At 47.5% G+C, this 72,089-nt stretch overlaps 1 protein-coding gene across 1 annotated transcript; it reads right to left on the reverse strand.

The window, feature by feature from the left end:
- Positions 1-11,570: 11,570 nt before the first annotated feature.
- On the reverse strand, positions 11,571-45,658 carry LOC141047054 (uncharacterized). The gene is made up of 7 exons (XM_073541983.1): positions 45,528-45,658; positions 43,697-43,846; positions 43,388-43,567; positions 43,181-43,304; positions 43,000-43,097; positions 42,714-42,801; positions 11,571-13,174 (listed from the first exon to the last, which is right to left on the reverse strand). Exons 2-7 carry the CDS (start codon positions 43,772-43,774, stop codon positions 11,736-11,738), a joined length of 2,007 nt encoding a protein of 668 aa, XP_073398084.1. The 5' UTR covers positions 43,775-43,846; positions 45,528-45,658; the 3' UTR covers positions 11,571-11,735.
- Between the last annotated feature and the right edge of the window lie 26,431 nt (positions 45,659-72,089).

Raw genomic sequence — 72,089 nt, forward strand, 5'->3', positions numbered from 1 at the left:
GATGTTTTTTGCTGTTAATGTGAATATAGTTAAAGATTAAACAATGTCTAAAAGGCCTAAAATAAAAAGGACACGTTTCCTTTGTATTTTAGGCATATATATATATATATATATATATATATATATATAGTGGCATGGCTAAGGGATGTATAATCGATGGGAGGTATGTGTCTCATAGATGGCTTGTCTCTGTAATGTAAGCCCTAATGGATATCACTATACTTCTAATGTATTGCAAGGACCTGTGGTGCAGAGGTCACAATCACATGACTAGTCAGCTGCTGGGTTTGTGGGTGTGTCTATACCTTTATAATGTAGACTGCTCCTGAAACACAGAGCTGTATGTGGGGAGGGATAAGCCTCCTGTGTGTGCTGAGGCTCCAGGAATGAGCCTGAAGTAATTGACACTTGTGCTTTCTTTCGCCTGAGCTAAAGGCTATTTCTTTTGTTATGTGCTACTTTAAGGGTTATGAAGCAATAAACCCTATGAACTTTAAGAGGAATGTGCCTCCTGATTGACTCCCGTTGAACCTGAGCGAGTACAATCCCTACAATATATATAGCCATTTTTTACATTTTAAAAAGTACAAAAAGGAAAAAGGCGTGATGAAAAAGTTTGGGCACGCTTGGAGATTTGTGTGCTCAGATAACTTAGACCCAGGTTTCACACCTTAACTAGCCTGTTAGGGTTACGACTTGCTCACTATCATTGTTATCCTTGTGATGCAAATTTCCCGGCTTTGTGCAAAACCAGCCTCCTCTAACCTTGTGCCAAAAAATAGCAGCCATGGGTTCTAAGCAGCTGCCTAGGACTCTGAAAATGAAAATGGTGGAGACCCACAAAGCAGGAGAAGGATATAAGAAGATAGCAAAGAGTTTTCTTCAAGTTGCCCTTTCCTCAGTTCAAAATGTAATTAAGAAATGGCAGTTATCAGGAACAGTAGAGGTCAAGATAAGGTCTGGAAGATCAAGCAATGTATTTCTAATATTAATGCACCAGTAATGGAGAATTGTTATGAGCTCATTTTCTGCTCCCCCAGCTGGGAGTTCTCCTTCCGTTCTCCCTCTGGTAGTGACAGGAGGTAGTGAGGTTTAATTGGTAATGGTCTGCCACCTGACGAGGAGGATAGTGATTGGATCTCTGGAGTATCAGACTGGATATAAGACAGCCAACGCCCTATCCTGTTGCTGGTGATTCAGTCTGTTTCTCAGGTCTTGGACTTCAGCTCTGCTCCAGTCATCTCAAGTTAAGTTTGTTTTTTGCTAATGTTCACACTTGCTCTTGTTGGTGAACTCAGTTTTTGTGTGGTCAGCCAGCCCGGCTGGGCTGTGCTGAATTTCCACTCTTATTTATCTGTATTTGCCAATTTGCCTTTTTGTCCTTTATTAGATTGGCCTCTTTTTTGCTCTGTCTCAGAATATTCCAGAATGCTGATATAGTGGGAGAAGTCTAGTGACCTCAGGATTAATTTTGTTATCAGAAGCGTTGGACATTATTTTTGGTAGGGTTTTTTGGCAGATTGCAGACAGTATCTTTCCTTTCCTGTCCTTTCAAGTTAGTTTGGCCCCATCGTTTGCTCAGCCTATTTTTCTGCCTTTGTTTGTGTTTTCATCTTGCTTCACCGTCAATACATGTGGGGGGGCTGTCTTTCCTTTGGGGTCTGCTCTGGGGAGTTAGTTTTCCTCTTTTCTTACTTTAGGCTTATTTAGCTCTCCGGTTGTGACGAGGCATCCAGGACCACCGTAGGCACGCTCCACAACTGCTTCTAGTTGTGTGTTATGATCAGGGCTCTGCAGTCTGCATAGTTACCAACCTCTCTGGTTTTCTGAGACTTAGCGTTGTGTTGCTTTTTTCCTCCTCGGTGACCCATTCATAACAGAATCACCAGCCATACCGCAGATTCTAGGGTACTCAAAAGCAGGAAGGAATTGTTTAAGAGAATAAAAAGGGAAAGAAAAAAGTGTCAATTTTTTTTTTATATATTTTTTCCTCTTTTTCTCTGGGGTCGTAGGAGGATTTTTTTTCTCTCCTAATGGAGATTAAGCAACTGTCTGATCGTGTGGAGCAACTTGCTGCTGAAGTGCAGGGAATTTCTACCTACCTCATTCAGTCACATGTTGCTGAACCCAAGATCCCTACTCCTGATGTGTTTTCTGGGGATCGGTCTAAATTTCTGAATTTTAAGAATAATTGTAAATTATTTCTTGCCTTGAAGCCTAAATCATCGGGGAGCTCTGTGCAGCAGGTTAAAATTGTCATCTTCTTGCTGCACGGCGATGCCCAGGATTGGGCGATTTCTCTGACACCTGAAAATCCTATTCTGACTAATGTGGATGCATTTTTTCAGGCTTTGGGGTTGTTGTATGATGAACCTAATGCCGTTGATCAAGCTGAGAGAACCCTGTTGGCATTAAGCCAGGGTCAGGATCCTGCAGTGTTATACTGTCAAAAATTCCGAAAGTGGGCGGTCCTTACTACATGGAATGATAGTGCACTGGCAGCTCTCTTTCGGAAAGGTTTATCAGAGACCGTAAAGGATGTTATGGTGGGATTTCCTGTTACCTCTGGTCAGGATGGCTCTATGTCATTAGCCATTCAAGTTGATCGGCGTTTACGTGAACGTAAGACTACACGGGAGGTGCTGCCACTTTCTGAACAAATGTCTGAACCTATGCAATGTGATGGGGTGTTGTCTAGGGCACAACGTCAGGAGTTTAGAAGGCGTAATAAGCTGTGTTTTTTCTGTGGAGACGCCTCTCATACTATTTCTGTCTGCCCTAAACGAGAGAAACATTTTGTACACACATTTGCTGTGGGCAGTGTACAACCTAAGTTCCTTTTGGCAATTACTTTGATCTGCTCCTTGTCCACATTTTCCACAAATGCTTTTGTGGATTCAGGAGCAGCTCTGAATCTGATGGATTTGGACTTTGTTAAACGTTGTGGTTTGTCCATGACGCCTCTGCAGACGCTTATTCCTTTGAGGGGTATTGATGCCACTCCTTTGGCAGAGAATAAACCTCAGTTTTGGACCCAGGTGATAATGCGAGTTGCCCCAGACCACCAAGAAAATTGTAAATTTTTGGTTCTGCATAATTTACATGATACCATTGTTCTGGGTTTCCCCTGGTTGCAAACTCATAACCCAGTTTTGGATTGGAAATCTGTGTCTGTGGTGAGTTAGGGTTGTCAGTGTGTTCTTAGGGACGCTCCTGCTTTCTCCACCTCTCCTCAGTCTCATGATATTCCTGATTATCTGGCTGATTTCTCTGATGTATTTAGTGAGAGTAAGTCTGCGTCTTTGCCTCCTCATAGAAGTTATGACTGTGCAATTGAGTTGATGCCTGGGTGTAAATTTCCCAAGGGTCGGCTTTTCAACTTATCTGTACCCGAACATGAAGCTATGCGATCCTATATTAAGGAGTCGTTGGAGAAGGGTCATATTATACCATCCTCGTTGCCATTGGGCGCTGGTTTTTTTTTTGTGGCCAAGAAAGATGTTTCATTAAGACCGTGTATTGATTATCGTTCCCTTAACAAGATGACGGTTAACTATCAGTACCCGTTACCTCTGATGTCTGATTTATTCTCCAGAGTTAAGAGTGCCTGCTGGTTTACTAAGCTTGACCTCAGGGGGGGCGTATAATCTTATTCGCATCAAGCACGGGGATGAATGGAAGACGGCGTTTAATACTCCGGAGGGACATTTTGAGTACCTGGTGATGCCTTTTGGGCTCTCCAATGCCCCTTCTGTCTTCCAGTCCTTTATGAATGATATTTTTCGAGACTTTGTGGATAAGTTTTTGATCATCTATCTGGATGATATTTTGATCTTTTCTAGTGATTGGGATTCCCATGTGGAACATGTCCGGACAGTGTTCTGGATTTTGAGGGAGAATTCCCTGTTTGTTAAGGGATCGAAATGCCTGTTTGGTGTACAGAGAATTTCATTTTTGGGATTTATCTTGTCTCCATCGACTACTGAAATGGACCTGGCCAAGGTACAGGCCATTTATGATTGGGTTCAGCCTACTTCTTTGAAGGCTCTCCAGAAGTTTTTGGGTTTTGCTAATTTCTATCGTAAATTTATAGGTAATTTTTCTAGTATTGTCAAACCACTGACTGATCTGACCAAGAAGGGAGCTGATGTGCTGAATTGGTCTCCTGAGGCTGTCTCAGCATTTCAGGAGCTTAAGCAGAGATTTACTTCAGCTCCAGTTCTACGGCAACCTGATGTCTCATTTCCATTTCAAGTGGAGGTAGACGCTTCTGAGATTGGTGCAGGAGCTGTTTTGTCCCAAAAAGATCCTGTGACTTCTAAGATGAATCCCTGTGCCTTCTTTTCTCGAAAGTTCTCCCCATCTGAACGCAACTATGACGTGGGGAATCGGGAATTGTTGGCCATGAAATGGGCATTTGAGGAGTGAAGACATTGCTTGGAGGGAGCTAGACATCAATTTGTGGTCCTCACCGATCACAAGAATCTGATGTATCTGGAGTCGGCTAAACGCTTGACTCCTAGACAGGCTAGATGGGCCTTGTTTTTCACGCGTTTTAATTTTGTGGTCTCTTTTCTTCCGGGCACTAAGAATGTTAAGGCAGACGCCCTTTCTAGGAGTTTCTTTGCTGATTCTTGTAATGTGACTGAGCCTACTACTATCCTAGGTGAGGGGGTAGTTCTTTCTGCCATTTCGCCCGATTTGAGACGCGCCCTGGAGGAATTTCAGGAGGATAAACCTGAGCGTTGCCCTATGGGAAGATTGTATGTTCCTGACCAGTGGAGAAAGAGAGTGATATTTGAATTCCATTGCTCCACATTGGCTGGTCATCCAGGTATTTTTGGTACCAGAGATTTGGTGAGTCAGTTGTTTTGGTGGCCTGCCTTGTCTCGTGATGTCAGGAATTTTGTACAGTCCTGAGGGACTTGCTCTCGGTCTAAACCCTGTTCTCATTCTAGTGGGTTGCTGATGCCCCTCCCGATGCCCAGGAGGCCATGGACCCATATCTCAATGGATTTTATTTCTGATCTTCCTGTCTCTCAGAGAATGACTTATCTGGGTGATTTGTGATAGATTTTTGAAGATGGTCCATGTTGTACCACTCCCAAAGTTGCCATCTTCCGCTGATTTGGTACCCTTGTTTTTGCAACAGGTGGTTCGGTTACACGGGATTCCTGAGAACATTGTGTCCAATAGAGGGGTCCAGTTTGTTTCCAGATTTTGGAAAGCCTTTTGTTCCAATCTGGGAATTCAGTTATCCTTTTCCTCCGCGTTTCATCCCCAGACCAATGGGCAGACTGAGAGAACAAACCAGACCCTGGAGTCTTATTTAAGATGTTTTATATCTGCTGATCAAGATGATTGGGTCTCATTTTTGCCCTTGGCCGAATTTGCGCTGAACAATAGAGCTAATTCTGCCACTTTGATGTCACCCTTTTTATGTAATTTTGGGTTTCATCCTCGATTCTCTTCAGGACAAGTGGAATCTTCGTCCTGCCCAGGTGTGGACACTGTGGTTGTGAGAATGCAGCAGATATGGGACCAAGTGGTGGATAAGTTGTCACTCTCTCAGGAAAAGGCCCAGCATTTTTCCAACCGGCGTAGGACCATTGGTCCCCGGTTTAAAGTGGGTGATATGGTTTGGTTGTCGTCTAAGAATATTCCTATGAAAGTTGCATCTCCAAAATTTAAGCCAAGATTTATTGGACCTTATAAGATTTTGGAGATTCTTAATCCTGTTTCTTTTCGGTTGGCTCTTCCAGTTACATTCAAAATTCATAACGTATTTCACAAATCACGGTTGAAGAGGTTTGTTGAGCCAGTAGTTCCTGTGGCGGCTCCTCCTGACCCTGTTTTGGTTAAAGGCAATGTGGAATATGAGGTAGAGAAAATATTGGATTCTCGCTTGGTCAGACGGGGACTCCAGTATTTGGTCAAATGGAAGGGTTATGGCCAGGAGGATAATTCTTGGGTCTCTGCCTCGGATATTCATGCCGATAGATTGGTTTGTGCTTTTCACCGGGCCCATCCTGATCGGCCTGCTGGCGTGGATGAGGGTTCGGTGACCCCTCCTCAAGGGGGGGTACTGTTGTGAGCTCATTTTCTGCTCCCCCAGCTGGGAGTTCTCCTTCCGTTCTCCCTCTGGTAGTGACAGGAGGTAGTGAGGTTAGTTTAATTGGTAATGGTCTGCCACCTGACGAGGAGGATAGTGATTGGATCTCTGAAGTATCAGACTGGATATAAGACAGCCAACGCCCTATCCTGTTGCTGGTGATTCAGTCTGTTTCTCAGGTCTTGGACTTCAGCTCTGCTCCAGTCATCTCAAGTTAAGCTGGTTTTTGCTAATGTTCACACTTGCTCTTGTTGGTGAACTCAGTTTTTGTGTGGTCAGCCAGCCCGGCTGGGCTGTGCTGAATTTCCACTCTTATTTATCTGTATTTGCCAATTTGCCTTTTTGTCCTTTATTAGATTGGCCTCTTTTTTGCTCTGTCTCAGAATATTCCAGAGTGCTGATATAGTGGGAGAAGTCTAGTGACTTCAGGGTTAATTTTGTTATCAGAAGCATTGGACATTATTTTTGGTAGGGTTTTTTGGCAGATTGCTGACAGTATCTTTCCTTTCCTGTCCTTTCAAGTTAGTTTGGCCCCATCGTTTGCTCATCCTATTTTTCTGCCTTTGTTTGTGTTTTCATCTTGCTTCACCGTCAATACATGTGGGGGGCTGTCTTTCCTTTGGGGTCTGCTCTGGGGAGTTAGTTTTCCTCTTTTCTTACTTTAGGCTTATTTAGCTCTTCGGTTGTGACGAGGCGTACAGGACCACCGTAGGCACGCTCCACAACTGCTTCTAGTGTGTTAAGATCAGGGCTCTGCAGTCTGCATAGTTACCAACTTTTCTGGTTTTCTGAGACTTAGCGTTGTGTTGCTTTTTTCCTCCTCGGTGACCCATTCATAACAGAGAATCTCCACATACCTTCACCTGCAGAGCCACACACATGTATGGCTGTTCTGTGCGCACAGGACCTGTGATGAGGTCACAGGAGGAGAGGAGTCAGGGATCACATGATCAGGGGCCTCAGGACTTTGCTTGCTGGTTGTCATGGTGCTGGATAAGTGGGAGTTTATGTGGGGGGGTCAAGAGGGATTTACAGTGTGGATGTAGCAGAGCCATGTGTGTATGAGATGTACGGAGCGGAGCTGTGTGTGTACGAGGTGTAGAGGTGAACGGAGGGAAGCCATGTGTGTACGAGGTTTTTGGAGCGAAGCCGTGTGTGTATGGGGTATACGGAGCAGAGCCACGTGTGTACGAGGTGTACGGAGCGGAGTTGTGTGTGTGTGTACGAGGTGTACGGAGCGGAGCCATGTGTGTACGAGGTGTACAGAGAGGAGCCATGTGTGTACAGAGTGGAGCTTTGTTCCATAATGTTTTGGTTCATTTAATCAGACAATAGGATCATGAGCAGTGAGTGATGAAAACTTTCTTTGTATATAGTTTAGCACCTATTCAGGTGCTCCTTCTTGGTTTTACACATGCCTTTTAAAATACAGAGACTTCATCATTGCACTACAGACCTGAAGAAAAACCTGTTAGGTGTGGCCAAAGATGAGGTCTAAGGGGGAGAGACCAATTTTCTCTTGCAGCCCACCCAAGACCAACATTGAAGGTTTTGAGCGGCTCCTCCATACAGCACAAGGACACTAGAAGATACCCCGGCTGGGATAATATCTGCCACTTACCTCAAATAATGACAGCTTTTTGATTGTAATAAAAATGTTAATATTATTGTAAATATTATGCTATGTATAGGAAACTGTATATTGATAGTGTATAGGATTATTGTGAAAATCTAGTATAGTATTGGTAGAGTATCAGAACTAATAGGTATCCGTAGATTATTAAGTAGGGAACTGGCTTTTTGTAAAATATGGTGAATGTCTAATAGTAAATGAGAGAAGTATTGTTTCTGGGACAAGGTGTCCAGAGCAGGTGGCGAACCACTTAACAACGGTTGTCACCCAAACAGTTTAGGGACAAATGTTAGTATTGTATAGATAGATGCAAGACATAAGGAATAATGAAAGTGTTTCAGCAGGGATAGTGTGCCCTGACTTGGTCGCGGACTCCACAGTTGGTAATGGTTGCTGCCAGTAGCACTTTAGAATATAGAAGATAGGAATGGATAACTATATAAGATGTAAGATTGTAGTAAGATATAGATAATGTAAGGTAATGTTATCATGTAACGTTGAAGTGAGAGAGTGTCTCTCATAAAGGGAAGTGGAGTTTGAATATGTTTTACCTGATAACACATGTGTTTAAAAATTGTTTGTATGTTCCCCTGTAACATCATGTACTCTGTTTCAGCCCATGGACATGCTGCGTTTAATGGGGGGGTATGTGGCACCATTGAGGGTCCAGTCGCCACAGAGGTACTGCACCTCAACCAGAGGTGTAGTATTCCACCTTTCAGGTAAGATGGAGACACCGGACCTGGCTCTTACACAACACTGCATCCACCACAGCAGCAGGTGATGTGCTTCACCATCCCTGCTGGCTAGGAAAGGGTGTTAGAAGGTGGGTGGAGCTGGAAGGCTGGAGAATAGAAGGGAAGTTAGGATCAGTCTTCCCTTAGGGGAAGAAGGGGAAAGACGTGCATAGGCAACCTTCCCGTAGGGGAAGGTGGGAAGAGATAGAATTGTACAGCAGACCCCTGCTCTGAGGGCCTGCTGGTATGGACTTAAGACCTGAAAGAAGCTCCCTGAAGGGGAAAGGGTTTTCCCAGAGGCACAGGTGGAGAGTGCTCATTCAGAAAGGATCTGTGAGCAATTGCATGCATTTTACATTGAAATCAATAAGACCCAACTCTCTTGTTTTCCTCATAATGGGCTCATTTACATTGAAAAAATGTGCGACAAATAATGTCTATTGGACTCTCAGAATCTGAGCCATGATTGTCTAGTGTATGGTACATCCTATCAATCTCCAGCAGTCCTTATCAATAGGATCACGATGGATATTATTGAATAAAGTGAGCAGTGTCTGCATAATCACTTGTGTATTGATGCTTTCAGGTATACCTCTTATCCAGATATTATTGTGATTTTCTTGGTCATCAACCATATTATACAGACTGTTTATTTGCTGGCTGTGAAGATCCAGTGTTAGTTTATGAGCATTTTGATGGTCGAAAACTTGTACAACATCATCCTGTAATCTCTGTACCTTGACAGTAAGCTGTGACAGGCTATAAGTGAGGGAACATATTTCAGTTTTAGAATCATAGAATCATAGAATCGTAGAGTTGGAAGGGACCTCCTGGGCCATCTGGTCCAACCCCCTGCTCAAAGCAGGATTCGCTAAATCATCCCAGTCAGATGTCTGTCCAGCCTCTGTTTGAAGACTTCCATTGAAGGAGAACTCACCACTTCTCGTGGCAGCCTGTTCCACTCATTGATCACTCTAACTGTCAAAAAGTTTTTTCTAATATCTAATCTGTGTCTCCTCCCATTCAGTTTCATCCCATTGCTTCTAGTCTTTCCTTGTGCAAATGAGAATAAAGTTGATCCTTCTACAATGTGACAGCCCTTTAGATATTTGTAGACAGCTATTAAGTCTCCTCTCAGTCTTCTCTTTTGCAAACTAAACATTCCCAAATCCTGCAACCTTTCCTCATAAGACAGGGTTTGCAGACCGGTCACCATTCTGGTCGCTCTTTTCTGAACTTGCTCCAGTTTGTTGATGTCTTTTTTAAAATGTGGTGCCCAAAACTGGACACAATATTCCAGATGAGGTCTGACCAAAGAAGAGTAGAGGGAAATAATGACTTCACGTGATCTAGACTGTATGCTTCTGTTAATACATCCTAGAATTGCATTTGCCTTTTTTGCTGCTGCATCACACTGTTGACTCATATTCAGTCTGTGATCTATTAGTATACCCAAGTCTTTTTCACATGTGCTGTCACTTAGCCCTATTCCTCCCATTCTATATATGCTTTTTTCATTTTTATTGCCCAGATGTAGTACTTTGCATTTCTCCCTGTTAAAAACCATTCTGTTAGTTGCTGCCCACTTCTCCAGTTTATTTAAATCTTTTTGAATCCTCTCTCTCTCTGCTCTAGTATTAGCTATCCCTCCTAGCTTTGTGTCATCAGCAAATTTAATCAGTTTACCCTCAATTCCTTCATCTAAATCGTTGATAAAGATGTTGAACAATACAGGGCCCAGGACAGAGCCCTGTGGTACCCCACTTGAGACATTCTTCCAACTGGATGTGCAGCCATTTACGACCACTCTTTGGGTCCGATCACTAAGCCAGTTATGAATCCACCTAACAGTTGCCTTGTCCATTCCATACTTAGTCATTTTTTCAATAAGGATTGTATGAGAGACTTTGTCAAATGCTTTGCTGAAGTCAAGATATACTATATCTACAGCATTTCCTTGATCCACCCAATCAGTGATACCGTCATAGAAGGAAATTAAGTTAGTCTGACATGACTTATTAGTTACAAACCCATGCTGACTCTGTTTAATCACTTCATTCTTATCCAGGTATTGACATACATGTTGTTTAATAATTTGTTCAAAGATCTTTCCTGGTATAGAAGTCAGACTCACCGGCCTATAGTTGCCTGGGTCCACCTTCTTCCCCTTTTTGAAGATAGGAACAACATTTGCTCTTCTCCAGTCTTCTGGCACTTCTCCTGTTCTCCAAGAATTTTCAAAGATTATGGAGAGGGGTTCAAAAATTTCTTCTGCTATCTCCTTCAGTACTCTGGGGTGTAATTCATCTGGACCTGGAGACTTGAATTCATTTAGGTTAGCTAAGTGTTTCCTCACTATCTTTCTGTTTATAGATATCCTGGATTCTTCTATTCCCTTAATAGAACAGTGAATAACAGTTGATGTTACATTTCCTTTCTGAGAGAAAACAGATGCAAAATAGGAATTTAAAAGTTCAGCCTTCTCAACATCCTGTCTTACCATTTCATCATTTTCATCCTGTAAGAATCCTATAGCATCTTTGACTTTTCTTTTACTTTTGACATATCCCCAAAATCCTTTATTATTGCTTTTGACATCTCTTGCAAGCCTCAATTCATTTTCAGCTTTAGCTAATCTGATTTGTGCCCTGCAGGTTCTGCAGACAGCATTATATTCTTCTTTAGATATGCCTCCCTCCCCACCTGTGTGTGGTCTCCAGCCTCTGTATATATAGCTCCATGTCTTGTTTAGTAGGCATAGACGCAATATGATGTACAAATCAATTATGGTATTCCACATATCAGAATCCCATGTGGCTTGGGAGGGGGGTAAATTCCCCTGTGAAGCAAACATTGCTCAGTATGTGGGCTTCGGTGAGAACACAAGAAGATTTGTGGAGCTGTTTTCTTGTGAGACTGACACTAAGAAAGGAGAAATTGCAAGACTTTCATAATGTAAGACAGCTCAAGCCTGTGAGTTTAGTGCTTTTTCCAAGCTGAGGCTGTAATGGCACCGGAGTGGGAAGATGTGCCCTTTGATAAGAAATGCGGGAATGTGAATTGCGACACCAATTAATCAGCACAGGCATGGAAGGAGAGTATGAGTGTTTATATTTTAAAGAGACCAAACATGAGAAATGATAAGATACACTTTTCGGTTAAAACAACATTCTGAAGATGAAAAAGGCTTCTCCCCGTGTGACTACTCTGAAGTTTATTAAAAGTTAAATTTCCAAATAAAACTTTTCCCGCATTAGGAACATGAAAAAAGCTTCTCCCCCGTGTGACTGCTCTGATGGCTAAAAAAAGATGATTTCCTCGCAAAACATTTTTCACATTCCGAACATGAAAAAGGTTTCTTCCATGTGTGAGTTCTCTGATGTGTGATAAGAGTTGATTTACAGTTAAAACATTTCCCACATTCTGAACATGAAAAAGGCTTCTCCCTTGTGTGAGCTCTCTGATGTTTGATAAGATTTGATTTATATGTAAAATATTTTCCACATTCTGAACATGAAAAAGGCTTCTCCCCTGTGTGAGCTCTCTGATGTTTGATAAGACTTGATTTATCTGTAAAACATTTCCCACATTCTGAACAGGAAAAAGGCATCTCCCCTGAGTGAGTTCTCTGATGTGTAATAAGACTTGATTTATCTGTAAAACATTTCCCACATTCTGAACAGGAAAAAGGCTTCTCCCCTGTGTGAGTTCTCTGATGTGTGATAAGATTTGATTTACAGCTAAAACATTTCCCACATTCTGAACATGAAAAAGGCTTCTCCCCTGTGTGAGCTCTCTGATGTTTGATAAGACTTGATTTATATGTAAAATATTTTCCACATTCTGAACATGAAAAAGGCTTCTCCCCTGTGTGAGCTCTCTGATGTTTGATAAGACTTGATTTATCTGTAAAACATTTCCCACATTGTGAACAGGAAAAAGGCATCTCCCCTGTGTGAGTTCTCTGATGTGTGATAAGACTTGATTTACGGTTAAAACATTTTCCACATTCTGAACATGAAAAAGGCTTCTCCCCTGTGTGAGTTCTCTGATGTATGATAAGACTTGATTTATCTGTAAAATATTTCCCACATTCTGAACATGAAAAAGGCTTCTCCCCTGTGTGAGCTCTCTGATGCTTGATAAGACTTGATTTATCTGTAAAACATTTCCCACATTCTGAACAGGAAAAAGGCTTCTCCCCTGTGTGAGTTCTCTGATGTGTAATAAGATTTGATTTATGGTTAAAACATTTCCCACATTCTGAACATGAAAAAGGCTTCTCCCCTGTGTGAGTTCTCTGATGTGTGACAAGATGTGATTTCTTGTTAAAACATTTCCCACACTTGGAACAAGAAAATCTATTCTCCTCTGTGTGAATTTTTTGATATTTAAGAAAAGACTTCTTGAGGGGAAAACTATTTACATATTCAGAATGTGAAAATGGTTTCTTTGCTTTGTCAGTTTGTTTTTTAACGCTTATTTTGTGACTTTGATTTTCCTTAGTAGTTGGTAATGAATCAGAAGACAGGACCTGTTTCAAAGGATCAGATGACAGATATTTGCTGTGAAGGGAAGATGGTATATCTGGAGTAATGGCATTCACTTCAATTGTATCCTGTGGGATCTCAAGATCATCTGATTTAAAAATTGAAGATGTCAGCTGTCCCCCTGATCTCCTGGTGCAGTCATCTGCCAAGAATAAAACCAATTATTATTTTTGAATAAAATCCTTGAAATTTATATTTATTAACATTTCTACTTAATCTCTTTAAATATGCAAGTTATGATAAATAAGTTTAATTAATCACCCAGACAATGACATTTCAGTCTGATAGAAAACCTCATAGCATGAATCAGTAGAGCGCGGTGTTCGACTGTTGGTTCATTCTGCCTCCCAAATGTAGGTGAAAATAACAAAAATTTGTACTCAACTCACAAAAAACAAGCCCCACTCAGTTCCATCATCTGCCAGAGGAAAAACAGAGGTTTCCACGTTATTAGTGGCTCAAATGCCCTTGAAAAGCAACATGACTTCCATAAACCAATTCAGCAATATCCGCTCTCCCAAAGTCACATCTTTCTCTCACTTCTGAGTTTTGTAGTGTGCCCAAACCATATTCATCATCCATGTATTTGGCATTACTATAGCGAGAACCCACTTCATTTACGGTGTGTATCTCCCGGAGCACAATCTGGGCACTATGTGATGGGTCATGGGTGGACCTACCGCCCGTGCAGCCCCTGGAAGGCCATGATAGGGGTGATGGAAAGGCATTGATGGGATCATGGGAGTGATGGGGAGAAGACAATGATGGGAGTGATGGGGAGAAGGCAATGATGGGAGTGATGGGGTGATGGAGCAGGCAATGATGGGGGTGATGGAGCAGGCAATGATGGAAGTGATGGGGAGAAGGCAATGATAGGAGTGATAGGGTGATGGAGCAGGCAATGATGGGAGTGATGGGGAGAAGGAAGTGATGGGGTGATGGAGAAGGCAATGATGGGGTGATGGAGAAGGCAATGATGGGAGTGATGGGTAGAAGGCAATGATGGGAGTGATGGGGAGAAGGCAGTGATGGGGTGAAGAAGGCAATGATGGGAATGATGGGGAGAAGGCAATGATGGGGTGGTGGGGGAAAAAGAAATGATGATGGGGTGGTGGGGAGAATGCACTGATGGTGGTGGTGGAAAGGGCAATAATGGGGGTGGTGGAGGAGGAAATGATGGAGGTGGGGGAATGGGCAATGATGGGAGTGGTGAGGGAGAAGAAAATGACAGAGGTGGTGAAGAGGGCAATGATGGGGTGGGGGAGAGGACAATAATGGGATGCGAGGGGAGGACAATGAGGGGTGTGGGGGATTGGGATGTTATGAAGGGGGACTTATAATGGCCTTAGGAACAGGGGGAGGTGGAGGAAGACGTTGTTATTATTATTATTATCATTTATTATTATAGCCACAATTATTCCATGGCGCTTTACATGTGAGGAGGGGTATACATAATACATACAAGTACAGTAATCTTAAACAATACAAATCACGACTGGTACAGGAGGAGAGAGGACCCTGCCCGTGAAGACTCACAGTCTACAAAGGGATGGGTGAGAATACAGTAGGCGAGGGTAGAGCTGGTCATGCAGCGGTTTGGCTGCAGGTTGTAGGCTTGTCGGAAGAGGTAGGTCTTCAGGTTGTTTTTGAAGGTTTCCATGGTAGGCGAGAGTCTGATATGTTGTGGTAGAGAGTTCCAGAGTAGAGGGGATGCGCGGGAGAAATCTTGTATGTGATTATGGGAAGAGGAAATAAGAGGGGAGTACAGAAGGAGATCTTGTGAGGATCGGAGGTTTCGTGCAGGTAAGTACCGGGAGACGAGGTCACAGATGCATGAAGGGCTCAGGTTGTGGATGTCTTTGTATGTCATGGTTAGGGTTTTGAACTGGAGTCTTTGGGTAATGGGGAGCCAGTGCAGGGATTGACAGAGGGGAGAGGCCGGGGAATAGCAGGGGACAGGTGGATTAGTCGGGCAGCAGAGTTAAGAATAGATTGGAGGGGTGCGAGAGTGTTAGAGGGGAGGCCACAGAGCAGGATGTTGTAGTAGTCAAGGCGGAAGATGATGAGGGCATGGACTAGGGTTTTTGCAGATTCTTGGTTGAGGAATGTACGGATCCGTGAAATATTTTTGAGTTGAAGTCGGCAGGAAGTGGAAAGATCTTGGATATGTGGTTTGAAAGAGAGATCAGTGTCAAGGATAACCCCGAGGTAGCGAGCTTGTGGGACTGGAGAGAGTGGGCAGCCGTTTAGTTTAATGGATAGGTCAGTTGGGGGGGTCACGTGAGATGGGCGAAAGATGATTAATTCTGTTTTGTCCATATTAAGTTTTAGAAATCTAGCGGAGAAGGATGAAATAGCAGACAGACATTGAGGGATTCTGTTTAGTAGGGAGGTGATATCTAGTCCAGAGATGTAGATCTGTGTCATCAGCATAGAGGTGATACTGAAAGCCATGAGATTCTATGAGCTGTCCGAGGCCGAAGGTGTAAATGGAGACGAGCAGGGGCCCTAGGACTGAACCTTGCGGGACTCCGACGGATAGGGGGCGCGGTGAGGAGGTGGTGTGTGAGTGGGAGACGCTGAATGTCCGGTCTGCTAGGTATGACGCAATCCAAGATAGGGCCAAGTCTGTGATACCAAGAGATGAGAGGGTCTGTAGTAATAGGGAATGGTCCACTGTGTCAAAGGCAGAGGACAGGTCCAGGAGGAGGAGGACAGAGTAGTGTCGCTTGGCCTTGGCGGCTAGTAGGTCATTGGAGACCTTAGTTAGGGCAGTTTCAGTGGAGTGGTGTGGCCGGAAGCCGGATTGCAAGTGGTCAAGGAGGGAACAAGAAGAGAGGTGGGAGGACAGTTCAAGATGGACGTGTTGTTCCAGTAGTTTTGAGGCGTAAGGGAGAAGAGATATAGGGCGATAGCTAGATACAGAGGATGGGTCAAGAGAGGGCTTTTTGAGGACAGGTGTGATTGAGGCATGTTTAAAGCTTGAGGGGAAAACACCAGTTATCGCTTATTATGTCTAACACAGTCCCTTAGTATATAGTGTACTCACTATGGCTAACACAGTCCCTTAGTATATAGTGGACTCACTAATTCTGTATAGCACCATCCTTAGTTACATAGTTTCCCCTTTTATTATGTATAACACGTCTCTTATTACGTACCATCCTCTCTAGTTATATATGGTGCCGTCCCTTATTATATAGCTTTCTCTGCTGTTATGTATAGTGCTGTCTCTTACATAGTGTATTCTTGTTAACTTTGTTATTTACAGTGCCCTCTTTTATTACATAGTCCCCTCTCTTTTTAGATATAAAATGACTGCTGATGGAGTAGCCGGTGACCAAACTACCAGTCCATCAGCTCCTCCATTAGAAAGGAAGCTTTCCCATGCTCCATCATCCATCATTGTATTATACAGCTAACAAGACAGAACGTTGTGTAATAAAAAACAGGGCTCTATATAATTCAATATGTAAGGGACGGTACTGTACATAAGAGAGGGCACTGTGTAAGAGACAGCAATATACATAATAAAGGAGACTATAATATATTTACATGTATGTGTGTGTGGCTATATAATATCAATATATATACACATGTAGCTTTGACGCCATAAAAGGAGAGGGGCCAAGATACATTTCTAGCACAGGGGCACCAAGCTGTCAGTGTCCGCCCCTGTGATGGGTAGTAAGATGGCAAATGTGCAATTTTCTCTCTCCAACATCCACTCAGTGCTAATTTCCAGAGAGTGGCTGTGAAGTCAAAAGTCGTAGTTATTCACCGGGTAACTGTATTTTTCGGAGTCCATGACAGCACCACCTGAGAGAGGGGATCCGCCCTCCAGGAACAGGAAATCCTACAGATACATAAGGGCGGCACCTCTCCCACGCATCAGTTGGTTTACAGAGCACAAGAGGACCGCAATGGTTAATAGCATAATTTATATACAATATTCTACACGACTATCAATTACCTGTGTACATATAAGAGGAAGAAGTGCACACCCAGATTAAACTAAAGGGAGGGAATATACGGGTGCTGTCATGGACTCCGAAAAATAACGTTAACCGGTGAGTAACTACGACTTTATTCGGTCGTCCATGACAGCACCACCTGAGAGAATTACAGAGAGTAATAACTACTTTAGGGAGGGACTACAGCCTGCAGAACCCTGACACCAAAGGAGAGGTCTGAGGAAGCACCCAGGTCTAGTCTATAATGGTTATAAAAGGTGCTCGGAGAGGACCAAGTAGCTGCCTTACATATTTGGTCGATTGAGACCACCGATCTCTCGGCCCACGAAGTTGCCATGGCCCTGGTGGAATGCGCCCTCAGCCTGCCAGGGGCCGGTTTGCCTTTTGAGGTGTATGCTAAAGAAATGGCCTCCCTAATCCATCTCGCTAGCAAACTTTTTGAAACTATAAGGCCCTTCCTAGTGCCCTGATAGGAAATAAATAAGGCATTATCTTTTTTCCAGGGGTCGGTAACTGTCAGGTACTCTAGGAGACATCTCCTAACGTCTAGCGTGTGTAATTTCCTTTCCTTATCGTTTGTGGGATTAGGGTGGAAGGATGGAAGAACTATCTCCTAAGTTCTATGGAAACTGGAGGCTACTTTAGGCAGGTATGCTGGATCAGGTGTAAGAATTACCTTATCATCCCTGAATTGTATGTAAGGAGGGAGTCTAGATAGTGCTTGGATGTCACTCACTCTATGGGCAGATGTCAACGCCACCAGGAGAGCCACTTTAAGGGATAGATTTTTCATGGAGGCTGATGATATAGGTTCAAACGGGGCCTCTGTCATGGCTGTAAGAACTAGGTTTAGATCCCATGGCATAAATTTATTTTTCACTAATGGTCTGGACCTGCCTGTTGCTTTAATGAACCTATTGATCCAATGGTTATTGGCGATGTTGCAGTTGAACAGTGCCCCAAGAGCCAACACCTGTACCTTGAGGGTGCTGGTGGAGAGTCCCATATCCAGATCTTTTTGCAAGAACTCTAAGATCTGTGCTATGGGAGTGGACTGTCCAGCTACTATGCCTGAGCTCTGAAGGAATCTCTTCCAGATCCTGACATAGATTTTTGTTGTAACCGGCTTTCTGCTTTTAAGCAGGGTGTTAATTAGGGCCGGGGAAAAACCTCTCTCTCTTAGCAGTGCCCGTTCCAAATCCTCGCCGTCAGATGTAGGCCAGCTACTTGAGGATGGTAAACTGGGCCCTGGGACAGGAGGTCTGGGATGTTTGGTAGGACCCAAGGGTCGGATACCGACATGTTCCTCAGACATGACAACCATGCCCTCCTGGGCCAAAACGGGGCGATCACTATAATCCTCGCTTTGTCCTTCCTGACTTTCCTCATCACAAGGGGTAGTAGAGCCAGGGGAGGGAAGGCATATGCTAGCCTGAAGTCCCATTTGATTAAAAGAGCATCTACTGCCAGAGGGTTCTCCCTGGGATTCAGGGAGCAGAACCGCGGCACCTTCCTGTTCTCTCTGGTGGCGAAGAGGTCCACTTCTGGCTGTCCCCATTTTTGTACTATCTGGTTGAAGATGGACGCTTTTAAGGACCATTCTCCTTGCTTTAGGAGGTTGCGGCTGAGGAAGTCTGCCATGGTGTTTTCCTTTCCTTTTATGTGCAGAACTGTTAAAGACAGGAGATGTTGCTCTGCCCACTGGAACAGCCGTTCTGCTACCTCCATCAGGGGCTTGGACCGAGTGCCGCCTTGGTGGTTGATGTAAGCCACGGTGACCTGATTGTCGGAGAATATACGAACATGGTGCCCCTGTAGATACACAAGAAGGTTTTTAACTGCCTGCTCTACGGCTGTTAGCTCTTTCAGGTTGGAGGACATTCCCAACTGATGACTATCCCACAGGTCCTGAATTAAGGTATCCCCCATGTGGGCCCCCCAACCCTTAGGGCTTGCGTCCGTGGTGACTACCCGGGTTATGTTATATTCCCAGGGTACCCCTCTGGCTAGATTGTTCTCGTCTAGCCACCATTCAAGTGATCTCAAAGTGTGTTGGGACAGAGTCAACCGACCTTCTAGATACCCGCCCAGGATTTTTTGGTGGCGTAAAACCTCGCTCTGAGGCACCCTTGTATGGAACTGGGCCCACCGGACTGCGGGAATGCAGGATGAGAGAGAGCCCAGGAGGGACATTGCCTTCCTGAGAGACATGGAAGGGCTATTGGAGGCGTTCAAGACCTGCTGACGTAGGCGGACCAATTTGTTGGGAGGAAGACGACATTCCTGATTCTGCGAATCTAGGATTAAGCCCAAGAACTGCTGGACCTTCATGGGCTGTAGACGGGACTTTTTAATATTTAATAGCCACCCCAACCTTTCCAAAGCCAATTTTGCTTTCTGCAATTGATCCAGACAATGGACTGCTGTTTTTCCTACAATAAAGAAGTCATCCAGGTAGGGGATTACTAGGATGTCTGCCTCCCATAGATGGGCCCTAACCTCCGCTATAACTTTAGTGAATACCCGGGGGGCAACTGCTATACCAAAGGGAAGGGCGACATATTGGAAATGCTGCAACAACCCCTCCAAATCAACTGCCACTCTAAGGAAACGCTGGTGAGTCGCATAGATGGGTATATGGCAATAAGCGTCCTTTAAATCCAATACCACCATAAAGCAATTTTCAAACAGCAACTTTATTGTGGAGCTGATCGTTTCCATTTTGAAAGGTCGAATGACTAGGTATTTGTTAAGCGCCTTCAGATTAATTATGGTCCTGTAGGAATTATCCGGTTTACGGACCAAAAATAGGGGGGAGTAGAAGCCTTCACCCTTCTTTGCCTCTAGTACCTTTATCAGTACCCCCTTCTGGCATAGTTCAATAACTTTGGTTTCTAGGGCAGTCCGTTCCGCCAAGGAAGACCTAAGCGGAGTGGCTCTAAAGCTGCTCTGGGGGACACAGGCAAATTCGAGCTTTAGGCCTGCGGCCACCAACCCCAGGATCCAGTTACTGTTCGAGATCCGCGACCAGGCTGGGTAGAAGGCCGATAGTCTACCTCCCACCGGGGCCTCTAGTCATTGGGGAGGTTTCTTGGACTCACGGGATGCTTCTTGGCGTCCCCCTCCAAACATAAAACCGGTACCTTTTCTTTTCTTATCTTCCCATCTGCCCCGGTCCCTGGATGACCTCCTCCGAAAAAATCTCTTCCTAGCAAAGGGACGCCTATAGGAAGTGGTGGGTAGGGAAGGGAATTTCTTTTTATCATCGCCAGCCTTCTCCAGGAGTTAATCTAGGACGGGTCCGAATAAATATTCTCCCTCACATGGGATGGAGCAAAGCCGGGATCTGGCCTGGATATCCCCGGGCCAGCATTTCAACCATATAGCCCGTCGGGCTGCATTCGAAAGCCCTGCGGCCTTGGCCGCCAATCTCGCAGAGTCTGCTGAAGCGTCGGCTAAAAAGGCTGCCGCATCCTGGATGGTAGGTATGGTTTTTAAGATAGACTCCCTCGAGGATCTGTCCACTTGCTGTGTTTCTAATTGGTCCAACCAGACCATCATAGATCTGGCCGTGCAGGTAGCTGCGACCGCCGGTCTCAGGGCGCCAGCTGACATTTCCCATGTGCCTTTCAAGTAGGAGTCCGCCTTTTTATCCAGCGGATCTTTCAAAGAGACAATGTCCTCAAAGGGAATAGTGGATTTTTTGGACGCCTTAGCCGCTACTGCATCCAGTTTTGGGGCTTTGTCCCATTTATTCACCACAGGGTCCTCAAAGGGATATTGCCGTTTAAAGGCTGGTGGTAGGGAGCCTTTCCTTTCCGGTTTCCTCCATTCTTTATTAATCAAATTTTGGACCTTGTCGTTTAACGGGAACGACTTACGTTTCCTGGGGTCTAAACCCCCGAACATTAGGTCCTGTGCTGACCGTTCAGGTCTGGCGTCTGTTACCCCCATGGTAGCCCTAACTGCCTTGACTAGCTTGTCCCCTTGGTCAAGACCTAGGCAGAAACGGCTGGCGTCTTCCTCTGAAGAGGATGCGGACGCGGAGGGTTCAGAGGAGTCTTCGTTCCCTCTAGGGTCTGCTGAAGAGCCTGACTCTGAGAAGCTCGCCCTCTTTCTCTTCCTAGACGACTCCCCCTGGGGTACGGATTTTAGGGCTTTAACCTCCGCTCTGATTATCTCCCTTAGACTTGTAGCGAAGACAGGGGTCTCTTCTGCCACCTACAGGAGGGGGGACAGAGCAAGGAAGTATGCTTGTAGCTCTTTGGGACTACGCCCTCTTTTTTTTTTTTTTTACCGTCTGCATGACTGGTACAGCCTCTTAGGGTAGGCATCCGGCAAGGGGCATTTACAAAGGGCGCATTCCCTGGTTTTTGCCTTGTCGGTACATTTCTTCCCCTATAGGAGGAAAAACAAAGGGGAACACTGCATCACGAAGATCTCTTACCCTGAGCAGAAGGCGTAGGTACTGGATCACGGGGGGGGGCGAGCTGGATCCTTCGGCATGGAGGAACTTCTATGGCCGGATTGTCCAGTTCATTTCTTCTTTTGCTGGGAGCTGGTTTGGGACCTCTTTGAGGTACGTTCCTGCTCTTTGTCCAGCTGTGGCACGGGAGGTTCTGGCTCGTCCATCCTGCCTCTGAGCTTGAAGCCGCTTGGCAGTGCATCTGTGCCCTTTTTCTCCCCCCGGAAATCCGGGTCCGCAGGTGATGTGGCCAGGGGCTGATTTTCGCCCCCCCCCCCCATTTTCCCTGACGTCCACCCCCCCCCCGCATGCCGCGCCCCCCCTCACCACCCTGACGGTGCCTGCGCCGGCGATGCACGGGGAGAAAGCCGGACGGCACCCGACTTCCGGTCCGGTGCCACCAGCCACGCCCCCCACTGCGCCACTTCCGGTCCAGACGCACAGGCCATTGTCACCGGCCCCGCCGTGCCACTTCCGGTCCAGGCGCGCGAGGACGCGCAGACCACCGGCCCTGCCTCTCACCCACGCCACCCCCGGACCGGCGCGTGCGAGGATGCACAGGCCACCAGCGCCCCGGCGGCGCCGACACATAGCGCTCCCCGAGCGCCACCGAAGCGCAGCCGCACGACCCCGACAGCGATCCAGGCGAGGGGAGCCGCACCAGCCGGGACAAGGACCGGAATCCTGGGGGGGGGAAGCCTACTTACCCGCCGGCACCGGCCCAGGAGACGGGCATCCACCGGACCCCGCTCCCACCTGCCCCGCACGCTGCCGTGAAACCCTGCGCAGGTCACCGTGGCGCTTCCAGGGGACTCTGCACTGCCCGAGGTAGGAGACCCCCCAGCTACCTGAGTCAGACAGCCGGCCTGGGGATTCCTTCGTCCATGATGGCATGATCTGTAGGGAATCCTGTCTTCCAGGAACAGGAAACCAACTGATGCGTGGGAGAGGTGCCGCCCTTATGTATCTGTAGGATTTCCTGTTCCTGGAGGGCGGATCCCCTTTCTCAGGTGGTGCTGTCATGGACGACCGAATAAATAGTCACTACTCCTATAGACTAATTCCATGAGGGCTATAATTTCCATAATTGAGCCACTTTATTGGGTTTTCTACTGCTCTGGTTTTCTATTTTGTCATATTAGGACTTCTGTAAATGGTGTGTCACAATTTTTCTGGGATCTGGTCCTGCAACATCTGTGTCTGCCACCAGGCGCCGCCTTATTCATCCTGCAGGCGGCGCTGGTGATGCAGGAGACATAGCAACCAGAAACTGGATGGCACAGGCTCTGTCCTTCCAATAAGATTAGGTTGCCTGGCACCTGTAGTACCATAAAATCTAGCAGTGTGGTGTCCAACTGAAGCACCGTATTTTTTGGATTATAAGACGCTGCAGATTATAAGATGCACCCCAAATTTTGAGAAAAATAGGGAAAAAACTATATCAGCGGCCGGCGCAGGCCTTAATCTGTTAAAAAGAGAATTAAAATAAAAAATTTATTCTCACCTTCCGACGGCCTCCTGTCTTCTTTTCACACGCCTGGCCTCGCGTTCCCAGTAATGCTTTGTGGCTTAGACCGCTGATGACGTCACTCTCGCGAGAGCGAGAAAGAAGACCGACGTCACTCTCGCGAGAGCGAGAAAGAAGACTGATGTCATCAGCGGTCTAAGCCGCAAAGCATTACTGGGAGCGCGAGGCCAGGCGTGTGGAAAGAAGACAGGAGGCCGTCGGAAGGTGAGAATAGCTTTTTTTAAATTTTTAATATTTTTGTACATGCTAGAGGGCCGCGGCAGTGATCAGCCTGATCGGCAGTGATAACCTGTAAGCAGTGTGTAATAGTATATATAATCTCAGCACCCTCCCTGGAAGCTGTGCTGGCTACCTGATGGGGCCACAATGAGAGGAAAAATAGGTTTCTGGGGGCCCCACGGTTGTCATCTACACGGTTTAATAATATATCATTCTCGTCACCATGCTCCCTGGAAGCTGTGCCGGAGCAGAGGAAGCCATAGTATGCTTCACGGAGGAGGGGAGTCCATAATGTGCTGCATGGAGGAGCAGTGGGCCCATAATACTGTATGAAGGAGCAGGTGCCCCATAATACTGTATGGAGGAGCATTATATAGGGCCCATATTACTGTATGGTGGACAATGTGGTTGCCCATATTACTGTATGGCGGACAATGTGGTTGCCCATATTACTGTATGGCGGACTATGTGGTTGCCTATAATACTGTATGGCGGACTATGAGGTGCCCATAATACTGTATGGCGGACTATGAGGTGCACATAATACTGTATGGCGTACTATGTGGGTGCTCATAATACTGTATGGAAGACTATGTGGTTTCCCATAATACTGTATGGCGGACTATGTGGTGCCCATAATACTGTATGGCGGACAATGTGGGTGCTCATAATACTGTATGGAGGACTATGTGGTTGCCCATAATACTGTATGGCGGACTATGAGGTACGCATAATACTGTATGGCGAACTATGTGGGTGCTCATAATGCTGTATGCCGGACTATGAGGTACGCATAATACTGTATGGCGAACTATGTGGGTGCTCATAATACTGTACGGCGGACTATGTGGGTGCTCAAAATACTATATGGCGGACTATGTGGTTTCCCATAATACTGTATGGTGGACTATGTGGGTGCTCTTAATACTGTATGGAGGACTATGTGGTTGCCCATAATATTGTATGGTGGACTATGTGGTTGCCCATAATATTGTATGGCGGACTATGTGGACCCAATCGGCAGAATGTGGAGCTTTTATCCCCATTAGACTGGAGTGATATGTCTGATTTAATCACTGATCCATTCATTCCCTCCGTGGCTGCACTTGTTTTTTTATAGAAGCCCCAAAGAGAGTGAATGGAGCTTCGGTCAGATATCCCACCTACCGATCCATTTTAAAATGGGCATAAGTGTCCTATCAGGGATAAAACTTCCTCATTCTTCCAATTGGTGCAGTTTCTAATGGTCGGACCTAAGTGATCACCTATCCTGTGGAGCCCATGGATCGGTGATATCTTGTTTTACCCAAAGAACCCCATTAATGTAAGCTACTGTAATTATACATCCAGTTATGGGGGCGCACAGTAGATGTGCACGAGCCGCCTGTGTTTTACAGCCGATGCTCCACTATAATGGGGATAACGACTGACAGATATTTGCATATAATCGTAGGGTGGGCCCCTAGAGTCCATTCCCCTGGTGGGCCCCAGACACCCCAGTCCGACCCTGACTGGTATGCATGGTCCTCTCATACCCCAATCCTGGTATGTATGCTCACCATCACCCCCCCTTTCCTGGTATGCATGGTCCTCTCATTCCCCCAATCCTGGTATGCATGGTCCCCTCACCCCCCAATCCTGGTATGCATGGTCCCCTCACCCCCCAATCCTGGTATGCATGGTCCCCTCACCTCTCTATCCTGGTATGCATGGTCCCCTCACCCCCCTTTCCTGGTATGCATGGTCCCCTCACCCCCTTTCCTGGTATGCATGGTCCCCTCACCCCACAATCCTGGTATGCATGGTCCCCTCACCCCCCTTTCCGTGTAGCCGCGACCAAACGGGGTCGTGGCCCTGTAACATAGTAACATAGTTTTGAAGGCTGAAGGAAGACCTTATGTCCATCTAGTTCAGCCTATTTTTAGTGCAGCTGTTCTGCATTGTTGATCCTGGGAAAGGCAAAAAACCCACAGAGTTGAAGCCAATTTTCTCCATAGGGAAAAAAATTCCTTCCCCTAAGCTGGGTCAACCATCTACCTATAATATTCTGTTATTCGTAACCTTCTATACTGTTACTCACAAGAAAAGCATCCATTCCTTTCTTAAATTCATTCAGTGAGTTGGCCATCACCACTTCCTCAGGAAGAGAATTCCAGAGCGCCACTGCTCTTACTGAGAACCCTCTTCTATGCTGGTACAGAAATTGTCTTTCCTCCAAACGAAAAGAATGCCCCCTTGTTCTTGTCACCGTCCTTGGTACAAACAGTTCATTGGAGATCTCTGTATTGCCCTCTGATATACTTGTACATATACACTCACTGGCCACTTTATTAGGTACACCTGTCCAACTGTGTGTTAAGACTTAATTTCTAATCAGCCAATCACATGGCGGCAACTCAGTGCATTTAGGCATGTAGACATGGTCAAGACAATCTCCTGCAGTTCAAACCGAGCATCAGTATGGGGAAGAAAGGTGATTTGAGTGCCTTTGAACGTGGCATGATTGTTGGTGCCAGAAGGGCTGGTCTGAGTATTTCAGAAACTGCTGATCTACTGGGATTTTCACGCACAACCATCTCTAGGGTTTACAGAGAATGGTCCGAAAAAGAAAAAAAATCCAGTGAGCGGCAGTTCTGTGGCCGGAAATGCCATGTTGATGCCAGAGGTCAGAGGAGAATGGGCAGACTGGTTCGAGCTGATAGAAAGGCAACAGTGACTCAAATTGCCACCCGTTACAACCAAGGTAGGCAGAAGAGCATCTCTGAACGCACAGTGCGTCGAACTTTGAGGCAGATGGGCTACAGCAGCAGAAGACCACACTGGGTACCACTCCTCTCAGCTAAGAACAGGAAACTGAGGCTACAATTTGCACAAGCTCATCGAAATTGGACAGTAGAAGATTGGAAAAACGTTGCCTGGTCTGATGAGTCTCGATTTCTGCTGCGACATTCGGATGGTAGGGTCAGAATTTGGCGTAAACAACATGAAAGCATGGATCCATCCTGCCTTGTATCAACGGTTCAGGCTGGTGGTGGTGGTGTCATGGTGTGGGGAATCTTTTCTGGGCACTCTTTGGGCCCCTTGGTACCAATTGAGCATCGTTGCAACGCCACAGCCTATCTGAGTATTGTTGCTGACCATGTCCATCCCTTTATGACCACAATGTACCCAACATCTGATGGCTACTTTCAGCAGGATAATGCGCCATGTCATAAAGCTCGAATCATCTCAGATTGGTTTCTTGAACATGACAATGAGTTTACTGTACTCAAATGGCCTCCTCAGTCACCAGATCTCAATCCAATAGAGCATCTTTGGGATGTGGTGGAACGGGAGATTCGCATCAGGGATGTGCAGCCGACAAATCTGCGCCAACTGTGTGATGCCATCATGTCAATATGGTCCAAAATCTCTGAGGAATGCTTCCAGCACCTTGTTGAATCTCTGCCACGAAGAATTGAGGCAGTTCTGAAGGCAAAAGGGGGTCCAACCCCTTACTAGCATGGTGTACCTAATAAAGTGGCCAGTGAGTGTATATTAGGTCTCCCCTAAGTCTTCTCTTTTCTAGAGTAAATAGACCTAATTTTGATAACCTTTCTGGGTATTGTAGTGAACCAACTCCATTTATCATTTTAGTAGCCCGCCTTTGAACCCTTTCAAGTTCAGTAATGTCTTTCTTGAGCACCGGCGGCCAAAATTGCACACAATACTCCAAGTGTGGTCTGATGAGTGATTTGTACAGAGGGAGAATTATGTTTTCATCTCGTGTCTCCAGACCTCTTCTAATGCATCCCATGACCCTATTTGCTTTGGTGGCAGCTGCCTGACACTGGGCACTCCAATTTAGCTTCTTATTGACTAAGATGCCTAAGTCTTTTTCATGTCTGATTTCCCCAGCAGTTTCCCATTTAGTAAGTAATTGTAGCATCTGTTTCTCCTTCCCATGCGCATATCCTTACACTTATCTGTGTTAAACCTCATTTGCCATTTTTCAGCCCAATTCTCCAAATTACTCAAATCTGTCTGTAGTTGCAAACTGTCCTCCTTTGTGTTAACTACCTTACATAGTTTTGTATCATCTGCAAATACTGATATATTACTGTGTAAGCCATCCACTAGATCATTAATAAATATATTAAAAAGTAGGGGGCCCAATACAGAACCCTGTGGTACCCCACTAGTAACCCTGGCCCAATCTGAGTATGCCCCATTAATAACCACTCTTTGTTTTCTATCACTAAGCCAGCTACCTACCCATCTACACACATTTTCCCCTAGCCCAAGCTTTCTCATCTTACTTACCAATCTTTTATGTGGGACAGTGTCAAATGCTTTAGAGAAGTCGAGATAAATGACATCCAATGATTCTCCTTGGTCCATTTGAGAGCTTACATCCCACCAGACTAGGGGCCCCCACGGTGGTCACCTACGCAGTGTAATAGTATATTTCACCACCCTCCCTGGAAGCTGTGCTGGCTACCTGATGGGGCCCAAATGAAAGGAAAAATAGGTTTCTGGGGCCCCAGAAACCTATTTTTCCTCTCATTGGGGCCCCAACAGGGAGGGTGCAGAGACAGCAGAGCAGCTCACCACGCCTGCTAGCCATCATTTTCTACACAGGGCAGGCCGCAGGGCAGGAGTCAGACAGGGAGCCCGGCGGAGAGCGCACACACCACCACACAGTAAATTCACTTGTAATTAGCCTGATGAAGGGGCCTTTTGAGCCCTGAAAGCTTGCTTGCAAATATAATTTCTCTGGTTAGCCAATAAAGGTATCACACCTTGAATACTTTTCTCAATTTTTTGGGAGGACATAAGTATTTACATCTTATTAATTGCCCAAGCGGTAAGGTACTAGCCGCGGTAGGGGAGCATGAGGATCAGGATGCTGAACCAGGTCTTCTTTGAATGCTGTTTCATTCTGTATCGGTGACTGCATCTCCTAAAGTATAAGATAAAGATAAGCACTGTTCCCTCCCCATTAGGATCTTGTTGTCGGGGCAATGGATCTCCTGAGCAGCCATGGTAGATTCTGGGGTGGGAGGTAACTTTATGGACCTAATCTTTGTCAAAGAACATGGCATACATATTCAACAGAGAGCCACCCTAGTAACCATGGAAACAGTAGATGGTTCCCCTCTAGTTTCAGGACTGGTGGATCAGTTGACAATACCTCTGGAGATTTTCATAGAACCCAATCATCAGGAAGTGCTTTCCTTTATGTTACTTTCTTTACCACATTTTCCTTCAATTCTAGTAATTCCCTGGCTGCAGTTGCAGAATTCAATCATCAACTGGGAGACAAAGGAGATCACTTTTCCACCAAAGGACGCAACAAGTCAGGCAAGATCTCGGGATATGGAATTTACCACTGAGGCATCTATGCAGGACAGTGGTAGTCGGGAACCGGTCGAGCTGCATGACCGAGGAGGACACTGGACGCACTGGGCAGGCCGCAGGGCTGCAGGAGTCAGACAGGGAGCCCGGCAGAGAGCACACAACACCACCACCACCACACAGCTGGGCCGGCACTGCAGGACAGCGGTAGTCAGGAGCCGGCAGAGCTGCATAACTGAGGACACTGGATGCACTGAGCAGGCCACAGGGCTGCAGGAGTAAGACAGGGAGCCCGGCAGAGAGCACACAACACCACCACCACACAGCCGGGCCGGCACTGTCCAGCACTGCAGGACAGCGGTAGTCGGGAGCCGGCAGAGCTGCATGACCGAGGAGGACACTGGACGCACTGAGCATGCCGCAGGGCGGCAGGAGCAAGACAGGGAGCCCTGCAGAGAGCACACACCACCACCACACAGCCGGGCCGGCACTGTCTTGTCTGGCACTGCAGGACAGCGGTATTCGGGAGCCGGCAGAGCTGCATGACCGAGGAGGACACTGGACGCACTGAGCAGGCCGTAGGGCTGCAGGAGTCAGACAGGGAGCCCGGCAGAGAGCACACAACACCACCACCACACAGCCGGGCCGGCACTGTCCAGCACTGCAGGACAGCGGTAGTTGGGAGCCGGCAGAGGTGCATGACAGACGACACTGGACGCACTGAGCAGGCCGCAGGGCTGCAGGAGTAAGACAGGGAGCCCGGCAGAGAGCACACAACACCACCACCACACAGCTGAGCCGTCACTGTCTTGTCCGGTATTGCAGGACAGCGGTAGTCGGGAGCCGGCAGAGCTGCATGACCGAGGACACTGGACGAACTGAGCAGGCCGTAGGGCTGCAGGAGTCAGACAGGGAGCCCGGCAGAGAGCAAACAATACCACCACCACACAGCCGTGCCGGCACTGTCCAGCACTGCAGGACAGTGGTAGTCGGGAGCCGTCAGAGCTGTATGACCGAGGAGGACACTGGACAACGTGGCACTGGCCAGGCCGCAGGAGTCAGGGAGCCCGGTCCCGGCAGAGTCCACCACCACCACCACACAGCCGGCAGAGAGTCCACCACCACACACAGCCATGATCAGCTGAGGACATTGGCCTAGTCTGTGTGACTGTCGTGTCTCCCCTAGTGTCCCCTGCTGGACACCTTCCCCTGCTATTTTATACACTAGTGACTAGTCTGTGACTCACCGGACCGGAGGGCTCAGGGCTGCGGACGGTACACTGTACAGGAGCGGGAGCAGCAGCAGGATGAGCGGCGACGTCCTCTGTTGTGTGCTGGCGCTGCTATTAGCCAGGCAGCAGCCAGCTACAGAAGAGCAAAGAAACGCGGGGCGGTGACTCACCGCCCGTGCGAACCACTCAGCGCAAGGTCACGCGGCGGCCAGGAGAGTGATTCACTCATCACACCACACTCAGGAGCCGCCGGAGACAGCAAGCCAGGGAGCTGCCGCCCGAGTGGTGCGGCGCGCGCTCTTGAAGGGCCCGCCGGCCCTTAAACATTTAAAGGGGCAGTAAATGTAAAGGGCCCCCCGCGACCCACCGGGCATTTACCCGGTAGCCCGCCAGGCCAGACCGAGCCTGATACCAGCAAAGAGGGGTGAGGGGACCATGCATACCAAGAAAGGGGGGTGAGGGGACCATGCATACCAGGATTGGGGTGTGAAAGGACCATGCATACCAGGACTGGGGGGTGAGAGGACCATGCATACCAGGATTGGAGGGTGAGGGGACCGTGCATATCAGGATAGGGGGGTGAGGAGACCATGCATACCAGGAAAAGGGGGTGAGGATACCATGCATACCAGGACTGGGGGGTGAGATGACCATGCATACCAGGATTGGAGGGTGAGGGGACCGTGCATATCAGGAAAGGGGGGTGAGGGGACCATGCATACCAAGAAAAGGGGGGTGAGGAGACCATGCATACCAGGAAAAGGGGGTGAGGATACCATGAATACCATGATAGGGGGGTGAGGAGACCATGCATACCAGGAAAAGGGGGTGAGGATACCATGCATACCAGGATTGGGGGGTGAGGGGACCATACATACCAGGAAAGGGGGGTGACGGTGAGCATACATACCAGATTTGGGGTGTGAGAGGACCATGCATACCAAGAAAGGGGGGTGAGGGGACCATGCATACCAGGAAAGAGGGGTGAGAGGACCATGCATACCAGGATTGGGGGGTGAGGGGACCATGCATACCAGGAAAGAGAGGTGAGAGGACCATGCATACCAGGATTGGGGGGTGAGGGGACCATGCATACAAAGGGGGGTGAGGGGACCATGCATACCAGGATTGGGGGGAGAGGGGACCATGCATACCAGCAAAGAGGGGTGAGGGGACCATTCATACCAAGAAAGGTGGGTGAGGGAACCATGCACACCAGGATAAGGGGGTGAGGGGACCATGCATACCAGGATTGGGGGGTGAGAGGACCATGCATACCAGGACTGGGGGGTGAGGGGACCATGCATACCAGGACTTGGGGGTGAGGGGACCGTTAATATCAGGAAAGTGGGGTGAGGGGACCATGCATACCATGATAGGGGGGTGAGGAGACCATGCATACCAGGAAAAGGGGGTGAGGATACCATGCATACCAGGATTGGGGGGTGAGGGGACCATATATACCAGGAAAGTGGGGTGACGGTGAGCATACATACCAGGATTGGGGTGTGAGAGGACCATGCATACCAAGAAAGGGGGGTGAGGGGACCATGCATACCAGGATTGGGGGGGTGAGGGGACCATGCATACCCCGAAAGGGGAGGAAGAGGACCATGCATACCAGGATTGGGGGGTGAGGGGACCATGCATACCAGGACTGGGGGGTGAGAGGACCATGCATACCAGGAAAGGGGGGTGACGGGACCATGCATACCAGGATTGGGGGGAGTGGGGACCATGCATACCAGCAAAGAGGGGTGAGGGGACCATGCATACCAAGAAAGGTGGGTGAGGGGACCATGCATACCAGGATAGGGGGGTGAGGGGACCATGCATACCAGGATAGGGGGGTGAGGGGACCATGCATACCAGGATTGGGGGGTGAGAGGACCATGCATACCAGGACTGGGGGGTGAGGGGACCATGCATACCAGGATTGGGGAGTGAGGGGACCATGCATACCAGGAAAAGGGGGTGAGGATACCATGCATACCAGGATTGGGGGGTGAGGGGACCATACATACCAAGAAAGGGGGTGACGGTGAGCATACATACCAGGATTGGGGTGTGAGAGGACCATGCATACCCCGAAAGGGGGGTAAGAGGACCATGCATACCAGGATTGGGGGGGTGAGAGGACCATGCATACAGGGATTGGGGGTGAGGGGACCATGCATACCCGAAAGGGGAGTAAGAGGATCATGCATACCAGGAAAAAGAGGTGAGAGGACCAAGCATACCAGGATTGGGGGTGAGAGGACCATGCATTCCAGGATTTGGGGGTGAGAGGACCATGCATTCCAGGATTGGGGGGTCAGGGGACCATGCATACCCCGAAAGGGGAGTAAGAGGACCATGCATACCAGGAAAGAGAGGTGAGAGGACCATGCATACCAGGATTGGGGGAGTCAGGGGACCATGCATACCAGGATATGGGGTTGAGGGGTAGCATGCAAATCAGGATTGGGGGTGAGAGAACCATACATATCAGGATTGGGGGGTGCATTATAGCATTATTATTAAATCTTCAAAAATAAACTCCATACGTATTCTAGAATACCATACCCAGGCCTGGTGTCATGCTGAAGTGAGGACGCAGAACCTTACGCATACTGACTTCACAAAGTTAGCACACATGGGCAGGAAAATACCCATATGACTTAAAAGTCAGCATCGCTACAGTCTGCTTCAAATATATGGACACTGAAGCAACGCTGCAGGTTAAAACTCATGTGTATTCACCTGCCCAGGTGTGATAGTGATGATACAAGGCCATGGTATTGAAGTAAATATAACATTATTTTCAGCATCAGGTCATCAGTTTATTCCACACACTTATAGAGTATGTTGTTAATTACTAGGTATATCTAAAATCCCCTTGCCTTGTCTCTACAATAGTTAAATGATGATGGTTAAAAAAAAAAAAAAAAAAGGCAAGGTAACAATAGATATGCCTAGCACTCAACACCATGTTCTATGCCAAGGTTTCCAAAATCTAGTCGCCAAGGTCACCCAACAGATCAGGTTTTAAGGATTTCCTTTTTTTTGGCTCAGGTGAAGCAGTTATCACCGGAGTAATGGAATTCCTTAAAACATGATTTGTTGGTTGGCCTTGAGGACTGAGTTGGAGAACCCTGCTCGATTCAGTCTGTGCAATATTAGAAGAATGTAGAGACTGGTGTGGAAAATGCAAGTCATATAGATTGTTTTTTTTGACAACACATATCTCCAATACTGACACAAGAAACATGTCTCAGTAATGGAGATATCTGGTGTAAAAAACGCTAAGTGTACGGCGCAGTGTGTGTACGGCTCAGTGTGTGTAGTCAGCGATTGACACATTTTTCTTTGGCGCAGGAGTATCCTGCCTGGACCGACTTCCACTATGTGACCGCCTTACACTGCTCGACCGCCTTGAGCTGGTGGACCGTGGCATTGCCCTGTAAAAAAGGGAATGTTGGTCACCCCTCTGATGCTCTGTAGTGGCGGTGCTCCTAGAAGTGGCGGTGGCGGTGCTCCTAGGAGACAAACTCGTGTCAGTGCTCAAAGAAGTGGCGGTGGCAGTGATCCGAGCAGAAGTTCTGGCGGGACTCCTAGGAGGAGAATTGGTGGCGGTGCTCCTTTGATGAGGAGTGGTGGCGGTGCTCCTTTGATGAGGAGTGCTGGCGGTGCTCCTTTGATGAGTAGTGGCGGTGCTTTGATAAGGAGTGGTGGCGGTGCTCCTTTGATGAGGAGTGGTGGCGGTGCTCCTTTGATGAGGCGTGGTGGCGGTGCTCCTTTGATGAGGAGTGGTGGCGGTGCTCCTTTGATGAGTGCTGGCGGTGTCCAGCTTGGCTTGGAATGCAGGTGGCCATGCAGTGGTATGCAGTAGAAGTCGGTAGGGAGGTGTAGCGAGTCAGCGGTGGCACTGCTGGAAATGACACCACTGACTGCTGCACATACCGACTCTGCTGCATAGCCTGCAAGTAAGCAGTGTTGCAGGCCTGTAACACACTCAGCTGTTGCTCAGGACTAAGGTGTTCCGCCATGCCCCGTTCAATTTTACTAAAAAAATGGTGCGCTGGTCTGTTGAGATGGGCCTCCAGACGCTGTTCGACAGAGTGGAAGCGGTTTTCCATGTGGGTAAAACCACGTTCCACTCTGTCGGACAGCGACTTGAGGCTGTCACGAAAGGCCTCGCTCAAGTGCAGAAACTCAGGCAAGACATTCCTTTCCAAGGCCCTCTGCCGCTGGCGGGTAGTGCCAGCATAACCAGTTGCAGAGACCTGGGAAAGGGAACACGTGTTTGACCAGCTTCCAGGTCACCAGCTGTCCGTGTTGCTGACCTGAAAGCTGTTTCCTAGCTGTCGAATGGCTGGGACGGGTCCGAGGTCGACTGATGAAGGACCGCTCCAGGGACAGGTTGCAGGGTACTGCTCTAGGTGCTGTGGAAAGAAAGGGAAAACATTACTATTATGCATTTACAAGAAGCATCAGCTGTGGAATAGAAAAGCACATAGAAATTAAAAAAAAAAAATAATAATAATATTTACGCTCTGGTGGCAAGGACCGGTCTCAGGAAAGCCAACTCACGATGATAGCGGTACTTTCTCCTGCGCCTTGCCGCTGAACCACTACGAACCAGTCCCTCAGCACGAACATCAGTGTTGAAGCGGTCCTTCATCGAGCGCCAACGTGTGCGGACTTTGTCCACTGTTGGAAAAACAAAGAAAAAACATTATACAATGCACTGAAGGCAACATCATTATCAGCACACACACCTGACTGAACTTTGCAAACAGTCAAAAATGATGATCCTGAGGACACTTATGTTTCGTGCTAGAATATATCTAGCAGCAAACACAACAGTATCATCAAGAGCAAGAGTGAAAGCAGGATCAATACTGCAGTTCAAAACACAAAGCAATCACTGTTTTTCCAGAAGGCATTGGTGTGTTTGAGGCAAGAATATATCTTGCCACAAACACACCAATACCATCAGGAACAAGAATAAATGCAGCATCACAGAGCATCTTTATACTTACTGAACGCCCTTTTGGAAGCTGCAGAGGCGCTGTCCCAGCCATCCATCATCGCTGCGGCCACCTCATTCCAGAGCTGCCGGGTCACCACTTTGTCTTTGTACTGCTGGTCACGGCTGTCCCACAACGGGATACCCTCCTCAACAAGGCAGATCAGGCGCTCGTTGTCGATGTACACGTCTTCTTCATCCCGTTGTGGAACCTAGAACAAACCAAAAAAATTATAATCTTGGAAATTTGGGAGAATGAAAAAGATAGAAAATGAAACAGAGAAGAAGCAAGATAGAAAATGAAAATAAAGACAGAAAAAAAAAAAAAAAAGGAACAATGAAAGACTATATATATATATACACGTATATTGCGTCTCCTCGCCGCTACTTGGCTAGGCTGCTCCCGCTCAAACTGCTCCCGCACTTCGCCTTCACTGGCCGTGTCCTATGTCTGTAAAGAAAAAAAAATTATTAGACATTTCTAGAGGCAGCAGCTATACTTACCAAAGGCTGCAGTAATATCCTCACCTCACGATCAGCTTGGGCCAGTTCTTGCCGAGATGGCAAACAGGCTGATCCAGAAGAAGACATGCAGAAATTTAAACAAAAAAAAACATTAGTACATAATAAATTGTACAGGACACACAGACATTATGTTGAAGAATACTCACATTTTGGCTGCTGAAGCTTGAATCCAAGGCTCTTATCTGGTCTTCTATTCAAGGCTGTCTGTAGCTGCTGTTATCTTCAAGGCTGTAGTGGTGTGGCCCTGAAGACACCTTCTTTTATCAAGACTCCTCCCAAACAATGTTGCTTGTTTACGGGGAGGTTTAAACAACTGTCTAGACATTGTTTTCTGAAATCGCGAGCGCACATAAATCGCTGACGTGCGTGCATCCAAGCACTCGCCAGCGACCCCATAGACTGTAATGCTATTTTTTTAGCGCATACCATACGCACAAGTGCGCGCACGATTTTTTTTTAATGATGTAGGCGGAACAAAAAATGCAACATGTAGCGTATGGCGCGTCTAGGCGCACACCTGGAAAATGCGCAGCGCACGTAAACGCTGATGAGCGCGTGCAATCGCTAGACACTGCACCCGCCATGTTAGAGATAGCGCACGATGCGCTGCGCGATAAAACGCTAGTGTGAAACCAGCCTTAGGCGCGTTGACATGCGCACGCATGCGTTTTTCATGCGCTGCGTTTTTTTATGGTGTGCGTCTTTACTTTCCAGACGCTACATGTTGCATTTTTTGGTCCGCCCAACCGCTTAAAAAAAACGCATGCGCACGTATGCGCAAAAAATGACCATTATAGTCTATGGGTGCGCATACGTGCGCATTGGCATGCGCATGTATGCTTTTTTTTTTGTGCATGCGTTTTTTTGGTGTCCATTGGTTAGACTAGTTATAAAAATCCCCACCTAAAAAAAACTTCATGTCTATATAAAAGGAGGTGTCTGCCAGCACTGTACCATAACTATAGAGACAGCCTGGAGAGCATAAAGACAGCAAAAGAAGACACCATTTTCAATTCCAGTTTCAGCGGCAAGAATGCGAGTATTATTACATCTAAAAAATGTATGCCTGTCCTTTTAAATTGTATATGTACTAATGCTTTGTATTATTTTTACATGCAGTATGTCTTCGCAATCGGAATATTCCCCATCCCGGCAGGAACTGGCGCAAGCAGACCGTGAGGTGATTATTTCCGTGCGTTTTGTAAGTATATCTGCTGCTTCTCAAAATCTCTAACGTTTGTTGCTTTTTTTTCCAGACATCGCCATCTTCAGCGGACGCGACTAGTGAGGGCGAACGGCAGGAGCAGCCAAGCCAAGTCCCGGTGGTGATACGGAATGTAAGTATCAAATGATTTGTAATGTTCTTTATTTTTTATCTTCTATATTTCCTCTTTTCTGGATTTTTTTTGTAACTTTTTATTCACACAAAATTTGAATATTCTAATGAATGTGTTTTGTCTAGGTTCCAAAACGGGATGAAGACATCTACCTGGATAATGAGCACCTTATCCGCCTGGTCCAGGAGAGTGCCCCGTTGTGGGACAGCCGTGACCGGCTGTAAAAGGACAATGTGGTGAACCGGCGGCTATGGAATGAGGTGGCCGCAGCGTTGATGGATGGCTGGGACAGCGCCATTGCATCCTCCAAAAAGGCATTTAGTAAGTATTTCCCTGCTCTGTTATGCCGCAGTGACTATTGTCCTTGATGGCACTGTTGGGTTTCGTGCTAGATATATTCTAGCAGGAAACCCAACAGTGTCATCTGGCTCAACAGTGACTGCTTTGGGTATTGTATTGCTGTATTGTGCCGCAGTGACTATTGTCCTTGATGGCACTGTTGGGTTTCGTGCTAAATATATTCTAGCAGGAAACCCAACAGTGTCATCTGGCTCAACAGTGACTGCTTTGGGTATTGTATTGCTGTATTGTGCCGCATTGACTCTTGTTCGTGATGGCACTGTTGGGTTTAGTGATAGCATATATCGTGCATCATACACAATTGTTAAATGTTGTTTGTTTGTTTTTCCAACAGTGAACAAAGTCCGAACACATTGGCGCTCGATCAAGGACCGCTTCAACAGTGACGTTCGTGCTGAGGGCCAGGTTCGCAGTGGTTCAGTGTCAAGGACAAGAACAAGATACCAGTACTATCAAGCGTTGCAGTTCCTAAGACCGGTCCTTGCCACCAGATCGTAAGTATTATAATTTTTTGGTTTTTATTTTTATTAATCTGTGTTATTCTAATCCACAGCTGATGCTTCTTGTAAAGGCATGATAGTAATGATTTTCCTTTCTTCCACAGCACCTGGAGCGGTCCTTCATCAGACGTCCTCTGACCTGTCCCAGCCATCCGACAGCCAGGAAGCACCTTGCAGGTCAGCCACACAGACAGCTGGTCCATCAGGTGTTCCCCTGTCCCAGGTCTCTGCCATTGGTTATGTGGGCACTACCTGCCAGTGGCAGTGGGCCTTGGACAGGAATGTCTTGCCCGAGTTTATGCACTTGAGCGAGGCCTTTAATGCCAGCCTCAAGTCGCTGTCAGACAGAGTGGAAAGCGGTTTTTCACTCATGGAACGTGGTTTTAACCACATGGAACACTGCTGCGTCCATTCTGTCGAACAGCGCCTTAACCGTCTGGAGGCCGACCTCAACAGACCAGCGCACCATTTTTTTAGTAAGATTGAAAAGGGCATGGTGGAACACCTTAGTCCTGCGCAACAGCTGAGTGTGCTGCAGGCCTGCATCAATGTTTTCTTGCAGGCTATGCAGCATAATCGGTAAGGGCAGCAGTCAGTGGTGTCATTTCCAACTGTGCCACCATTGACTCGCTTCACCTCACTACCGACTTGTGCTGCATTCCACTGCACACACACCTTTATTCAAAGTCAGGAAACCCACCATTACACCACCACAAGTCTGAGTGCTGCTGGTCACTTCACCGACACCACCATGGCAAGCGCTGCTCCTGTCTGGAGCACCACCGCCACCCCCATGCATGCTTGGAGCACAGCCACAGTAACCACTCCTCAAACGTGGAACAGCCCTGCCGCAAACATTACAACATGTAGTAGCCCTGCCACCGCCACTCCGCAAACCTGGACCATCACTGCTGCCACCAGTCCTCCTGCAAGGACGAGCACTGCCACCGCCACTACAGAGCAGCAGCCACAGCAGCAGACGGGGGACCCACATTCCTTATTTGCCCAAAGTTCCAGGCGGTGCCAACAATCAAGGCAGGCATTGGGCCCAAGTAGGTCCAGGCAGGCCAGTTTAAAGGAGACAAACAGTTAGGACCACTCTAGCTGAACCTCTGTCCTCTCCTCCTAGTGTCTAGTTCCATTCCCATAACTGGACTCCCTTCCCCCACAAGTTTTGTTGCCCCTTCCCCTAGAACACCATCATCGACTATAAGCTGTTCATCTTCACTGCACACCCCCAACTTGCAACCATCTGCCCCCAAACGCAGAAAAAAAATAAAAGTTTTTTATAATTTTTTTGGTTAAAAATAAATTTAAATTTCTGGTTCAACATAATAAAGTTTGATTAATGTTTTTGGCGCCACCTACACACACTGCGCCGTACACACAATGAGCCTTAAACTTTGCTAGGTGTCATAAAAAGTGTTTTGAGGATTGGCTGTTTTTACCATCCTCATTTCACTTATTGTGATACTAGGTAAGGGGGATTATTGATATACCTTGTAATTAACAACATACTCTTATTACGTGTGTGTAGAATCCACTGATGGGTAAAATACACGCCATATGTTAAATACCAAGGCCTAGTATACTAACTAGAGTTGACCGACTAGGATCTGGTTTCATGAAACACAAACTGGTGAAACTCGGGCAAAAAAAAGTCGAGTTTCGTTCGAAACCCTACCACAATGTTAGTTAATGGGAAATAAAAGTCGGCATTGAGCGGATTACATTCATCCACTCAATGCAGACTTTTATTCCCCATTGACTTGCATTGGGGTCGGGTTTTGAACGAAACTCCGACTTTTTTTCCACTAGTCGGACCAGTTTCATTTGAAACGAATTTGGTTTCATGAAACCCGATCCTACCAAAGTCGCTCAACTCTAATCATAACTATTTATCAATCATGGCCTGGTTAAAGGGAATCTGTCACCCTTTCTTTCGGCTTGCAGCTGCTGGCATAGACATCGGGGGCTTATCTACAGCATTCTGTAATGCTGTAGATAAGCCTCCGATGTAACCTGAAAGATAAGAAAAACACGTTATATTATACTCTCCGGGGTGGGCGGTCCGGTCCGGTCCGACGCCTTCCTTCTTCATGCGATGACATCCTCTTCTCCCGTCCTGTAATGGCTGCGGCGCAAGCACACTGCTCTGCCCTGTTGAGGGCAGAGCAGAATTCTGCAGTGCGCAGGCGCTCGGACCTCTCCCGACGCCTGCGCACTGCAGGATTCTGCTCCGCCCTCAACAGGGCAGAGCAGTGCGCTTGTGCCGCAGCCATTACAGGACTGGAGAAGAGGACGTCATCGCATGAAGAAGGGAGGCGTCGGACCGGACCGCAACGCCCACCGGACCGGACCGCAACGCCCACTGGACCGGACCGCCCACCCCGGTGAGTATAATATAACGTGTTTTTCTTATCTTTCAGGTTACATCGGAGGCTTATCTACAGCATTACAGAATGCTGTAGATAAGCCCCCGATGTCTATGCCAGCAGCTGCAAGCTGAAAAAAAAAAAGGGTGACAGATTCCCTTTAATACACATATCATATTTAACCTGCAGCTTTGCTTACGTACAAATATATTTCACGCAGACTAGCGATGCTGCAGTTTAACTCATATGTGTATTTACCTGCCCAGGTGTGAGAACATCATGAATTCACAGGTATACATGGGAAGTTTTTTATTTTATTGGAGTGTAAAAAACATAGTGCACTCGGTACTGGTATCAAAACAGGTTTTTTATTAACATACACACACGAAAACATTTTTACACCATTTCATCTTGCCAGTGCACCCGTCCTACATCAGAGTAGGCTGCAAATTGGTCCCTCATTTGGCCAACTTCAACGGATGACCTGAGAGGGTGCGGAGTGAATTCAGGCAATGGGTTAGGAGCAGCATCATCGAGTTCAAAGGTCGGGTGCTCTTTAGCCATCACAAAATTATGTAGAACCACACACGCCTTCCCCACCTCATCCTCTGTTTCAAGTTTAAGATTAATGGCTGTGCCGAGAATTCGCCATCTGGAGACAAGAATCCCAAAAGCACACTCGACAGTTCTTCTGGCCCTGGTCAGCCTGTAATTAAAGATTTTTTTTTGGTATGGTCCAAGTCACGGCTGGAGTAGGGTTTCAGTAGGTTTGCGCACATTTGAAAAGCCTCATCCCCAACTATTACAAAGGGCAGTGGCGGAGCTTCAGTGTGGGTAAGAGGCCGTGGCATAGGGAAATTAAATTGGTTGCCATACAACCTCCGGCCCATGTCTGAGTTTTTAAAAGCCTGGGAGTCATTACCACGGCCAAATGCTCCAATGTCCACTGGTACAAACATACATCCGGCATCCGCAATGGCCATGAGTACTATTGAAAAGTACTTTTTGTAATTATAGTACTCAGATATAGTTCTTTTGGGTTTGATGATCCGTATGTGTTTACCATCAACAGCTTCCAAACAGTTGGGGAAATTGCAGACTGTCCAGAATTTGTCAGCAATTTCCATCCACTTTTCAGCGGTGCGCAGGGGCATAAATTCTGGACAAAGAACGTTCCAGAGAGCCTGGCAGGTGTCCGCAACAATTCCAGACAAGGTAGAGATTCCAATACGGTACTGGAAGTGTAGTGAAGATAGGGTTTCTCCAGTCGCCAGGAATCTGCGAAACAGAGAAAGAAGTAAAATTAATATTTCTGTATATGGTTTTTTAAAACAATAAAAATAAAAAATTAGTACATTCACAAAAAATAATTAGCCTAAGTTTTGAATAGTACATGTAAAAAAAAAAAAAAAACCATCACCCCACCCTTTGGTTTTTAAATATTACGTACCGTAATGTCACCAGGAGCCGTTCCTCAGGAGGAATCGCACGACGGAGCTGTGTGTCCTGTCTCTGGATGGATTCTTGGACATGAGCAAGCAAATCCCTGAAGCTTTCTTGGGACATCTGGATATAATCTGTAAATTTCTCCGGGTTTGCCTGGAGCTCACTGTAGAGGGTGTGGTACGCCCCACGGCTCTCCCGGAGTTCAATAATCGGATGTATCCACATACGCCGCCGCTGCCGTCTTCGCTGTCTCTCTCTCTTCCTTTGTTCATATCTAGATTTTTTTTGGGTGAGGACAAACAATGTGCAAAAAAACGCAAACGCACTAAAAACGCATACAAACTCTGCGTTTTTTCCTGCATGCGCATAAAAATGCTTGAAAAAAAACGCGTTTGTAAGCGTTTTTTTCATGCGTTCGTGTGCGCAAAAAACGCACCACAAAAAACGCAAGTGTGAAAGTGCCTTAGAGATATATCATAGCACAGGTGTAATATTTTTATGCAGTTTCTCGCAACCCTGTTTGAAGTTAGTCATTTTTAAATTGAAAAGTTAGGATAAAGGGAAACTCTTATTAATGTACAGAAATTCACACTTGGCCTCACTGCACATTTAATGTTAGTGATCATAAAAGAGCAGTTTGACCAGAAAGACTGGACCTGGTCTTGTAGGGACCATATGAGACATTCAGCAGCACAGAAGGGAGAGAAGGTAGATTCATCCAATAAGATATCAGGGATCTAGGAAGCCAACAGCATCATTACCCTCCGCTTTCTCTTACAGGCCCATCTTAATATTTTTCTTCAAGTGATTTTCTAAGGCCTGTTTCACACTTCAGCTATTTGACGTCAGTCAAAATCTGCCGTTTTTCAAAAAAAAAAACGGATCCGCCATATCTCTCTCTCTCTCCAGACCGCGGTTCCTTTAAATTTCCTAACCTTTGCAACTGCAGCAGATCCGTCCAAAAAGCTGTTCGCTGGCATCCATTTGTGGCACAATGGAAACGGATCCATTTCTTTCATCTTTAGGGGATTTCAACTGAACACAAAAAACTGAAGCGTGAAAAAGGCTTAACTTGTCAGCACATTCTACGTAAGCTGTTATTTGGCTTTATAGTTTACAGATCTGGGCAGGTAATGGTCAGCGTCTTCTAACCCCAGGTTGTAAGTGGATCCTCCCGGTTGTAACTTCTATAGAAATGGGCTTTCAATAACCAACGTCATTTGAAATGTTTTGGGTGGAGGAAAATGTGTTCTAGCGGCAAAATGGTGATCACACGATTGTGATAAGGCCGGACTACACCACCGATAAAGCCGCCATAGCCGGTGACTAAGAAGAATCTGTGACTTGTCTATATTTAGTGGTCAGTACTCACCCGACCGGTAATAAGCAGTAATCTCTTTACATCTCTCATCACCCCTCACATATGTCTCTGTAGTATTAATATGGGTCAGATCTTCACCCTAAAATAAATATTGTAAAAGTCACAGACAGATGGAGAAGTCCCATCTATGATCAGCTCTAATCCTGCCATCTCCACCGTTCTCATTAAACAAGTATAAAATATATAATACTGGAGGATAAAACAAGACTGAGCACAAGACCTTCACAGCCGTCTACACATCATAGGGGAGATCTCATGACACCTTCTCTCCATCTACCTGATGATCCTGAGGAACATTGGGATCTTCTCGTTTACAGTCCTGTGGAAGAAGAGGACGGGGACATCTCTCTGGTATTGTCCTCTTACTGGATAGATCTGGAGGAAACACATACAGGGACTGAATTCATTCTTTACATACAGATAATTATAGGCCGTGTGTATTTAGTCCTGTCTATTACCTGGTGATGTGAGGGGCTGGGGAACCTCCATCATGACGTCCTTGTACACATCTTTGTGTCCTTCTAAATACTCCCACTCCTCCATGGAGAAATAGACAGCGACATTCTGACACCTTATAGGAACCTGACACATACAATGATACCGTCATCCCCCCGATCCCTTCATAGTGTTACTGTATAATGTCCCAGCATTCCCAGCAGTGTCACCTCTCCAGTCAGCAGCTCAATCATCGTGTAGGTGAGTTCTAGGATCTTCTGGTCATTGATGTCCTCATGTATCAGGGGGTGAGGTGGAGGCCCCGTGATTGGGCTCAGGGGTCTTCCCCATCCCTCAGACACAGGGTCCTGACAGCGCTCACTAGAGGTCTTCTTCACTACTGTGTAATCCTGGTTATGGAGAGACACATTAATAAATCTCACTACAGACATTTCCAGAGTCCTCACCTCTCCAGTTCTGTCCATCTGTTATTCCCATAGATAAGAATGATGTAATGTGTCGTCATCAGAATCTCTCACCTCTCCAGTAAGCCGGAAGAGGATCTCTAGGGTGAGGTGTAATATCCTCTCCGCCATCTTGTCTCTGTCCATATCCATCTTTGAAGGGTAAATCAGGAAAATTCTCTTATGTAGAAGATCTTCACTGAGAGGATCCGATATTGTAGAGACCTGAATGAGAAGATGAGCCGATGTAACATCATAAAAATCCTGTGTAATAATACAATTACTGGAGATAATAAGGGAAACATATGAGGAGATTTATTATTTTACAGTATTTAGTTTCCTTCTTTACATCTACTAATAAAACCTATATATTTAGGCCACAGACAACAAGCAGTTTCTCCCTCGGAGTCGGCAGCTGAATACGTTCCTCATAGACTCATCTTCCATAACGCTAATTCTCGTCTCATTTACCGACACTGGAATCGGCATTAGCAATACTGCAGGAGATATTCATTACACGTGACAGAAGAAATAACTACTTCATGATGAGGACGACATCTTCATCTTCTACTACGGCTCTAGAAACATATTTGGCCAGAGTCCGTCACTGACTCCATCCCCACCGGCCGTCTATATGAAGGTTTCCCGTCTTCCCCGCACTGTAATCTTCTATCACATTAGATCTCAGGTCTGAGTCACACACAGAAGTTTGAGGCTTTTATAAATGCAAATTGCCGCTTCAGAGAGAAAGAGGACTTGAACTCTATAGCGCCACCTGTTGGTAGTAGCGATCATACACGTCACAATTGACCCTTCAACGAATCTTGTACTATAACTTAAGATAAAAGCCAAAACAGAACCCCAATTTGCAGACAAGGTGTTTTGAGCTATTGGCCCTCGTCAGTGCAAATGAGAACTGATTTGGCTAGGGGAGAGGCTCTGGACTGGGGTCTAAGGTTTCTCCTTGTGGAGAGTGACATGCCAGCTCTGGCTCGTCAGGGTGAGGAGGCTTATTCGCCGTGCAATGCTCCTCTGGGAAATGTAATATGCAAATTACCTCTTCAGAGAGAAAAAGGACTTGAACTCTATAGAGCCACCTCTTTCTCTCTGAAGAGGCAATTTGCATATTACATTTCCCAGAGGAGCATTGCACGGCGAATAAGCCTCCTCACCCTGACAAGCCAGAGCTGGTATGTCACTCTCCACAAGGAGAAACCTTACCTCCTGGACGCCAGGATTATATAAAGGCTTCTTTGTAAGAAAAAGACAGGAGATATATGAGGCCAATGTCTCCACATACAGTGGTTTTATTAGCATTTTCCTGTAGGCTTCCGTATATTACATGAAAAACACAAAAAATAAGAAATAAAATTGGGGATGGAGATACTGTGGAACATAATTCTGTGTGTGGAAACCAAGAAAGGGGCTCTATGGCATTAAGCATGGGGAAGAGGGAGAAGTGATTATCTCCTGGTTTGGGTGGAAACATATTGTGTGTGGAGGATGGCGATACTGGGGGAACATTATACTGTATATGGGGGCAAGTAAGAGGCCCCGTACTATGAGAGTAATACAGGTTTCCTTGGTTCTCGTGTTTCATAGTTGGGTCGTTTGTATCAATCAGCGGAAAAGGAACAAAACCATTGTGATTCTTATAAGGAGACAACACAGAACCCTCCTAAATATAATATGTTATACCAACCCCACAATCTGTGACTCTTCAGGGTAAATCGCTCTCTCACCATTGGATTAGAGCTGATACTATGAAGCTAAAGAGACTAAACAGACTTTCTGTCACCTCCATAAAGGGGCACTTTCCCGTGTTTGTCAGAACTGTCCGAGGATTATTAGAGGGGATAGTTTCCCCCCAATTAGAAGGGACACCTGTGGATATTGGGGTCTTTACCTGCTACAGTGCTGGTGTGGAGCCTCCACCCGCAGAGCCGCACTCCACATAGAGAATAATGGAGCCTCCAGCACCGACCTCCACCCGCAGAGCCACACTCCACATAGAGAATAATGGGGCCTCCAGCACCGACCTCCACCCGCAGAGCCGCACTCCACATAGAGAATAATGGGGCCTCCAGCACCGACCTCCACCCGCAGAGCCGCACTCCACATAGAGAATAATGGAGCCTCCAGCACCGACCTCCACCCGCAGAGCCGCACTCCACATAGAGAATAATGGGGCCTCCAGCACCGACCTCCACCCGCAGAGCCGCACTCCACATAGAGAATAATGGGGCCTCCAGCACTGACCTCCACCCGCAGAGCCACACTCCACATAGAGAATAATGGAGCCTCCAGCACCGACCTCCACCCGCAGAGCCGCACTCCACATAGAGAATAATGGGGCCTCCAGCACCGACCTCCACCCGCAGAGCCGCACTCCACATAGAGAATAATGGGGCCTCCAGCACTGACCTCCACCCGCAGAGCCACACTCCACATAGAGAATAATGGAGCCTCCAGCACCGACCTCCACCCGCAGAGCCGCACTCCACATAGAGAATAATGGAGCCTCCGGCACCGACCTCCACCCGCAGAGCCGCACTACACGTAGAGAATAATGGAGCCTCCAGCACCGACCTCCACCCGCAGAGCCGCACTCCACATAGAGAATAATGGAGCCTCCGGCACCGACCTCCACCCGCAGAGCCACACTCCACATAGAGAATAATGGAGCCTCCAGCACCGACCTCCAGCCACAGAGCCGCACTCCACATAGAGAATAATGGAGCCTCCAGCACCGAACTCCACCCGCAGAGCCGCACTCCACATAGAGAATAATGGACCCTCAGGCACCGACCTCCACACGCAGAGCCGCATTCCACATAGAGAATAATAGAGCCTCCGGCACCGACCTCCACACGCAGAGCCGCACTCCACATAGAGAATAATGGAGCCTCCGGCACCGACCTCCACCCGCACTCCACATAGAGAATAATGGAGCCTCCAGCACCGACCTCCACCCGCAGAGCCGCACTCCACATAGAGAATAATGGAGCCTCCAGCACCGACCTCCACCCGCAGAGCCGCACTCCACATAGAGAATAATGGACCCTCCGGCACCGACCTCCACCCGCAGAGCCGCACTCCACATAGAGAATAATAGAGCCTCCGGCACCGACCTCCACCCACAGAGCCGCACTCCACATAGAGAATAATGGAGCCTCCAGCACCGACCTCCACCCGCAGAGCCGCACTCCACATAGAGAATAATAGAGCCTCCGGCACCGACCTCCACCCACAGAGCCGCACTCCACATAGAGAATAATGGACCCTCCGGCACCGACCTCCACCCGCAGAGCCGCACTCCACATAGAGAATAATAGAGCCTCCAGCACCGACTTCCACCCACAGAGCCGCACTCCACATAGAGAATAATGGAGCCTCCAGCACCGACCTCCACCCGCAGAGCCACACTCCACATAGAGAATAATGGAGCCTCCAGCACCGACCTCCACCCACAGAGCCACACTCCACATAGAGAATAATGGAGCCTCCAGCACCGACCTCCACCCACAGAGCCGCACTCAACATAGAGAATAATGGAGCCTCCAGCACCGACCTCCACCCACAGAGCCGCACTCCACATAGAGAATAATGGAGCCTCCGGCACCGACCTCCACCCGCAGAGCCACACTCCACATAGAGAATAATGGAGCCTCCAGCACCGACCTCCACCCACAGAGCCACACTCCACATAGAGAATAATGGAGCCTCCAGCACCGACCTCCACCCACAGAGCCGCACTCAACATAGAGAATAATGGAGCCTCCAGCACCGACCTCCACCCACAGAGCCGCACTCCACATAGAGAATAATGGAGCCTCCAGCACCGACCTCCACCCGCAGAGCCGCACTCCACATAGAGAATAATGGAGCCTCCAGCACCGACCTCCACCCGCAGAGCCTCACTCCACATAGAGAATAATGGAGCCTCCAGCACCGACCTCCACCCGCAGAGCCGCACTCCACATAGAGAATAATGGAGCCTCCGGCACCGACCTCCACCCGCAGAGCCACACTCCACATAGAGAATAATGGAGCCTCCAGCACCGACCTCCAGCCACAGAGCCGCACTCCACATAGAGAATAATGGAGCCTCCAGCACCGAACTCCACCCGCAGAGCCGCACTCCACATAGAGAATAATGGACCCTCCGGCACCGACCTCCACACGCAGAGCCGCACTCCACATAGAGAATAATAGAGCCTCCGGCACCGACCTCCACACGCAGAGCCGCACTCCACATAGAGAATAATGGAGCCTCCGGCACCGACCTCCACCCGCACTCCACATAGAGAATAATGGAGCCTCCAGCACCGACCTCCACCCGCAGAGCCGCACTCCACATAGAGAATAATGGAGCCTCCAGCACCGACCTCCACCCGCAGAGCCGCACTCCACATAGAGAATAATGGACCCTCCGGCACCGACCTCCACCCGCAGAGCCGCACTCCACATAGAGAATAATAGAGCCTCCGGCACCGACCTCCACCCACAGAGCCGCACTCCACATAGAGAATAATGGAGCCTCCAGCACCGACCTCCACCCGCACTCCACATAGAGAATAATGGACCCTCCGGCACCGACCTCCACCCGCAGAGCCGCACTCCACATAGAGAATAATGGAGCCTCCAGCACCGACTTCCACCCACAGAGCCACACTCCACATAGAGAATAATGGAGCCTCCAGCACCGACCTCCACCCGCAGAGCCACACTCCACATAGAGAATAATGGAGCCTCCAGCACCGACCTCCACCCGCAGAGCCACACTCCACATAGAGAATAATGGAGCCTCCAGCACCGACCTCCACCCACAGAGCCGCACTCAACATAGAGAATAATGGAGCCTCCAGCACCGACCTCCACCCACAGAGCCGCACTCCACATAGAGAATAATGGAGCCTCCGGCACCGACCTCCACCCGCAGAGCCGCACTCCACATAGAGAATAATGGAGCCTCCAGCACCGACCTCCACCCGCAGAGCCGCACTCCACATAGAGAATAATGGAGCCTCCGGCACCTACCTTCACCCGCAGAGCCGCACTCCACATAGAGAATAATGGAGCCTCCGGCACCGACCTCCACCCGCAGAGCCACACTCCACATAGAGAATAATGGAGCCTCCAGCACCGACCTCCACCCGCAGAGCCGCACTCCACATAGAGAATAATGGAGCCTCCAGCACCGACCTCCACCCGCAGAGCCGCACTCCACATAGAGAATAATGGAGCCTCCGGCACCGACCTCCACCCGCACTCCACCCGCACTCCACATAGAGAATAATGGAGCCTCCAGCACCGACCTCCACCCGCAGAGCCGCACTCCACATAGAGAATAATGGAGCCTCCGGCACCTACCTTCACCCGCAGAGCCGCACTCCACATAGAGAATAATGGAGCCTCCAGCACTTTCCTCCACCTGCAGAGCCGCACCCCATATAGAGAATAATGGAGCCTCCAGCACCGACCTCCACCCGCAGAGCCACACTCCACATAGAGAATAATGGAGCCTCCGGCACCGACCTCCACCCGCAGAGCCGCACTCCACATAGAGAATAATGGAGCCTCCAGCACCGACCTCCACCCGCAGAGCCGCACTCCACATAGAGAATAATGTAGCCTCCAGCACTTACCTCCACCCGCAGAGCCGCACCCCACATAGAGAATAATGGAGCCTCCAGCACCGACCTCCACCCGCAGAGCCACACTCCACATAGAGAATAATGGAGCCTCCATCACCGACCTCCACCCGCAGAGCCGCACTCCACATAGAGAATAATGGAGCCTCCATCACCGACCTCCACCCGCAGAGCCGCACCCCACATAGAGAATAATGGAGCCTCCATCACCGACCTCCACCCGCAGAGCCGCACTCCACATAGAGAATAATGGAGCCTCCAGCACCGACCTCCACCCGCAGAGCCACACTCCACATAGAGAATAATGGAGCCTCCGGCACCGACCTCCACCCGCAGAGCCGCACTCCACATAGAGAATAATGGAGCCTTCAGCACCGACCTCCACCCGCAGAGCCACACTCCACATAGAGAATAATGGAGCCTCCAGCACCGACCTCCACCCGCAGAGCCGCACTCCACATAGAGAATAATGGAGCCTTCAGCACCGACCTCCACCCGCAGAGCCACACTCCACATATAGAATAATGGAGCCTCCGGCACCGACCTCCACCCGCAGAGCCGCACTCCACATAGAGAATAATGGAGCCTTCAGCACCGACCTCCACCCGCAGAGCCGCACTCCACATATAGAATAATGGAGCCTCCGGCACCGACCTCCACCCGCAGAGCCACACTCCACATATAGAATAATGGAGCCTTCAGCACCGACCTCCACCCGCAGAGCCGCACTCCACATAGAGAATAATGGAGCCTCCAGCACCGACCTCCACCCGCAGAGCCACACTCCACATAGAGAATAATGGAGCCTCCAGCACCGACCTCCACCCGCAGAGCCGCACTCCACATAGAGAATAATGGAGACTCCGGCACCGACCTCCACCCGCAGAGCCGCACTCCACATAGAGAATAATGGAGCCTCCAGCACCGACCTTCACCCGCAGAGCCGCACTCCACATATCTGGCTGCTCTGTGCACACAGGACCTGTGATGAGGTCACAGGAAGGGAGGAGTCAGCGGTCACATGATCAGGGGCCTCAGTGTATGCTGGACAGTGCTGGTTGTCATGGTGCTGGATGAAGGGAAGTTTATGTGTAGGGTCAGGAGGGGTTCTTCACAGGGTGGATGTAGCAGTCATGTGTGTAAGAGGCGTACGGAGCAGAGTCGTGTTTACTAGGTGTTCGGAGTCTGTCCGGATGAACCCTCTGGAAAAGTTCTCCTGAATATACTCCGACATGGCCTGAGTCTCCTCTGGAGATAAAGGGTACATCCTTTTCCTGGGCGGTGTGGAACCTGGAACAAGCTTGATCGGGCAATCATACGAGCGGTGTGGAGGAAGGACCTCAGCCTCCTTCTTATTGAAGACGTCCGTATAGCCCCAATAAGCTGAAGGGAGACCTGCGGGAGCAGAGGTGGACTGTGGGAGATTAACAAGACGAATTGGCTGCAGACTCTGCTTCTGGCAGGAGGATCCCCCAACGTAGCACATCACCCGAGCACCAATCAAGGATAGGTTCATAGGACCAGAGCCAAGGAAACACAAGCAACAGTGCATGTGAGAGGTTCGGTAGTATGTACAAGGCAATGCTCTCCCAATGAAGGGCCCCAATCTGTAGTACTATTTCTTCAGTCACCACGGTGACGAGCTCTTGCAGAGGTCTTCCATCCACCGATGCAATCAAACGTGGTCTGTCCAGGGAAACAACAGGAATCTGAAGCCTTCTGACAGTCTTGAGACTAATAAAGTTGCCTGCCGCACCCGAATCCACACAGGCCACCTCGGAGTAACGTCTCTGCTCCAGGTATATCAAAACTGCCAAAGTCAACGGAGATGAGGATTCGGGAACTCCTAAGAAGGCCTCCCTTACCTATCCTAGGGGAGGAAGTAAACCAGCCCCTCTGGAAGCCTCACGGGATGGTTCCTGGAAACGCAAATCAAGGAGGTTGAAGTATCTCGTCCTGCGAGCTCATCCTTAATCCGGCCTGACAGCCCATGCCAGAAAGCACCAACCAGAGCCTCATTATTCCATCACAACTCGGAGGCTAGGATGCGGAAGCGGATGACGGACTGAGCCACTGACAGGGAACCTTGGAGAAGGTTGAAAAGGGACCCAGTCATTGAGGCCAGCTGTCCCGGTTCATCGAAGACCCTGCGAAAAGTCTCCAAAAAAGCTGCTAATTGGGAGACAATGGGGTCATCACGCTCCCACAGGGGATTCACCCAAGCCAAGGCTTCTCCCTCTAGAAGAGATAAAATGAAAGCCACCTTTGCCCGGTCGGTGGGATACCGCAGGTGCAGGAGTTCAAAATGGATGCTGCACTGAGTCAAAAAACCCCTGCACAGATTGGGATCCCCAGAAAACTTAGGTGGCTTGCAAGGACAAGACGGGAAATGTGGCAAGGACACAGAGCCAGAGTCGCGGGATGCTACCTGTGCGGAAGCCGCGAAAAACGTGGTGCCGGCGAGGTCCATGGCCTGGTAATTCTTTAACGCCTCAGGGAGGTGAGCTACAAGATTAGACCATCAGGACCGTGGAATAGATAGCCCAAGGGCGAGCTGACCTAGTGAAGACTGACCCCTATACATTGATCGTCAGGAACAGGCCCAGGGATCTCTAATACTGTGACGACTCCTGGAGTGGACCATCTGGATCATGACACCAACCCATCTAGGGCGAGCTGACCTAGTGAGGACCACCCCCTATAGAGGAAGTGTCAGGGGCAAGCCCAAGGGGGTGAGCTACCACGACTGCTGGAACCAAGTGGCCGGCTCACAGGAGACACAAGTGATGTGTCTAGCAACAGGGAATGTGCAGAGTACAAGAGTGTGCAAAGCGTGGACACAGGGACACGCAAGGTATAGGACAATACAGGGTGAGTGTACGGGTGCATGGAGAGTACAGGACAATACAAAGCATGTACACGGGAGTACGCTAGATACAGGATAGTGCATGGTGGGTACACAAGAGCACGTATTGCGTGCACAGACAAGCACGCCCGGGTGCGAGCAAAGCAGGGCACGTACGAAGGAGCACGCCTGAGTACAGTTAGACAAAGCGTGAGCAGAGGGCTAACCTGAGTGCAAGGTTAGACAGTGGGTGTGCTGAGAAGCACGACAGGGAGAAGGTATGAGCTGAGCGTGTGCAAAGGAGTAAGACAGAGCAGAGACAGATGCACACTAGCAACGTTGTGCAGCCATGGAACTAAGTACGAGAGGCTCGTGTGCGCACCCGGCGGGAACCCTGGAGCGGTCGCGGCGCCGGGCGTGGGGTCCCGCCACCAGGTGAGAGCGGCGTGACTGGTGGCGTGACAAATACCACGGTAGCTGATACCAAGAGGAGTGGCTCCGATAGCGGGAGACACATGGAATAGAAGGGAAACGTAGAAGACTGACGAACACCAGAGCATTAGAGACAGATATAAAGAACAGAGCACAGGAGTATGGATGTGCAGAGCAGTGCAAATGGTACAGAGAAGTAGAGCATGATACAGGAATACAGACGTGCAGAGCATGGTAAAGGAGTACGGACGCACAGGGAAGCGCACAGAGTATAGACATTGGCCTGGGTCGCAGGAGCTTGAACAATAACCAGGCACCACTGATAAGAGGAAGTGTGATAGAAATATATATGTATTTCATCTAGATCTCACTTGCATGCTATATACTCATATACACATATAGGCATACATTTTACAGCTATCTTGAACTTTGTAATCAGTTGCTGAAGATGACCTAACCCCATGAGCCCATCTGGAGAGCCAACATGGTCCCGTTATAACATTGTCTCGTTGTCTTGTGATATATCTACCAGACATGGGAAATGAGGAAGTTGGACAAGATGCACCAGCCGATACCAGAGTTTTGCTGACATTGCAGAACAATGGGTGCCGTACATTTTATTGCTAAATCACCCTCATGTCGGACACTGCCATATAAGTTCATTTACTCAAATAGCCAATTAGATAAGAAGTTCAGCCTTATGTTAATGGGGTAACCACCCTTTACTGCATGCATCTATAGATATATGTATGTACAATAAACTAGCAGAGTCCTGCTGGAATAAGTTGTTGCTAACCAGGTGTAGCTTCTTCTTTTCCTTGAGCGCTCAGTAAGACTGTTCTAATTAGGACAGGCTGCAGCACACACACAGATATATATATCTATATCAATCAAATTTCCACAACATTTTTGGCGCATTTTTTTCCGAAATCCTGTGATATGATTAGGTTTTTAGTTTCTCTTTTTTTCTATATAATTTTTTCCTTTCTTTTTTCATTCATTCATTTTTTTATGTGATAATGAGATTTTAATTAAATGAATCAACACACAGTTTTTTATTAAAAATTTATATATATTTTTTATTAAGATAGTTTTTTATTGGATACATACAAAAAAAATTTTTTGAGGCTTTTTAAGCTGATGGGGATTTTTTTCTGAAAGTCGGCTCAGCTGTTCAGGCTGTGGTCCAGTGGACTGAATGTCCTGTTGGTTTTTCGTCGGATTTCTTCCAATTGGTTCATGTTTTTTTTTTTTTTTTTTCTTTGTTTTTGTGATATATATTTGTTGATATACATAATATACATATTTTATCTGCAAATGTAATAAAGAAATAACGTGATTTTAAATGGAATGATCGATTTTAATCAAGTGATAAGTGTATACGTCTCAGTATGAACTTTGACTTTTTTCTAAAAAAAAATGTGACTATTGGCCCCAGTTTTTTTCAAATGTCAAGTGTATTAAACTTGTAAGCTACGCTATTTTCTCCTGTATATCATCCCCTGAGGAAGAAGTGATTTGCACTTCGAAACGCATTGGGAAAAAGAAATGAATAAAGCATCGATCTTCTAATGCACGAGTATTTATGTATTATGTTCAGCAGCGCACTGAATCCATAAAAAAGCTCCATTTAACTATAAGCTTCAAGGAGGTGTCACAGGCGAATCCCTCGGCTGTCAAGGTTCCCGCACACACACGGATGCTGTCAGCCTGCAGAGATATCACAGGCTGATCATTGGAGAGATTATCACGGTTCCCGAGTGCACGCGGAGGGTGATAATCTAGTGGGATATCACGGTGCCAATCTCCCACGACGGAGGGTGATACATCCCGGTGCTAACCAAAGCGCCACGGGTGATTGGCAGTTATCGGTTGCCAGCAGCTGTTTGACATACGAGTCACAAAAAAGGGCTTTGATTTCTCCCCGAACGTCTATATGTGCATCAACCTGTGAATTCACTGCTGTTTTCCATGTAGAGCTGAAACAGAAAAAGTTTTTTTTCCTTTTCTTTTACACTTCCCCTTTTGCCTATAGGGTGCATAACTGATATTTTTCATATTGTCACATTTTTTGTTCTGTACTCTGCTTTTCCCCTGTTTTATCTTGCATTTGATGGAAGTTTTTACTGTAGTTTGAGAATTTTTGGGAAAGTTGGTTTTTTTTTGAGTATATACTGTAATCTCAGTTTGCTTTTTTGTTTCCATTGTTCTCAGAAGATTTTACTGAGAGATGCAGGCAGAGGAAAGGAGAAGTGTGTATCCTGCATTTGTGCACGGACATTTTATTGTTGGAAGTGTACTTGTATTGATTTTTGATTTTTCGGAGTGTTTTTTTTTAAGTTTTATGAACTTTTTGATTTTTTCCTTTTAAAATCTTTTACTCCCTGATCATTTTTCTCTTTTCTTTTGGGTTTTACCATTTTTAAGTTTTTATCATTTTTTTTGGTTTTCACTTCTTTTTTTCCTTTTTTGTTAAAAAGAGAATTTTTACCGGCTTTTGAGTTCTTTCCTTTTTCTCTTGTCAATTTTTTGATTTTTCATTTTGTCCCCCTGCTTTTGAAGTTTTTTTTTAATAAATATTTTGGATTTGCTTTTGTTTTTTCCTTCCTTTGTAAGCAAGTTTAAAAAAGGGTTGCAAAGTTTCTTTTTTTTTTTTTTTGAAGTTTTAATCACCTTTTTTGAAGTTTTTGGAACAGACATAGTAGGTGTTATTCAGAAAGTAAAGTCTTGCAAGAACAGCTTTTAAGCTGTAGCATGGCATGATGTATTGAGAAGAAAAAGGGAAGTTTAGCTAGTTGAGCTGAATTGCCATCTGCATTTTATAAAATAGCTGCGGACTTTACAGCGTAGAAGGTACTGAGAGTTAATATGAACAGGAAAGGATTATTTTTACGTGTACAAAAGAAGAAAAAGTGTTTTCAGCAGAATTCTAATCTGTGCCATCTGTGAGGCATCCCGCTTTCCCCCACCCCGGGAGAAGGCACCACAAGTCCAAGCATGCCTTATTTGACTGCAGAAAAGGGGAAGGAGTCCGCTCCCCCCTCCCTCTCCTCTCTCTCTCTCTCTCCTCCATCTAGCTCCTCTCCCACCTCCCCTCCCTCATCTATTTTTCTTCCTATATTTCCTCCTCCCTCAGCATCTCCCTCTCTCCCCTCTCTGTCTTCTCCACCCCGCCTATCTCTCCTCCTTCTCTCTCTCTCTTACCTCTCCTCCCTCTTCACCACCGATGCCCACCTCTCATCCTCCCTCATCCCCCTCATCTTCACTCTCTCCTCTTCTATCTCCTTCCTCCTCTCCTCGCCCATCTCTCTTTCCTTCTCCTCTTTCCAATCTGTCCACCACCCCTCCCTGCTCTGCACTCTCTTTCACTCTCTGCCACCTCTCCGTTCATTGTCACCAGCTGGGCCAGTGCCAAATCCAGACAATGAGGTGTCCCTATCTCCACAGGGCACCCTCTCTAAAGAGCCAGCTATGATGCCGGGAGAAGAAAGTGAAACACTCCCTACACATAACACCACAGATGCCCCCCAATACAACAGCTAGCAGAAGGGAGGTGTGGGCCATCAGAGACTGAGACTGCACCTGCTAGGTCTGAGAATGAGGAACCTATGTGCCAGACGGAGCTGCAGTCTCGGGGGGGGAGTACCCACACACAGAAAGATAAACACACAATGGCACGTTTCCACCTCTGATGAATATGAAGAGGGGACATCATACATGCTGCCTAGTAGTGGGGAGGGTAACCCACAGACACCAAGTAGGCAGGGGCAGATAGAGCCAGAACTCTTACACTATGTGCCTTTCACCCCTAGTCAGGTGATCAGTATTCTGAAAAATCTGCCAGGCCCAGATATGGACCCCATACCATTTTACCAAAGAATGCAGCAGAGCCAGCAAACATATGCTGCAACCTGGAGTGATCTCTGGTCCATAATGGAAATAAAAGCAGGTGTAACACTTTGGCCAATCATGAAGGAACACTTCAAGCTTCCATTGGGATTAGATGTGCACTCCTGGGAGTCAGGATCAAAGCTAATTGAGCAGCTCAGAGAGTGGGCCAAAGCCAGACAAGCACTCAGCCTACACGCCTCTGACATGTGAAACCCCATCAGCGGACCCAATACCTCAAATCGCTGGGGGCTGTCATATCTTTCCTTGTGGACACTGGTGCAGTCAGAAGTGTGATGAGGCATGTGGAAATCCCCGACCCCACCAGCCTATCAGAGCACTCTGTGTCTTGTATGGGGACTGAAGGTCAAGACAGACATTCCCAGCTTACAGCAATAAGAAAATTACAGTGCATATGTATACAATTCTCTAATAAAACAAATTTGTCACCAGGTTTGGCCAATATAAGATGCGGCCACTGCCTTTCAGGGCTTATCTACAGCATTCTATAATGCTGTAGATAAGCCCCCGATCTGACCTGAAAGAGAAGAAAAATTAATTTTATTATACTCATCAGGGGTGCAGTCTGGTGTGATCAGTGTCGCAGATCCAGCCCCTCCCTTCTTCTTATGATCACTGCCCCCCTGCTTGCTTCATCGCTCCCCGGCATCGCGCTCCTGCGTAGGCGTACTTATCTGCCCTGTTGAGGGCAAAGGAAAGTACTGCAGTGCACAGGTGCCGGGAAAGGTCAGAGAGGCTCAGCACCTGCGCACTGCAGGAATTTGCTCTGGCCTCAACAGGGCAGATAAGTACGCCTGTGCAGGAGCGCGATGCCGGGAGCCATGATACAAGCAGGAGGGTGGCGATTATGAGAAGATCAGAGGTGCCAAACCTGGACCTGCGACACCCATCGGACCAGACTGCCCCGGATAAGTATAATAAAACTTATTTATCTTATCTTTCTGGTCAGATTGGGGGCTTATCTACAGTATTATAGAATGCTGTAGATAAGCCCTGAAAGGCGGTGGCCATATCTGATATCGGCCAAACCTGGTGACAGATTCCCTTTAATTCCAGTGAGATCATGTAATCCTGTAATAAGGAGAGCAGAAGAGCTGATTGACTTGCATAAAAAGTGTTACACAATAGGCTGCCAACGATCTGTAGCATAGGATGGAGAACAAGAGATTGTATTCGACATGAATGGATGAATCATTCCAAGTGGCAGCCAACTTGGGAACTGCTACGTATGCTGAAAAGATAGAAGAACAAATATTCCAGATGTGAAGGTAGATAGTTATGAGCTGTGAAAGTGTGCAGTATCGAGATCATTGTAACGGCCGTGCTGCGTGCCAGAGGGGTCCGATAGCAGAGGACAAGCAGGTCAAGAGGCGTAGTCCAAAGAAGCGTGCGCTCCATTATCCCAAGCCCAGATATATATTGTGCGTCAGTAGATAGAATGGCCAACGGAATGAATTATGGGTGCTGGGCCTAATACAGTAGGTACGGAAAGTATTCAGACCCCTTTACATTTTTTACTCTTTGTTTCATTGCAACCATTTGGTAAATTCAAAAAAGTTCATTTTTTTTCTCATTAATGTACAATCTGCAGCTCATCTCGACTGAAAAAAACGGAAATGTAGAAATTTTGCAAATTTATTACAAAAGAAAAACCGAAATATCACATGGTCATAAGTATTCAGACCCTCTGCTCAGACACTCAGATTTAATTCACATGCTATCCATTTCCATGTGTTCCTCCTTGGAATAGTTCTTCACCTTCATTGGAGTCCAGCTGTTTTTAATTAAACTGATAGGACTGGACTTGACCAAATGAGAATCACGAGGTCAAAGGAACTGGCCACGAAGCTCAGAGACAGAATTGTGGCAAGGCACAGATCTGGCCAAGGTTACAAAAGAATTTCTACAGTACTCAAGGTTCCTAAGAGCACAGTGGCCTCCATAATCCTTAAATGGAAGAAGTTTGGGACCACTAGAAGTCTTCCTAGACCTGGCCGTCCAGCCGTCCAGCCAAACTGAGCAATCGTGGGAGAAGAGCCTTGGTGAGAGAGGTGGAAGAACCCCAAGATCAATGTGGCTGAGCTCCATGGATGCAGTAGAGAGATGGGAGAAAGTTCCACAAAGTCAACTATTACTGCAGCCCTCCACCAGTTGGTCCTTTATGGCAGAGTAGCTTGACGGAAGCCTCTCCTCAGTGCCAGACATATGAAAGCCCGCATAGAGTTTGCTAAAAAACACATGAAGGACTCCCAGACAATGTGAAATAAGATTCTCTGGATGGAAGAGACGAAGATAGACCTTTTTGGTGATAATTCTAAGTGGTATGTGTGGAGAAAACCAGGCACCACTCATCACCTGCCCAATACAATCCCAACAGTGAAACATGGTGGTGGCAGCATCATACTATAGGGGTGTTTTTCAGCTGCAGGGACAGGATGACAGGTTGCCATTGAAGGAACCATGAATACGGCCAAGTACAGAGATATCCTGGATGAAAACCTCTTCCAGAGTGCTTTGGACGTCAGATTTGGCCGAAGGTTCACCTTCCAACAAGACAGTGACCTTAAGTACACAGCTAAAATAACAAAGGAATGGCTTCAGAACAACTCTATGACCATTCTTCACTGGCCCAGCAGAGCCCTGGCCTAAACCCAATTGAGCTTCTCTGGAGAGACCTGAAAATGGCTGTCCACCAATGTTCACAATCCAACCTGACGGAACTGGAGAGGATCTGCAAGGAAGAATAGCAGAGGATCCCCCCCAAAAAAACATGTGGCATCATTCCCAAGAAGACTCATGGCTGTACCAGCTCAAAAGGATGCTTCTACTCTATACTGAGCAAAGGGTCTGAATACTTATGACCATGTGATAATTCAGTTTTTCTTTTTTAATAAGTCTGCAAAAATGTCTACATTTCTGTTTTTTTCAGTCAAGGTGGGGTGCAGAATGAACATTAATGAAAAAAAAATATATTTTTTGAATTTACCAAATGGCTGCAATGAAACAAAGTGTGAAAAATTTAAAGGGGTCTGAATACTTTCCATACCCTCTGTATGTATGAAGATAAACATGAAAAAGGAAGCATTATACATATAGAGGGTGGAGTGGTGAAGAAAGTGTTTCCTCTGTGAGCAACCTATTAATGTTAAGCTTAACATCTGTTGTGGGTAAAATTTTTGAAGGGTTTCTAAGGGATACCATTATGGAATATCTCAATGTTAATAAATGTTTAACTCCATATCAACATGGATTTATGAAGGATCGCTCCTGTCAAACTAACCTGATCAGCTTCTATGAGGATGTAAGCTCTCAAATGGACCAAGGAGAATCATTGGATGTCATTTATCTCGACTTCTCTAAAGCATTTGACACTGTCCCACATAAAAGATTGGTAAGTAAGATGAGAATGCTTGGGCTAGGGGAAAATGTGTGTAGATGGGTAGGTAGCTGGCTTAGTGATAGAAAACAAAGAGTGGTTATTAATGGTGCATACTCAGATTGGGCCAGGGTTACCAGTGGGGTACCACAGGGTTCTGTATTGGGCCCCCTACTATTTAATATATTTATTAATTATCTAGTGGATGGCTCACACAGTAAAATATCAGTATTTGCAGATGATACAAAACTATGTAAGGTAGTTAACAAAGGAGGACAGTTTGCAACTACAGACAGATTTGAGTAAATTGGAGAATTGGGCTGAAAAATGGCAAATGAGGTTTAACACAGATAAGTGTAAGGTTATGCACATGGGAAGGAGAAACAGATGCTACAATTACTTACTAAATGGGAAACTGCTGGGGAAATCCGACATGGAAAAAGACTTAGGCATCTTAGTCAATAAGAAGCTAAATTGGAGTGCCCAGTGTCAGGCAGCTGCCACCAAAGCAAATAGGGTCATGGGTAGAGTTGAGCGATACCATCCGATACTTCAAAGTATCGTATCGGATGGTATCGGCCGATCTTTAAAAAAAGTATCGGTATCGCCGATTCCGATACCGGAAGTCCCATTCAAGTCTATGGGACTTCCGGTATCGGAATAAGAAAAACCCTTTCCTGCCCTTGTACAGCCTCTCTGGGGTCTGTACGGGCCTTTCGGGGGGCTGTGCCGGCCTGCCAGGGGGTCTGTGCAGGCTCCGGTGGTCTGTGCCGGCCTGCCGGTGGTCTGTGCAGGCTCCGGGGGGCTGTGCCGGCCTGCCGGGGGGCTGTGCCGGCCTGCCGGGGGGCTGTGCCGGCCTGCCAGGGGGTCTGTGCAGGCTCCGGTGGTCTGTGCCGGCCTGCCGGTGGTCTGTGCAGGCTCCGGGGGGCTGTGCCGGCCTGCCGGGGGGCTGTGCCGGCCTGCCGGGGGGCTGTGCCGGCCTGCCGGGGGGCTGTGCCGGCCTGCCGGTGGTCTGTGCAGGCTCCGGGGGTCTGTGCAGGCATCGTCCGATGGGACTACAAGTCCCATCGGGCGATGCCTGCTACCATGACAGTGATTGACACATTAGCCAATGATGGGACAGTAGTAGTCCCATCATCCGGCTAATGTGTTAAATGTTAAAAAAAAAAAAAAAAAAAAAAAAAAAAAATACTACATACATACTACATGCTACATACATACTACATATATACTACATACATACTACATACATGCTACATACATACTACATGCATGCTACATACATACTACATGCATGCTACATACATACTACATGCTACATACATACTACATATATACTACATACATACTACATACATACTGCATGCTACATACATACTACATACATACTACATACATACTACATGCATGCTACATATATACTACATGCTACATACATACCACATGCATGCTACATATATACTACATGCATGCTACATACATACTACATATATACTACATGCATGCTACATACATACTACATGCTACATGCATGCTACATACATACTACATACATGCTACATATATACTACATACATACTACATGCATGCTACATATATACTACATGCATGCTACATATATACTACATGCATGCTACATATATACTACATACATACTACATATATACTACATACATGCTACATACATACTACATACATACTACATATATACTACATGCATGCTACATATATACTACATGCTACATACATACCACATACATACTACATACATGCTACATATATACTACATGCATGCTACATACATACTACATATATACTACATGCATGCTACATACATACTACATGCTACATGCATGCTACATACATACTACATACATACTACATGCTACATACATACCACATATATACTACATACATACAATACATTCATACAATACATACATAGACATACAGTACATATAACATAGAGTAACATACTTACCAATACTTGTCACATTGTTCCCCGAAGCCATTGTCGTCTACGGAATAAATATTAACATAACAAACCACAAAAATACTCACCCACGATCCGAAGCAGTCCACGAGTGTGTCCCACGACGATCTTGGGTAGAGAACTGCAGCATCAGCTGATGCTGCCGTTCTCTACGGGCTGCAGGAATCCAATGACGGAAGGTAGGTATCCTTCCGCACTGTATTCCTCCGCCACTTAAAAAAAAAAAGTCCCTAGTCTCACTTTATGCCATTGCTGTGTGGGAATTTCCCACGCAGCAATGGCATAAAGTGAGACTAGGGACTTTTTTTTTTTAAGTGGCGGAGGAATACAGTGCGGAAGGATACCTACCTTCCGTCATTGGATTCCTGCAGCCCGTAGAGAACGGCAGCATCATCTGATGCTGCAGTTCTCTACCCAAGATCGTCGTGGGACACACTCGTGGACTGCTTCGGATCGTGGGTGAGTATTTTTGTGGTTTGTTATGTTAATATTTATTCCGGAAAGACAATGGCTTCGGGGAACAATGTGACAAGTATTGGTAAGTATGTTACTCTATGTTATATGTACTGTATGTCTATGTATGTATTGTATGAATGTATTGTATGTATGTAGTATATATGTGGTATGTATGTAGCATGTAGTATGTATGTAGTATGTATGTAGCATGCATGTAGCATGTAGTATGTATGTAGCATGCATGTAGTATATATGTAGTATGTATGTAGCATGCATGTAGTATATATGTAGCATGTATGTAGTATGTATGTGGTATGTATGTAGCATGTAGTATATATGTAGCATGCATGTAGTATATATGTAGTATGTATGTAGTATGTATGTAGCATGTATGTAGTATATATGTAGTATGTATGTAGTATATATGTAGCATGCATGTAGTATATATGTAGCATGCATGTAGTATATATGTAGCATGCATGTAGTATATATGTAGTATGTATGTAGTATATATGTAGCATGTATGTAGTATGTATGTAGCATGCATGTAGCATGTAGTATGTATGTAGCATGCATGTAGTATATATGTAGTATGTATGTAGCATGCATGTAGTATATATGTAGCATGCATGTGGTATGTATGTAGCATGTAGTATATATGTAGCATGCATGTAGTATGTATGTAGTATGTAGTATGTATGTAGCATGCAGTATGTATGTAGTATGTATGTAGTATATATGTAGTATGTATGTAGCATGTAGTATGTATGTAGCATGCATGTAGTATGTATGTAGCATGCATGTAGTATGTATGTAGCATGTATGTAGTATGTATGTAGTATATATGTAGTATGTATGTAGCATGTAGTATGTATGTAGTATTTTTTTTTTTTTTTTTTTTTTTTTTTTTAACATTTAACACATTAGCCGGATGATGGGACTACTACTGTCCCATCATTGGCTAATGTGTCAATCACTGTCATGGTAGCAGGCATCGCCCGATGGGACTTGTAGTCCCATCGGACGATGCTTGCACAGACCCCCGGACATCAGCACAGCCCCCCGGCAGGCCGGCACAGCCCCCCGGCAGGCCGGTACAGACCCCCACAGGGTGCACAGCCCCCCGGCAGGCCGGCACAGCCCCCCGGCAGGCCGGCAGAGACCCCGGGCAGTCCACACAGCCCCCCGGCAGGCCGGCACAGCCCCCCGGCAGGCCGGCAGAGACCCCCGGAAGGCCCGAAATGACGGCGCATCATGATGCGCACACACCGCGCATCATGATGACGTCAGGCCGTCAATCAACTGAACTTCCGATTCCGATGCCGAATTCCGATATTGAAAAAATATCGGAAGTCGGTATCGGAATTCCGATACAGCAAGTATCGGCCGATACCCGATACTTGCGGTATCGGAATGCTCAACACTAGTCATGGGATGCATTAGAAGAGGTCTGGGGACACGAGATGAAAACATAATTCTCCCTCTGTACAAATCACTCGTCAGACCACACTTGGAGTATTGTGTGCAATTTTGGACGCCGGTGCTCAAGAAAGACATTACTGAACTTGAAATGGTTCAAACGCGGGCTACTAAAATGATAAATGGAGTTGGTTCGCTACAATACCCAGAAAGGTTTTCAAAATTAGGTCTATTTACTCTAGAAAAGAGAAGACTTAGGGGAGACCTAATATATATGTACAAGTATATCAGAGGGCAAAACAGAGATCTCTCCAATGAACTGTTTGTACCAAGGACTGTGACAAGAACAAGGGGGCATTCTCTTCGTTTGGAGGAAAGACAATTTCTGCACCAGCATAGAAGAGGGTTCTTCACGGTAAGAGCAGTGAGGCTCTGGAATTCTCTTCCTGAGGAAGTAGTGATGGCCAACTCACTGAAAGAATTTAAGAAAGGAATGGATGCTTTTCTTGTGAGTAACAGTATAGAAGGTTATGAATAACAGAATATTATAGGTAGATGGGTGACCCAGCTTAGGGGAAGGAATTTTTTTCCCTATGGAGAAAATTGGCTTCTACTCTGTGGGTTTTTTGCCTTCCCCAGGATCAACAATGCAGAACAGCTGCACTAAAAATAGGCTGAACTAGATGGACATAAGGTCTTCCTTCAGCCTTCAAAACTATGTTACTATGTTACTAATCTGTGTGAATATTAGCGGTGAGTTGTAAAGTGGTAAAATGTGGATAAACACTTAAGAAAAATGAAAATAAGGGACTGGTGCATGCAATATTACTGTGCAAAAATGGAAATAATAAAAGTGCGTATGTGCTGCTAAGTACTAAACTGAAAATTATCCCAATTGTAAAAGATGTTTTTTGCTGTTAATGTGAACAGTTAAGCAAGTTAAAGATTAAGAGATGTCTAAAAGGCCTAAAATTAAAGATAACACATTTCTTTTGTATTTTAGGCGAATATATACACAGTATATTGGCATTTTTTTTCATTTTAAAAAGTACAAAAAGGAGAATGGGGTGATGAAAAAGTTTGGGCACGCTTGGAGGTTTGTTTGCTCAGATAACTTAGACCCAGGTTTCACACCTTAATTAGCCTGTTAGGGTTGTGGCTTGTTCACTATCATTATTACCAGGTGATGCAAATTTCCCAGGTTTGCAAAAAAATCCAGCCTCCTCTAACCTTGTGCCAAAAAATAGCAGCCATGGGTTCTAAGCAGCTGCCTAGCACTCTGAAAATGGTGGAGGCCTGCAAAGCAGGAGAAGGATATAAGAAGATAGCAAAGCATTTTCTTCCAAGTTGCCCTTTCCTCAGTTCTAAATGTAATTAAGACAGGGCAGTTATCAGGAACAGTAGAGGTCAAGATAAGGTCTGGAAGATCAAGCAATATATTTCTAATAATAATGCGCCAATAATGGAGAATCCCCACATAACTTCACCTGCAGAGGGTAGATGCTAGACTGTATGGGCTCCTTCCAGGTGTGATGTTATTTCTGGAGGCGTGTCATATGGAGTGAGCGTGTTCTGACAGCAAAGGCAGGAAGAGAAGACGCCATTGTCTCTGCCGTCTGTTGCAGGGAGAGAAGCCTCTGTTACACATGTGTCTCAGCTGTCTGTCTGGTGCCTGCGTCAGTGAGCAGTGTGGAGTGAGGTCAGTGACAGGCGGGAGGGTTTAGTAAGGAACAGGTTGGTGTCTTCTTAGATGTTTGGTTGATGGGGCTGATACTTGGGGCTAGCTAGTGGGATTTGGGTGCTTAGCTGGGAGCTGTTGGGCACCCGGAGGGAAGTGGGAATTAATGCACGCTGGTGGGGTCTGGTTGGGTCTGTAGGGGGGGTCAATGCATGCTTACGGGGTCTATTTTGGGTCCGGGGGGGTTAATGTACGCTTGTGGGGTCTCTGGGTAGGGGTTAATGCACGCTTATGGAGTCTTTTTAGGGTCCGGAGGAGTTAATGCTTGCTTGTGGACGTCTGCTTGGTCTCCCAGGGGGGTTAATGCATGCTTGCAGGGTCTATTTGGGGTCTGGGGGGTTAATACATGCTTGTGGGGTCTGTTTGGGTAGGGGTTAATGCATGCTTACAGGTCTGTTTGGGGTCTGGGGGGGTTAATGCATGCTTGTGTGGTCTGTTTGGGGCAGGGGGCTTGCGGTATAATGCACACTTGTGGGGTCTGGTTGTACTTCGGGGAGTACTAATGCATGCTTGTGGGGTCTGTTTGGGGCAGAGGGGTGGGGGGGTTAATGCACGCTTGTGGAGTCTGGTTGTACTTCGGGGGGCACTAATGCATGCTTGTGGGGTCTGTTTGGGGCAGGGGGTTAATGGACGCTTGTGGGGTCTGGTTGTACTTCGGGGGGCACTAATGCATGCTTGTGGGGTCTGTTTGGGGCAGGGGGGTGGGGGGTTAATGCACGCTTGTGGGGTCTGGTTGTACTTTGGGGGGGTACTAATGCATGCTTGTGGGGTCTGGTTGGGGCAGGGGGGTGGGGGGTTAATGCACGCTTGTGGGGTCTGATTGTACTTCGGGGGGCACTAATGCATGCTTGTGGGGTCTGTTTGGGGCAGGGGGGTGGTTTGGTTAATGCACGCTTGTGGGGTCTGGTTGTACTTCGGGAGGTACTAATGCATGCTTGTGGGGTCTGTTTGGGGCAGGGGGGTGGGGGGTTAATGCACGCTTGTGGGGTCTGGTTGTACTTCGGGGGGGTACTAATGCATGCTTGTGGGGTCTGGTTGGGGCAGGGGGGTGGGGGGTTAATGCACGCTTGTGGGGTCTGATTGTACTTCGGGGGGTACTAATGCATGCTTGTGGGGTCTGGTTGGGGCAGGGGGGGTGGGGGTTAATGCACGCTTATGTGTCTGGTGGGGTCCAGGGGGTTAATGCATGCTTGTGGGGTCTGGTTGGGGCAGTGGGGTGGGTGGTTAATGCACGCTTGTGGGGTCTGGTTGTACTTCGGGGGGTACTAATGCATGCTTGTGGGGTCTGTTTGGGGCAGGGGGAGTGGGGGTTAATGCACGCTTACGTGTCTGGTGGGGTCCAGGGGGTTAATGCATGCTTGTGGGGTCTGGTTGGGGCAGGGGGATGGGTGGTTAATGCACGCTTGTGGGGTCTGGTTGTACTTCGGGGGGTACTAATGCATGCTTCTGGGGTCTGTTTGGGGCAGGGGGTGGGGGTTAATGCATGCTTCTGGGGTCTGTTTGGGGCAGGGGGTGGGGGTTAATGCATGCTTCTGGGGTCTGTTTGGGGCAGGGTGGTGGGGGTTAATACACGCTTGTGGGGGTCTGGTTGTACTTTGGGGGGTACTAATGCATGCATGTGAGGTCTGCTTTGGGCTCCCAGGGGGGTTAATCCACGCTTGCATGGTCTGTGGGGTCAGGGGGTGGGGGTTAATGCACACTTGTGGGGTCTGCTTGGGCTCCCAGGGGGGTTAAGGCTGGCTTGTGGAGTCTGTTTGGGTCGGGGGGGTTAATGCATGCTTGTGGGGTCTGGATGGGTCCGGTGGGGTTAATGCACGCTCCCGGGGTCTGGCTGAGTACTGGGGGGGTTAATGCACTCTTGTGGTGTCTGGTAGTCCCGGGAGAGGGGGGGTTTATGCACACGTGTGGTGTCTGGTAGTCCCGGGAGAGGGGGGTTAATGATGCACGCTTGGGGTGTCTGGCAGTCCCGGGAGAGGGGGGTTAATGATGCACGCTTGGGGTGTCTGGCAGTCCCGGGAGAGGGGGGTTAATGATGCACGCTTGGGGTGTCTGGCAGTCCCGGGAGAGGGGGGTTAATGATGCATGCTTGTGGGGTCTGGTTGGGGGTTAATGCACGCTTGTGGGCTCTGGTTGTACTTCGGGGGGGGTACAAATACATGCTTGTGGGGTCTGCTTGGGCTCCCAGGAGGGTTAATGCATGTTTGTCGTGTCTGGTTGGGTCCCGGGGGGGTTAATGCACGTTTGCCGTGTCTGGTTGGGTCCCGGGGGGGTTAATGCACATTTGCCGTGTCTGGTTGGGTCCCGGGGGGGTTAATGCACGCTTGCTGTGTCTGGTTGGGTCCCTGGGGGGGTTAATGCACGCTTGCCGTGTCTGGTTGGGTCCCGGGGGGGGGTTAATGCACGCTTGCCGTGTCTGGTTGGGTTCCCGGGGGGGGTTAATGCACGCTTGCCGTGTCTGGTTGGGTCCCGGGGTGGTTAATGCACGCTTGCCGTGTTTGGTTGGGTCCCGGGGGGGGTATTGCACACGCTTGCAGGGTTAATGCACGCTTGTGGGTTCTGTTTGGGTCCCGGGGGGGGGGTTTAATCCACGCTTGTGAGGTCTGCTTGGGCTCCCGGGGGATTAATGTACTCTTATGAGTTCTGGTTGGATCCCAGGGGTGGTTAATGTACACTTGGGGGTCTGGCGGGGGGTAGACATCCAACGGGGGTTTATGATGGGGAAGCTGGACATCCGATGGGACTTATGCTGGGAGGGGGTGGACGTCCAATGGGGGTTTGTGCTTAAGGGGGGGGTGGACGTCCGATGAGGTTTATGCTGGGGAGGGGTCAGGGGTGGACGTCCGATGAGGTTTTATGCGGGGGGTGGATGTCCGATGACGGTTTTATGCTGGGAATGGCATCCAATAGGGGCTTATGCTTAAGGGGGGTGGGCGTCCGATAGGAGCTTAGGCTTAAGGGGGGGTGGACGTCCGATGAGGGTTTATGCTTGGGGGGGACGTCCGATGGGGGTTTATTCTGGGGGTGGACGTCCGATGGGGTTTTATGCGTGTGGACGTCCGATGGGGGCTTATGCTTGGGGGCGTGTGGACATCCGATGGGGGCTTATGCTTGGGGGCGTGTGGACGTCCGATGGGGGCTTATGCTTGGGGGCGTGTGGACGTCCGATGGGGGCTTATGCTTGGGGGCGTGTGGATGTCCGATGGGGGCTTATGCTTGGGGGTGTGTGGACGTCCGATGGGGGCTTATGCTTGGGGGCGTGTGGACGTCCGATGGGGGCTTATGCTTGGGGGCGTGTGGACGTCCGATGGGGGCTTATGCTTGGGGGCGTGTGGGCGTCCGATGGGGGCTTATGCTTGGGGGGCGTGTGGGCGTCCGATGGGGGCTTATGCTTGGGGGCGTGTGGGCGTCCGATGGGGTTAATGCTGTAGGGGAGGGGCGTCCGATGGGGCTTATGCTTAAGGGGGGTGGATGTCTGATGGGGTTAATGCTGTGGGGGAGGGGCGTCCAATGGGGGGGTTTAAGCTGGGGTGACATCCGTTGGGGGGTTTTGCTTGGGGGTGGAGAGTGCATGATGAGGATTTATGCTTGAGCGGGCATCTGATGGGGTTTTACGCTTGGAGGAAGGGGGCATTTTGGCTTTGATGGGTTTATCCTGTGGGGTCCACTGATTAGTGTGAGGTGGAGGTTTATGATTGGACGGGGGGGTTACCCTGTGTGGCCCTCTGGTTGGTGTGCGGGGTGGTTAATGCTTCATTGGGGCACACACAAAACTATGGTTGTATGCTGCTTATGCTAGGAGGGTACACCACCAACTGGCATGAAGCTAATCCGTTTTAGCTTAGTGTCAGTAGGAGGCAGACATGGGTCCGGACCACCCAGGCTGGTTTCTGCCTTAGGTCTTGATTTTTTTATTAATGATTTCCCTTTTTCTTTCAGAAATGGCGTTTAAGGGCGACAGAGTGGAGTTATCACTCTGATCTCCCACCTAGAATTGTCACTACCATATCATCTGTGGTCTACGAGGCAGGGCCCTAACACATCAAGAGTGTTTGCGGTTTTCCGGCGGACAGTCCTTGCCACTAATCCCCTACCCTCTCGCCCCCCCAGAGCCAGATAGAGTAGGGAGGGAAGACAAATCCGTTACCTGCCAGTCGTCCGAAAGTCTGTGTAAAGGTTAGGATTTGAAATCTTCAGGACAGGTATATCCTACCAGGCAGTGAGGGGGCTCCATTAAAAAAAAAGAAGGGACAAGACAAATATGTCCTAGTTTTCCCCTGAGCAATATGGATATCTCCTGGGGAAACCTTCCTATTCATGCAGCCTCCACGTTTGACAGAGGCTCCTGCGACCCTACTCTTAAAAAAAAAATAAAAAAAAAAAAAAAGATCCAGGCTGTCTAGTCTCTGGTGGCCGGGCCACACCGCCAGCACCCTGAACAATCATGCACGCCAACTTTCTAGTGCTTCCTGCCCTCTACCTATCAGGGTAAGAGTACTTTTGTTCTGCAACAGAAGACTAAACTCCTTCTTCCCAAGAGGTGCACAGTCCAGTTGTGGTTGTTTCGGAAAAGCAACCAACAGGACAACTCTCCTACCCGCCAGGAAAAGAAACCTTCCTTCAAGCCCAACCCCCTCCTGGCGTCCACAAACCCATCAGCGCTGGTCTACTACGCCTGGATCTAGCAGACTCCCTTTGGCATGACGGGGCGTTCCCACCTTGGATGTCTCTCAGGGTTGGCTGCCGTCTCCTTCACGATTCAAGGCTGGTATTATGATATCTGGTCCTAGACACCGGAAGCAGGCCCCGGGGGGCCGAGCCACATACCCATCAGTCCTGCCCGCATGCACCAACAGCATATTACAGTTGTACAATACATAAGAAATTCATTACATGAAACAAGCAAAAGTTTTCAATGCAAAAAAATGCACTTTTATAAAATTAGAAAAGTTTCTATATATGTAAGAATGTTATTTAGCCAATATTTCTGTAAGTTAAAGTCTGAGATTTCTGTGGGAAATCTTAATTTGTTCCTCTTAAACTGGTTCTGAATGTAAATAAAACATTGCTCTGATTTAAGTCTCCATGTTGTAATTTAGCCTTTTATTTGATGCATGGACAAGCCCATGATGCATCTGTGTAACACATGGAAGGTACTGTAATAACTGGGTTAGGCTAGTTTCATACTAGCGTATCTACACGCAGCGCACGGCGCCCCCTCCGGTCATCTACTATTGCACATCGCTGCATGCGATCTGCGCACCCTATCTTTAGCATAGGGTGCGCAGACCGTGCGCTAGTAGGATTTTGCGTGTGCTGCGCTCTTTTGACGGTGCGCCGAGCGCCCCAAAATGCAACATGGTGCGCTCGGCGCACCGTCAAAAGGGGCGCAGCGCAGGCAAAATCCTACTAGCACACAGTCTGCGCACCCGATGCTAAAGGTAGGGTGTGCAGATCGCATGCAGCGATGTGCGATAGTAGGAGATGACCGGAGGAGGCGGGGCTTAGCGCCGCCGTGCGTTGCGTGTAGATACGCTAGTGTGAAACTAGCCTTAGACAGGTAAACCACTTTTGAGACAGTAAAGTTCACTTGTACAAGCTTCATAGATGTAAGCCTGCCTAAAGGGAACATGTCACCAGGATTCCCCATAAAAAAACGATACAAACTGGTGTCCATGGAGCGTGTAAGCGTACATTCACACTGGCCACTGAACAGAAAAAAAACAAACATGATGGAATACCCTGCAGTAAATGGCATAGTGCATGAAAATAATATAGGGGATTTAGTTAACATGTTCTTTATTAAAAAAAAAAAAAGCCAAAGCCATCCCACCACTTCACGGTGACATAATTGGGACAGTCCTAACTAATATTAAAAACCTTACCGCTTTGTCCTGTGACGTGCTTGTGGATAAGGACTGAGAAGGATTAGGCCCAAATAGTGGACACACAGGAATGGGAAACCACATCAATATATAAAGGTCTTTAATATTAGTTATCACTGTCCCAATTAGGGTCACTGTGAAGTGGTAGGATGGCTTATGGCGCTTGCATTTTTTTTTTTTTAAATCGAGCGTGTTAACCAAGTACCTTATATTTTCATGCATTATTGCTGTTTAGTTACTACAGGGGATTCAATCATTGTTTATGCCCCCCCGTATAAAGTACTACCACCACCTGTATGTCGCCATATACAACATTCTAGAATGCTGTGTATATATAGTACGTCCACTACCAGTATATATAGTACGACCACTACCTGTATACCCTCTATATACAGCATTTTATAAAGCATGTCCACTATCTGAATGCCCTTATATAGACACAACATTCTAGAATGCCAATCTGCATAACTTTTTTTTTTAATTAGATTTGCCTGTGGAGCAGCCCCATCCAATGGGCTTCGCTAGTCTTAATCCAGTGCCTCCTCCTATCCTTTGAGTCGACGACGCGTCCTAAGTCCATGCACACAGTGTCTTCCATCGCGCTCCGGTGCAGACTTCTCTCTGCGCTTTGCAGTACTTTGCTTTGTGATCGGCAGGGCAGAGACGTGTTCCTGCACAGAAGCGTCATGGGGGAGGTTGTGTGGATGATGTAGGATGCATCATCCACGGGAAGGAGGACTGTAATGGAAGAAGAACAGTGACAA

The sequence above is a fragment of the Dendrobates tinctorius genome, unplaced genomic scaffold (assembly GCF_039654945.1).
Source record: "Dendrobates tinctorius isolate UK_male_01 unplaced genomic scaffold, ASM3965494v1 ptg000126l, whole genome shotgun sequence".
Lineage (NCBI taxonomy): Eukaryota > Metazoa > Chordata > Amphibia > Anura > Dendrobatidae > Dendrobates > Dendrobates tinctorius.

Bases quoted from the DNA above. Each gene is read 5' to 3' on its own strand.
- LOC141047054 (XM_073541983.1), bottom strand. From the start codon at position 43,774: ATGGATATGGACAGAGACAAGATGGCGGAGAGGATATTACACCTCACC. The intron at 43,568-43,696 runs GTGAGAGATTCT...CTCCATAACCAG, and splicing joins TCTTCCGGCTTACTGGAGAG to GATTACACAGTAGTGAAGAA. The intron at 43,305-43,387 runs GTGACACTGCTG...TGTATGTGTCAG, and splicing joins TTGAGCTGCTGACTGGAGAG to GTTCCTATAAGGTGTCAGAA.